The sequence below is a fragment of the Neolamprologus multifasciatus genome, chromosome 17 (assembly GCF_963576455.1).
Source record: "Neolamprologus multifasciatus chromosome 17, fNeoMul1.2, whole genome shotgun sequence".
In the NCBI taxonomy this organism is placed as follows: Eukaryota; Metazoa; Chordata; class Actinopteri; order Cichliformes; family Cichlidae; genus Neolamprologus; species Neolamprologus multifasciatus.
Genome location: NC_140455.1, coordinates 22523408 through 22574610, shown reverse-complemented (window position 1 = coordinate 22574610; position 51203 = coordinate 22523408). Strand labels below are relative to the sequence as shown.

At 39.0% G+C, this 51203-nt stretch overlaps 1 protein-coding gene and 1 long non-coding RNA gene across 7 annotated transcripts; both read left to right on the top strand.

The window, feature by feature from the left end:
• Positions 1-15436: 15436 nt before the first annotated feature.
• LOC146499379 (ubiquitin carboxyl-terminal hydrolase 37-like) lies at positions 15437-21678 on the top strand. Of its 5 annotated transcripts, none has more exons than XM_085137401.1 (10): positions 15437-18912; positions 19022-19105; positions 19222-19277; positions 19376-19842; positions 19966-20031; positions 20132-20263; positions 20356-20718; positions 20824-20923; positions 21048-21124; positions 21297-21678. In XM_085137401.1, the coding sequence occupies exons 4-10, from the start codon at positions 19796-19798 to the stop codon at positions 21403-21405; spliced, it is 894 nt and encodes a 297-aa protein (XP_084993527.1). In that variant the 5' UTR covers positions 15437-18912; positions 19022-19105; positions 19222-19277; positions 19376-19795; the 3' UTR covers positions 21406-21678. The 5 variants fall into 5 exon arrangements, with proteins under 5 accessions (XP_084993527.1, XP_084993526.1, XP_084993529.1 ...); XM_085137404.1 differs by having other exon boundaries at positions 15441-18912; positions 19222-19842; positions 20356-20479; positions 20567-20718; XM_085137400.1 differs by having other exon boundaries at positions 19222-19842.
• An 18-nt stretch (positions 21679-21696) lies between these two features.
• On the top strand, positions 21697-23378 carry LOC146499378 (uncharacterized). 2 transcript variants are annotated; one of them, XR_014870118.1, is made up of 4 exons: positions 21697-21886; positions 21977-22549; positions 22659-22742; positions 22859-23378. It is a non-coding gene; the product is annotated as an uncharacterized LOC146499378 (long non-coding RNA). The 2 variants fall into 2 exon arrangements; XR_014870117.1 differs by having other exon boundaries at positions 21697-22549.
• The last annotated feature ends 27825 nt before the right edge of the window (positions 23379-51203 follow it).

Below are 51203 nucleotides of genomic sequence, written 5' to 3'. Positions count from 1 at the left end.
CTTGTCCTCATTTTCTGCTTTCATATGCTGTTACAGTGGTGGATGCTTATACTATATTATATTATATTATATTATATTAAACACGTATTAACAGTGTTGGGAAGGTTACTTTTAAAATGTATTCCACTAAAGATTACAGAATACATGCCCAGGAATGTATTTTGTAATGTATTCCGTTACATTACTCAATGAGTGTAATGTATTCTGAATACTTTGGATTACTTAATATTTTATCATGCTTTTTACAACTACATGAATGTACTATTGCTGTGTGATTTATTACTTTTACTGAAGGATACTCACCATACCAATACCAACTAGATTTTTAAATCTTAATATAAAATGAGCTACAGTAGGTTGACATTTGGTAAGGCATTAGAGCCTCTTAATGCGCGTTTTGTTTGGGTTTCCACCGGTTTGGAATGACTAAAAATAGAGAGAGCATAGCCTAATGTATGAAACAGGAAAAGACCGCCGTGTAATCCATTTATTTCAACAAAGTAACTGTATTCTGAATACCACCCTTTTAAACGGTAACTGTAACAGAATACAGTTACTCATATTTTGTATTTACAGTGGGGCAAAAAAGTATTTAGTCAGCCACCGATTGTGCAAGTTCCCCCACTTAAAATGATGACAGAGGTCAGTAATTTGCACCAGAGGTACACTTCAACTGTGAGAGACAGAATGTGAAAAAAAAATCCATGAATTCACATGGTAGGATTTGTAAAGAATTTATTTGTAAATCAGGGTGGAAAATAAGTATTTGGTCACCTCGAACAAGGAAAATCCCTGGCTCTCACAGACCTGTAACGTCTTCTGTAAGAAGCTTTTCTGTCCCCCACTCGTTACCTGTATGAATGGCACCTGTTTGACCTCATCATCTGTATAAAAGACACCTGTCCACAGCCTCAACCAGTCAGACTCCAAACTCCGCCATGGCCAAGACCAAAGAGCTTTCGAAGGACACCAGGAAAAGAATTGTAGACCTGCACCAGACTGGGAAGAGTGAATCTACAATAGGCAAGCAGCTTGGTGTGAAAAAATCAACTGTGGGAGCAATCATCAGAAAATGGAAGACATACAAGACCACTGATAATCTCCCTCGATCTGGGGCTCCACGCAAGATCTCATCCCGTGGGGTCAAAATGATCATGAGAACGGTGAGCAAAGATCCCAGAACCACATGGGGGGACCTGATGAATGACCTGCAGAGAGCTGGGACCAAAGTAACAAAGGTCACCATCAGTAACACACTACAACGGCAGGGAATCAAATCCCGCAGTGCCAGACGTGTTCCGCTGCTGAAGCCAGTGCATGTCCAGGCCCGTCTGAAGTTTGCCAGAGAGCACATGGATGATACAGCAGAGGATTAGGAGAATGTCATGTGGTCAGATGAAACCAAAGTAGAACTTTTTGGTATACTCAACTCGTTGTGTTTGGAGGAAGAAGAATACTGAGTTGCATCCCAAGAACACCATACCTACTGTGAAGCATGGGGGTGGAAACATCATGCTATGGGGCTGTTTTTCTGCCAAGGGGACAGGACGACTGATCCGTGTTAAGGACAGAATGAATGGGGCCAAGTATCGTGAGATTTTGAGCCAAAACCTCCTTCCATCAGTGAGAACTTTGAAGATGAAACGAGGCTGGGTCTTCCAACATGACAATGATCCAAAACACACCGCCCGGGCAACAAAGGAGTGGCTCCGTAAGAAGCATTTGAAAGTCCTGGAGTGGCCTAGCCAGTCTCCAGACCTCAACCCCATAGAAAATCTGTGGCGGGAGTTGAAAGTCCGTGTTGCTCGGCGACAGCCCCAAAACATCACTGCTCTTGAGAAGATCTGCATGGAGGAATGGGCCAAAATACCAGCTACTGTGTGTGCAAACCTGGTAAAGACCTATAGTAAACGTTTGACCTCTGTTATTGCCAACAAAGGTTATGTTACAAAGTATTGAGTTGTATTTTTGTTATTGACCAAATACTTATTTTCCACCCTGATTTACGAATAAATTCTTTACAAATCCTACCATGTGAATTCATGGATTTTTTTTTCACATTCTGTCTCTCACAGTTGAAGTGTACCTCTGGTGCAAATTACTGACCTCTGTCATCATTTTAAGTGGGGGAACTTGCACAATCGGTGGCTGACTAAATACTTGTTTGCCCCACTGTACATACTTCATGGTGGTACATGCATTCCGTTACTCCCCAACACTGCATATTAAACACTTAGGACAGGTCTAAATGCTAAGTCTTATTCAACAGTTTTTTCTACTCTAGGCTTTGTGTTATGTTACAGATCCACACCCACTCACCTGTTTGCAATATCTGTTTGCAGTAGGGAGCCTCTCAGAAAAAGATAGCTTAAACATAGGAGGTAGCCTGGTGATAAAACAACTTGATACAGACAGTGGGTGAATTGACCACTATGATATAAATACGGATTGGTTTGAGTAGTAAGTATGCAGAGCAATCTCAACCCCCCCAAAAAACACAACGACAGCAACAGTAACAACTAGTGGATGTCCTGTGATTCCATGCAAATTTTTCCACATTTGACAACCAATTGCAGGAAGTGGCAGTGACCGACTACTTGCCAGCTTACTGAATTATGGTTGGGTTCATATATAAAAGCTAGGCTGCTGAGGTCCGATGTCACATTTCAGTCTGTCACAATCCTGCACCAACTATGTTTATTTGTGGGGGAACCTCTGAATTTCTGTTTCAGATCTATGAGGTTCTGGTTTGAAAGTAGTTAATGTTAAGTTAATTGCCAGTAGTAGGCAACTATTCCATTCAGTTGGAAATTGATAGAGATTGACCCAGTCAAAGTTTTGCTATCCTGACATGCCAAAATCCCCTTGAAGGTGGCTTCTACCTATGATTAGTCACTCATCTGGTTCCTGTCTTCAAAGTAACCATTTCAAAATTGATGAAAGTGCACATTCATTGCAGACTTTTGCAGTAATTTTGATCCAGGCATTGTTTTCTGTAGTGTAAATGTAACATTAAATAGCATATGAAGTTATGTCTAATGTAAACCCCCAGATAAACTCCAACTACCAACCATACATTACCAACTGCTTTGTTTTGAGACTGAAGATGAGTGGACCCAAAGGCAGATACCCAGAGAGGCAGAGTTCCAAGCTGTTTATTAAGTCTAATTAAGCTCAAAGAGTAACAAAAACTAAGTAAGGCATGACACTACAAACACTAGGTAATACAAAGTGTACTGTGGGAATAAACAGGTAACAAACACGCAGACAGCACAGCATGATACAACAGAGTATAGACCAAACAGAAAGTTTATATACACAGGTGGTAATTAAGGAACAGGAAGGAGACTAAACACAGCTGAAACAAATCCAGGATGAAACAGGAAGTAACATAACAAAGGAACACCAATCAAAGAGAAACTTAACAAGATTCAAGGGGACTGACGGGAGGCAGGATGATGTGAAAACTCAAGGAATTATATATAAATGATACCTAGCCACATGCAGAAACTAAAGTGGAAAATCAATGAACACATAAGTAGCAAATAATTTGTAGATCTAACTAAAAGGCATTTTAAAACCCATTTTAAATGTCATTAGATCTTTAAATAGCTGTTATAAGTTGTAATTTCATTTTGCCATGAGGTTACTTTCTCTTCCTGTTTGAAGATAATTACTACTTCATTATTCACTGGTGGCCATTTTAGGCTGAAGTGGTAAATTAGGCTATAATTAGCTTTGTTTTTAGCCCACTACATCAAAACAGGAAGTTGGAGGTGTGGTCAAGACCTGTTTCACTCAACTCACAAGTCTGTGTTTTAGTCTTTTTGAAAATTCTGACATTTGTTTGGATATTTCTATAACAAATGGTTTGTTACATAAAACAACAAATGCAACCTCGGCCTTAAACACTGAGGCAATCATTTGGTGTATGTTTGGTTAAATTCTGACCAATACTATAGGAGTTGTAGCAATTCTTGTATATTTGCTAACTTAATACTTTAACCACAACAGATTTTATGTGACACTCTACATTGCTTGGCTTGTATATGGATGCAGTGCATGAGAAATGTTTTTGAGCCTGGTAGATGGTAAAGGATGGTGCCTGGTGCTCAGCGAATGGAACCAAGTGAACCAAAGAAGACAAAGAAAAAAGGGAAAAGAAAGAGATGCAGCATTAGCGAGTAACTGCATTGCTCCCTGGGCTATTTATTGATTTATTTTGAAAAGTCCAGTTGAAATTCAGTCTCCAAATTCAGTCAGTGAGTGCTCCACAATCGTAACATAATGAACAACCTTGGGCTCTATAGATAAAAGACACTCAAGAGAATTTTGAAACATAATTAGTGTCCTTGCCCCCACAGACAGGTCAGAGTGACATTTGAAAAACTCAGACAAAACCTGGTCCTTCAGCAGACAACTTGTTCAAAAATGGTTTATTACTGGAGCAAAATACAGAGTATTGTTTGAGTTCGGTGCCTAGTTTCTTAGATAATCACTCTCCGTGCAAATGTGTTACATAACAAAATTAGGAAGTGATGTTTAAATATCCCCCTGGAGCTTACAGGTGGATGCAAGGGTGTTGGACAGGTTGAAACAACAAGTATGACAGACATGTCGGAGTGAGAGAAAGAAATTCTGCAGCTTAATTAGAGGAGGGTGTGTTCAGTACATGATGTGAAATGAGTGGGTGTGTATGAAGCTGTGCAGGTTGAGTTAACTAGATGAACTAGCTCACAGGCTTTGCTCCATTACTTAAACAACAAAGCAGAGGCTTACACCAGTACACCAGTAAAAATCAATGCGCTGCTCAAGCAGCTTTTCCGGACATTGTCAGCTGCCGCTCTACCAAAATGAAGCAAATCATTGCTTTGTCCATTTAATTCATACTAGTGCAGCAGGTGGTCTTTTCATTCAATATTTCAGACTAACAAAAAAATGTGCTGGGTTGTATTTTAATTAGAGAGCAACCTTATTTGGACCATCAGTGTGTGGGAAGTGATTGATGGCAAAAGACACAACTCGTCATGTCTTCAGCTGATATTGCAAAACGAATCAGTGCTTCTTTACACAGATGCAAGAGCTGGCAGCATTAGCATTTGTTTGTGGTGATGGTTTCACTCCCAGAATATGTTTACCTTCTTTTATCATTGCAAAAAACAGAAGCACAAAAAAGGACAACAAATAGCTCCATCAATATCCTAGGAAACCCCCATGTTTTTCTTTGTTTGGTTTTCCTGAGAAAATTACTTCTCCCTTTTTTTTTACTCACTATGTTAGTCAATTGTTCACTGAATAGCAGAAATATAAAGACAAATAGTTATCCTATCGGATTGGCTTTGAAATATAGCAGTGCAGCACGGTGGTGCAGTGATTAGTGCTTTATCTCCCTATGGTATTATGGATTATCTCTGGTTATACTGGTTTTCTTCCCCCAGTCCAAAGAGACAAATTGAGGAACTGGTGATTCTAAATTGGGCATATATGAACAGTTGTCTCTGTCTGTGAGTTAGCCCTGGACAAGTCACCCACTCTGGACAGCTGGGATGGATGGATGGATGGATGGATGGATGAACTACTGTAGTGAATACCAAATCCACCACCTTTGCTTTCTGCCTCATCCACATTGTACTCCTCCAGTTGGCCCATGTGACTCCTTTCGGCCAAGTTTGGCTGGGTCCCATAGGCTAAGGCCAGTCCACTGGACAGTTGTGAGTCAGGCTCGAGTAATCCTGATTTGTGTGGAGTTTCCTCCAATTGGGACAGCCCAGAATACACTAGATAGATTATGTGCTGTGGTAGGGTTGGGAAGACTTGGCGTCACACATGCCTGTAACAAGGAACAGGATAAGTGGCAGAAAATGGACGGATGTATTCTACAAGGTTTAATAATACAAACAACTGTATATAGCATTAAAACATCCTATTTTAAATAACTAATCCCTTGAAGTCATTGTTATACAAAATCTCTGCCATTACATATCCTCCAGCTGAAATGCAAATGTACACACACTGTGCTTCTTTTGATGTTTTTTTCCATGTCTCATAGGTGGGAAGACAGAACAAAACGACCTACAAGGGTTCAGTTTGAATACAAAATGTTCGTAGTTGTTAAAAAAAATCCCTAGATTAAAACAGCTGGGCGAGCGTGGGTGTTCTCCTGGGCCCCTGCTGTAGTAATCCTGTCATAAAGCTCCTGCGGGGTAAACTCTCTCAGAATGTCTGAGAGATAAACCTATGTGTACAGTAAACACCACCTCTGCCTTTCATTGTGATATCATTACATAACTTCACTAGGGGATAAATGGCTAATATTAGCTTTGACAGTATGAATTATGCTCCTTCTTAAACAGAATCGCCAGCAATGAAAAAACATGGAAGCAGATTCTTAGACTGGCCTCTCAACCGGATCTTCACTGCTTTAATTTAAAAAAAGAAAAAGAATCAATATTTAAAATTCACTATATCCATCCATGCAATTCTACTGCATCTCCAATTCAGTGTCGCAGGGAGCTGGAGCGTATCACAGCTGCCATAGAGAGACAGACAACCATTTGCACTCACTTTCACACCTATGGGAAATTTTTGTGTTAATAATTAACTAATTAGGAACCCAGGCAAACACGGGGAGGTGTTTAGACCATGAAAAGGTGTATCTTAACCCAAAACAACTTGGACACACTAACCCCAACCCAGGACCTTCTTGCTGTCTGCAACAGTGCTAACCAGCATGCCACACCAAAAAATCCTTATATATTTCTGTTCTTTACAACATAAGAAGAGGAGATGCTGCAGGAAACTTCTTATTTTAGCTTCTACAGTATGAAATAACCTAAGACCAATTTTTGATGTTTTTTTTCCACATCTGAAAATAAACAAGACACAGCTAGCATCAAAATTCAATTACTCCAACTTTCCACTTTAGAAATTATATTTCTTTTAAATCAAATGACTCTCAAGTTGAAGTTTTTCTTGATATGTAAGTATAGTCAGTATTAAAGATGGACGTAGCCATTGTGACATTGCCCATTGTTTTAGACTCAGCACTTTTGGAACTAGAATTTACCTTGTATGGATGAGAGCATGGAGTGGTAATTTCTAAACCATTAAAGCCCCCAGAAGGCTCCAGTGACCCAAGTACAGTGAACACATCCATTTAATGAGTCAAAGTAATGGATGAGCCTTTGTAGACTCGGTCGGCTACAAGGCTGCCTGCCTGTCAACCAACTTGGCCTCAGTGCTAACTCAATTATCTACATAGATGAGTTATAAAAATAATTTATCCCTACTCAGAATTTTTATGATAGAAGTTAAAGAAATCAAACCAGAGTACACAGGGGCAGCTCAGGTTGAGCAGCTTGGAGATATATTAGAGAGACAAGGCTGCAATGGTTTGGACTCGTGCAGAGGATGGGACATGGATTATTGGACAAGGGATGCTGAAGATGGAGCTGGCAGGCAAATGGCCAAGAGGATGACCTCAGAGAAGACTCAGAGGATATACAGAGAGTTGGTGTGACAGAAAAGGGTGAAAAAACAGTCTTAATTGGACTCATCTAGAGGAACTGCAGCTGATGCCACTTCTGTGTTCAGCTCTGGAGCGTTCCCCTTGTATTTTAATTACGATTGATTTGAAAACCTCACACGATTTCTGGTCGTGAAAGACTGTGGAAGCATGTTAACACAGTCTACAATGTTTCAGACCAACATACTACCAAAATGTTTGCTTTTAGAGGGGAGGAGGAACTTGCTGATGATCAATTGCAGAAATGATTAGCAGCACCTGGCTGTTCTTCTTTGACTGCATAGAGTAATGTGAAAACTTGATTTTTTTTTGTTTGTTTCAGCATTGGTACGATCATGCATTTGGAAATAGTGAGGCAGGTACTTCATTTCCAACCCATCACGTACAGGCATTCGTAAAGGATCTTGTGGTGTCACATTTAATCTCACTTGGTTAACTGGCAACCTGTTCAGGGTCTACCCCACTGTTCACCCTATTACAGCTGGGATTGGCTCTTGCCCCATTGTAACCATGGATTGATTATGCAGTTAAAGATATGGAAAATAGATGGTTAAGCATAATTTTCATGTGTGCTGCTTCACGGTTGTGAACAGGTGTGTTTAAAACATTTTTTTTAAAATCTAAATTAGCCATGAATTTATTTGTGCCTAAGAAAAGAAGCTGTTTTCTGTAGATATAGTTTTGGGACACAGGGAAGCTTTAAAAAACATTTCCTGAGGATTTACTAATAAAGCAGGGTTTAATCATGATGGAAAACCAAAATTAGTATGTTATGAGATTTAGGTTACATGAGACAACAGAGCATTAAGTCGCCAAGATCATTTGTGGCCAAACTGCAGGTGCAGCCATCAAAAACTGGGGAATTATCTCACCCCGATGGGAAAGGTTCAGCCTGGAAGATCATGCCAAATACAGACAACCTGTATCAACAAAGAGGAGCTGTGGCCACAAGCTACAACTGCCAAATGAAGATGTACTATATTAGAAATATTTAGTTTAACACATGTGGCTGCTTTAAGCCCTCTTTAATGAACATCCTGCACATCACGCATTGTTTTTCATACTTTTAACATGCCAGCATTTCTGCATTGTATTTGCTGTCTGTTTTCTGCCCTTTGTCTGCTCTTTTATAGTCACTGCTGCTTTCTTGTTGTGCCCTACAGTGATGTGATTTCCTCTCTGGATCTCGTCCAAATGCTGCATTAAATCTCTGACTATTTCTTTTGTTTGTCAGTTGATGACAGGATGCGAGAACAGCCTGGACTCCTCAGGAAAACTTGCCAGGTGATGCTGGAATGGAGCCAGGATGAGACCAACTGTGAACTTTTGAAACGCCACATCGGAGGTGTCTGACGCTAACACAGCAAGACAAAAAAAAAGAAAAAAAGAAAGAAAAAACATCCTAAATTCCTGCTTCACTTGACAAACAGAGGCATGCACTGAAGCAAAGTTCAGAAAGATTGTCTATCTGCAAGCAGAATTATGATGAATCGTATCAAAGGATTTGATGTTTTGGGGTGATGTCAATCTTTTCTCAGTTCAAATCAAACAACTATGATGCAATAAATTATTAATTAGCTGAATTTAACAAAAAGCTTGGAAAACAAAAGGGAAAGTGTCGAAAAACACGATAAAATATGCCTGCCCTGTGCATATTGACCGTTTGTTTCACGTAAAATAATGAGTCTCCATTTAGAAGGCATGATGTTGTTTATGAGCACACAAAGGTCAAGGTTTGCAAGCAGTCAGTCTACGTTATGGAAACATTATCAAAAAGCCTTGAAATCCAGTGAAACACTGGTCGCATCAGAAAGGTCAACCATCGTCTAGACGGCTCACTCCTGCTGCAGTGGATGCTGTGTAAAAGAAATGCTGCATGATTCCTGCTGTTATCTTTCTGTAAGCTATGAGATTTTAAAAGTTATCGCTCCTTCTCTTCTATTTCCCTCCAGTAAGGTGTTTCGTTTCTTTTTCCTGGCAAGGCGGGGAGCCTTCTTTTTTTAAAGAAGAGCCAAGAGTCAACCTGTGAAGTGAAAAGAGCCACTAGAATTGGATTTTTAAAGATGTTAATGGCCACCTGTTACACTGAGAGTTCTTAACTGTTTTTAAGAAGAGGCAGAAACACTTCTTAGTGGAGTCTGTGAGGACAGTGTAATAGGTCATTATGTGTGTTGCTTATACAACGCTGTTTTTTCAGTCGTGTGTCAGTGACAAGAGTAACCTTTTGGATGAATAACCCCTTTTTACCACCAAAGATTGACCCATTTACCGAGTTATAATAGGGACACCTACAGTTTGCAGCTGCTTTTTCAGTGCTCATGAGTACTGTCCTTACTGTGATGTTCAAGGGAAGCTTTTAGGTATGTTATATACAATTAATTTCCTCCCGTTGCTCCTTTTCATTCCACCTTATAAAATGAAGTGGATGAGATTAAAGCTTGGCTGACTTTCCAAATGTGTTTATTTTAAGCCCAACTGAAATCTTTTTGGTGTCTTAACCTGATAGGAAAACAAAACCTATTTTGGTCCTCAGAGTCCAGAGCTCCTCCTCTCTTTTCTCCCTCGTTCTCTTGCACTCTCTGTCTTTTTCCATCCTCTTCTCCTACATGTAGGCACTGGGTGTTGGCTGGAGATTCCAGGAGTTTTGCTTCCTTAAGGACCAGTTTCTCCTCTCCTTCACTGGATTGTTCAACTAGTTTAAGTGGTAATGTCAGACTTGGTTTATCCTCGTGCCTTGTTTAGGTTTCAGATACTTCTCGCCTGCTTTTGTCCTCTCTCCCAGGAAAACCCTTGATGTGTTGCTCTTGTGCTTGCTGTCCCCTTGGATCTCTCCTGCCTGGACTCAGCTGAAATTGGACAATAATAATTCTTAGTTAACTCAACTCAACTCAGTCAGACATTACCACTTAAACTGTTGCTCAGAAAATATCTTGTTCACTGACTGCAGGGGTTTGGTTGTTCGGTGGCAGATTTATCATGACAAAAAAAACCTAAATGTCAAACTCTAAGGTGGATAATATCTACACTACTCGCTAAATTTCGTTGGAGACAGAATACACATTTCCCACCAAATGTGACACAGAATACGGTTTAGTTGTATGAGAATGTAACTTTAGTAATCAGCTGATCAACTCTGGATTCAGCTTGACTTTGTGGCCTGCCTGCATTAACACTGTGCTTCATTTGTGCTTATTCAATGGGTAAAATATTCCACTTAATAAGGAGGATCTCTCCAGACCTTAATGGAAGGTTATATTTTTCCTCTAGATTATAGTCAAGAGGCCAATGAGTCATGTCAGAACAAAGGAAAAGCTATCCCAATCATGAAATTGCCAATGTGTGACTACATTTAAATGCAAGGGTTTTTTTTAATATCATAAAGTAAAAGACTGAACAGTTCATTATTGTACTCATCCTGCACTTTTACATTACCTGGCTGTATAAAAAATTAAACATCTGATCCGTCTGACTCTGGAGAAAAACAGTGAGCTAATGGTTAGAATAAAAAAACAAAACACTGCTTAACACAGCATTTAGCAAAAAAACAAACAAAAAAACAATGATAGCACTTGTTTGCTCTGTAGATGTGCATGGTTCCTGATTCCTAATTGCATCTTGCGATGTATTGCTATTTATGGGTGAAGGTTGAGCCAGTGATTCATCTTATCTCTCCATTATGTATTAATAGCTGGTACCCGCAGATGTAGAGACGGGGTCAGAGGCACTTTCACTCAGTAAAGCTTTAAAGAATCAGCCTCTGGTTTACTGTGTCAGCTCAGTGGCAGTCTGCTGAAGTTCCCATTGGCTTTTCCCTTTATAGCAGCTTAGTACAGAGACAGGAAATACATCAGAGTGAAGACTGCTTACACATTTTACGTGTGACATGTCAACCAGCCTCTACAGTCGTATTTTAGTTATAGTTTTTTTAAAAATAATTATTTGTCTTACATACCATACATATGTGTTTTTGATTATTTCACGTTAAATCCAAGGCCTCTAAGCTGGACTGTGACACAGCAACACACACCAAACCAAAGCATAAGAGAACCTCTGCTGTAAGGTTACAGGCAGGCGAACACAGCTGAAAGTCTTTGTTAACAAATGGGAGATGCTGATGCCTGATTCAGAGAAGTGCAGCAACAGGTGTGAAAACCCAGGAAGGGCAACTCCACCCAAGGATGGAACACAGACCAGGTAGCTCTCCACCCAAAAGAGCAGAAAACACAGAGAAACCTCACAGTTGCCTCACAGATTCAACAAGCTGCTGGGAACATTCCTCAGAGATTTTGGTGGATATTAACATGACAGCATCACACAGCTGCTGCAGACTTGTTGGCTGCACATTCATGATGCAACTCCCCCGTTCCATCTTCGGGATCTGGTCACTGTGGAGGCCATTTGAGTGAATGGAACTCACTGTCGTGTTGAGAAAGCAGTTTGACATGATTTGAGCTTCGTGACAAGGAGGATTATCCTGCTGAAAGCAGCCATTAGCTGGACATACTGTGTTTATAAAGGGATGGACATACTCAGAAAAAATACTCAAGTGGTTTGAAGTTGCTCAAAGTGTGCCAAGCAAATATCCCCCACACTATTACACACCACCAGCAGCCAGAACCATTTATAAAAGGCGGGATGGATCCATACTGCCAGATCAAATGCTGCTGCAGAAATTTAGACTAATCTGACCAAACAACATTTTTCAAACTTCTAATGTCCAATTTTTGGTGAATTTTAATCTCAGTGTCTGGAGTGGCAGCTAGTGTGGTCTTCTGCTACTGCACCACATCTGCATTAAGGTTCAATGTGTTTTGTGTTTTCACAGATGCTCTTCTGCACCACTTGGTTACAATAAGTATTTTTTTTTTTTTTTTTAGCTCTTGCTGTCTTCCTATCAGCTCAAAGCCGTTCTCTTGTGACTGCTGGCATTAACAAAGGATTTTCTCCCAAGATTGTAACTGCTGTGACAATATGGGGCTACAGATTGTGTAAAGATTAACAAGGGCCTAAATTCAGATGATGCAGGAGAACAGGAAATAGTTAACATAAAGTGAGCTGTTTACTACGGTAAACAAGGAAAACCAAACGGAGAACCTGAACTTTAAAAAAAAAAAAAACACCCACAAAAGAGAGACACGAGGGACTCTACCCAGAGACTTGGACAAGGGACAAGAGGAGACTGAGACAATATATACAGTGGCTTGCAAAAGTATTCAGCCCCTTGAACTTTTCCACATTTTGTCACATTACAGCCACAAACATGAATCAATGAAATTCCACGTGAAAGACCATTACAAAGTGGTGTACACGTGAGAAGTGGAACGAAAATCATACATGATTCCAAACATTTTTTACAAAGTGGGGTGTGCGTAATTATTCAGCCACTCTTTGGTCTAAGTGTAGTCAGTTCCCCATAGACATTTCCTGATGAGTGCTAATGACTAAATCGAGTGCACCTGTGTGTAATCTAATGTCAGTACAAATACAGCTGCTCTGTGACGGCCTCAGAGGTTGTCTAAGAGAATATTGGGAGCACCAACACCATGAAGTCCAAAGAACACACCAGACAGGTCAGGGATACAGTTATTGCGAAATTTAAAGCAGGCTTAGGCTACAAAAAGATTTCCCAAGCCTTGAACATCCCACGGAGCAAGTGTTCAAGCGATCGTTCAGAAATGGAAGGAGTATGGCACAACTGTAAACCTACCAAGACAAGGCCGTCCACCTAAACTCACAGGCCGAACAAGGAGAGCACTGATCAGAAAAGCAGCCAAGAGGCCAATGGTGACTCTGGACGAGCTGCAGAGATCTACAGCTCAGGTGGGGGAATCTGTCCATAGGACAACTATTAGTCCTATGGACTTCCATAAAGTTGGCCTTTATGGAAGAGTGGCAAGAAGAAAGCCATTGTTAACAGAAAACCACGAGAAGTCCCGTTTGCAGTTTGCCACAAGCCATGTGGGGGACACAGCAAACACGTGGAAGAAGGTGCTCTGGTCAGATGAGACCAAAATGGAACTTTTTGGCCAAAATGCAAAATGCTATGTGTGGCGGAAAACTAACACGGCACATCACTCTGAACACACCATCCCCGCTGTCAAATATGGTGGTGGCAGCATCATGCTCTGGGGGTGCTTCTTTTTAGCAGGGACAGGGAAGCTGGTCAGAGTTGATGGGAAGATGGATGGAGTCAAATACAGGGCAATCTTGGAAGAAAACCTCTTGAAATCTGCAAAAGACTTGAGACTGGGGTGGAGGTTCACCTTCCAGCAGGACAACGACCCTAAACATAAAGCCAGGGCAACAATGGAATGGTTTAAAACAAAACATATCCATGTGTTAGAATCGCCCAGCTAAAGTCCAGATCTAAATCCAACTAAGAATCTGTGGCAAATCTGACAACTGCTGTTCACAAACGCTGTCCATCTAATCTGACTGAGCTGGAGCTGTTTTGCAAAGAAGAATGGGCAAGGATTTCAGTCTCTAGATGTGCAAAGCTGGTAGAGACATACCAGGGTTTTAATAGTTTTGCAATTTTCATTAGTTTTTATTTGTATTTAGTTTTGACTTCAGATTTTCAATTTTATATCTGTTTTAATTCGTTTTTACCAATTGTTTGCTAGTTTAGTTTAGTTTTTATTTTTTGAAAATCCTTAGTTTCAGTTTAGTTTTGATTAGTTTCAGTTATAGTTTTAGTTGTGTTTGCAATAATTAAGTGTAACAAAATCCCAGTTTCATCATATCAGTCATTCTCTTCTGCTTATCCTTGGGTATGTTGCTATTCCAGCTACCATACCCTGCACCCTGGACAGGTCGCCTGTCTGTCGCAGGGCTAACATGCAGAGACAGACAACTCACATTCCCACCTATGGGTTCTTTAAATAAATAAATAAAGGCAGATGAACAACCATTGATACCAGGCAATTATAAAACGTATATCTTGGCCCCAATGAGACTATTAACTCTTGCAGCACCGGGTGTTCGTAATTGTGGTTCAAGTGAATTGATAAACTTTTTGAAGGTAATTGACTCACACAGTTATGTAGATATCCCCGTCCTGTTGTCTCGGGATGCATCACGCTGCCTTGCCTGGGGTTAGCTTCTGTTTTCTGGGGATGAGGGTTGAGTGTGCTCCCTTACCTTCTCAAGGTAAGCTAGGTTAGCCTTCTTGTGTGAGCTTTTCAAGTGCACTTTAAGGTTTGTGGGATTTTTTTCCCTTTAGAAATGTCCCTCATAATTTCTCTTTCCACTACAAGACACTTGCTTTATCCAAAACACAGTCATATTCAAAGTAATCCCAAATTGGACTCTGGCGCTTTCTCCCGACTTTTCCTGACATGATTCTGCGCGTGGACAGAGCAGCAACACAGACGACTCGACTAACGTACTTGCCACCTGCTGGCATAATGAGACACAGCAAGAAAAAAATCTGGAAACTAAACTTCATTTTCACCCTTGACTATTGTATGACACGCACACATCAATAAAAACGAAACACATTTTTGCTATAAATTCAGTTAATTTTAGTTAGTTTTGTGAACACTCATAGTTTTAGTTAGTTTTCCTTTTTTTGTTTTTATTTTTATTTCCGTTAACGAAAATGTTTTTTCACTTCTAGTTTTCGTTATTTCGTTAGTTTTCGTTAACGATAATAACCTTGAGACATACCCTAAAAGACTGGCAGCTGTAATTGCAGCAAAAGGTGGTTCTACAAAGTATTGACTCAGGGGGCTGAATAATTACACACACCCCACTTTGTAAAAAATGTTTGGAATCATGTATGATTTTCGTTCTACTTCTCACGTGTACACCACTTTGTATTGGTCTTTCACGTGGAATTCCAATAAAATGATGGTAAAATAATAAAATGAATAGAATGATGATTGATGTTTATGGCTATAATGTGACAAAATGTGGAAAAGTTCAAGGGGGCCGAATACTTTTGCAAGCCACTGTAAACAAGGGGAAGATTAGAGGAGTCGAGACAGCTGGGAACCACAGCAGGAACAAATAAGATGTAACGAGGTAAGGGACGCAAACTGAATGTAATACACATGACAGATGCAGAGAAAACTCAAAACAATTAATAATTTACAAAAATTTAACACTTCAAACATAAAAACAGTGGGTCAAGACTAAGACCATGACAACTCCCACTCACTGGATATTTTCTCTTTTTCAGACCATTCAGAAAAATCCTGTAAATCCCAGAGATGGATGTGTGGGAAAATCCCAGCAGGCAAGCAGTGTCTGAAATAATCAGAACAGCTCATCTGACCATTGTTTTCCCCTCACATTCGGATAATTGGTTTAAACTTCAGCAGGTTGTCTTGACCATATCTACATGTCGATATCCACTGCGTTGTGTGTGATTTGCTGTTTAGATATTTGCGTTAACAGTCAGTTGAACAGGAATACCTCATAAAGTGGCTGGTGAGTGTATGTCTAGCCCCCGATGTGATCTTGTTTCCAGTACGACCATTAATGAAACAGTTTGTCACCCTTAAATCACTGAGTGATTTGTCCTGTACTTATACTGCCTGAAAAGTGAACGTGTTTGTTGTCACCCAGAGACTGTTATTACACCGAGTTTACAACTGTAGTCATGAAAGCACATCAAAAAGCATTTTCACATTTTCTTTCTGCCTGCTTTGTGTACACATTGTTACGCTTGTTCGCGAGTATGCAGGGGGTGATCATCACACCCTCTGGTTTCTCTCTTTCTCTGTCTACGCCTGTGTGTGTGTGTGTGTGTGTGTGTTCGCATGAGACAACGGGGTTCTGACTGAAAAGGAACAACCTCTGCTCTGATTCCAGGGACACACAGCAGACACCTTTAAAGTTGAGATGGCCAGCCATTTCGCGATGTCTAAGTTATACCCACACACACGCACAGGCTCACAAAGTTACACATGAAAGGGAAGAAACTTCCTGTCTAGAAAGATTTGATCTGCAGAGCTCTGCTAGATTCTCTTTTACACTCACTTGAGTCTGTGTGCCACCTGAGGATATCTGTGCATTGTTTTCAGCTGTTTTTGCTATATTTGTCTCTTTTTTGCGTTTTGAGATTCCCACCTTATCACCATCATTATCACTGTGCACAACCCACCTGATTAAACAGCAAAGTCCCTTTGGATGTGGCTTTAACAGTGTATCACCGAATGCTCATTTTCAGGTTATCATGCCAGCTTTTCTGTTAGAAACCAGCAGTGTCTCAAAAATGCAGACAAGGTATCCTTTGACATCAGTGCCTTGCTGAATGAATACTGGATGCTGAGGGTGTTTCAGTCGGTGGTTAGTTTTAACTTTGTTAGACAGGAAACAGGAAACATTGGTTTGGTCTGGGGATTTGACAAAATGGCACTACCTGACATGCTAGTGATGAGAAACGGCTCGAGCAGTTGTGGTTCGGATTTTCACTGCTTTACAACCAACATTCACTGACAGCTCAGTGACAAATCCCTCCCACAGATGCCATGACCCAGTGTGTCAGGGGACAGACACTGCAGGACACATTGGATACAAATGAGCTACGCCATAAGAATTTCAACTGCAATATTCATCAACATCAGAGATTCCTGATCTGTTTGCAAGAAAGGTTTGTCAGCAACTTTCCGACCACATTTTTTTTGTAACTTTAGTCAACTGTAGTACATGCTGATCCAGAACGTTCTCACTCCCGAGGTGTAACCAGATGTGTTGGCTGATCACATACTGGTTAAAATGATTTACCATTAGCGTAAAAATCCCCAGTTTGATGTTGCTTGCAGGGAGGGTTCATGCAGGGAGGATGTCAGGGTGGAAGGATAAATCTCCAAAACATTGGACAGTCTGTATTTTCTTTTTAATCATGGCCACAATCAATAGTTTTGTTATGTAACAAAATCAATTTGTTATTCAACTGTCCTTTTAAAAAGCAAAGACACATAACGCCGTGGAGGTGATAAAAGCATCGGGTAAGAAAACCCTTCTGTAATAATTGTGACATATTATGTCATTTATTTCAAAATATACTAGTAGAGCGTCTAAATTTCTGCTGAAATCTGGACGAAATATCTTATCATGAAGGCTGTGTAAAGATCAAAAGCTCCAGAATATGTTCACTGGATTAAATGGATTGTTCTGTCAGTTAAATCAATTTGGCTCAGCTTAAGGAAGATTGTTATCACTGTTAAAAGAAAGCAGTGTTGTTTAGAAGGCAGGATGTGGACACTGGCATTCAATATGATTATATTTAGACCCAACAAACACCCAAACTTCAATAAGAATTTCTTTCTAAATTATAACATTACCTGTCCGTCTGTCCGTCCATCCATCCACTTTCTTCAGCAGAAAATGGTGAGCAGTTGAGGTTCAGCAAAATTTATTAGTGTGGATGCTGTTTAAGTAATCTTTATTATTATTTTTCTGTTTTATTATCTATTCTGTACGTTTTTTTGACTCTGACTATTTCAACACCGTTCAACTTAGAAAAACCCTTCAACCACCGTTAGATTCCTCTTCTTTTGGACATGTGTGCTTCTATTTTTCTCATTTTTAACATTTATATTTTTTAAATATTCAACTTTATTCAACAAAGATTTATAATGTATTTCAATGGGGAGACCCTTCAAATTCATTCAATTCATTCAACTTACTCCTCTTTCAACTCTAACTAGCCTAGAGCCACCATTCAAACTTTAAAACGAGCCTCCCTTGGTATGTTTGTTTTATGGCATTACTGATGTTGGTTTGCTTGTTTCTAAACAGAAATCAAAAAACCTAAACGTGGCAGAGAAGGAAATTCCTTCTACGTCTCAACAGAGGTAAAGGAATGTGTGACTCTTTAATGCTGCTGGAGATATTTATAGCGGTGGTTTAGTGTGAGCTCTTTTATTTCCCTTTTATTGTTATTTTTCTTCCGCCTTGTGTGTTTATGTCATTTTTACTGCTTCTAGTTTTGTCTATTATTTATATCGATTCAGAGATTAGTTGAAAATATAGAGTGTAAATGTACAAAATACATGATTTTGTTCATTTTGGTATTCAATAACAGTTATTAATTTTTGTTTGCAATATCCAGGATGTACTCCTTGTTAAAAGTTTCCACTTTGAAAAATAACATTTACACTTTTGTCCTCATCAGCATCCCGGAGTCTTCTGTTGCTGCCACACCACCTAACCATGAAAATGGCACCACTACTAGAGAGTCCTTTTCAGGACCAGTGTTTGGCTTGCTCTCTGGGAACAACAAAAAATTAAACAAATAAATTAATAATAAAATAAAGAAATCATTTATTTATTTAATTTGTCTGGAGGCTTCTGTTGCTGCCACACCACCTAACCATGAAAATGGTAAAAAGAAAAGGAAGAAGAGAAAATGGAGACACTTCTTCTGCTGTTTCTCGGTTTGCTTTTACAGAAAACACATGAAATGCATATTCTCCTTAAAATGTACTTGTTAATTTTAAGCAACTTTACTTTCTTAATAACATTATGTTTGTTTGTTCTCTACAGGAAACTGACAGCGATACAGAGGCAGAGACCAACACTGTGAAGCCACAAAAAAAGTCTCGCTTGTCTATTTTCAAATTCTGGAAGGTATGTTTTATGGAAAGAGTCACTGTCATCAAGCATTTACTCATAACAATGAAATGGGAGAAATTAAGAGCAATGAAGCACACAGCTATGTCCTGTCTTTTGGTTTCTTTCTACAGAGAAAAAGGCAGGTTGCTCCTGAAACAACATTGGAACCTGATAAAATCAGTGACAAGTGAGGGAAACTTTAATCTTCTCACTTTAAAGCAAAATTCTTTTGGGATCCTCTGGTTGCAGATTTGATACTTGACATCCTTTTGTATATTTTTGCAGATTAAAGAACATGCAGCATGACTGTACACCTGCCGAGGCAGCACCACCTCAAGAAGACTGCCTGGAAACAGAAGGCCGAGAACTGGAAGTCCAGCCTCCACCGAACAGTTCAGAGGACCCAGTACAGGTCATTTGCCCCCGAGCAGGACAACCAGAATGCCCCGAGGACAAAACTACAGACATTCCCAGGTAAGTGCTTTTAATATTTTGGCAGATTGCTTATCAAAATAAATATTAGATGGTTGAATGCTGTTCTCCAGAGAGACAATGCTTGCTTGTTGTCTTGTTGTGCTTGCTATGCATCCCTGACTCCTTTCTGCATCCAGCAGCACCCATAAGGAATGTGGTGAAAGTTCGCACCAGGTTAAAAACACCACTGAAAATGGTGAGCCATCAGACCTGAGTTGGGACACTTTGATTATGGAGTTTCTGGAACAAGAGCATGTATGGGAGCAGGTGGTTGACATGTAAGAGAAAAACGTCCTCCAAAATGTTTAAGCTTCAAAGCTCATGCATACATGCACATACACTGCTTAGCGTCTTGACATCTTTCCTAATTGTGTGTTCGTGTTTTTACCTTTTTGCAATAGTGTAGTTAAACATTTGAACGATGGAAAAATAACGGAAAATAAAATTCAGACTGTGGACCACTTCGGGTGAGTACACGTGGTGCACGAGGACCAAAGCTCACTTTGTCAAAATGGAGAAAATGAATTATTTTACACTGATACTGTAAACTTTGTGTATTTGTGGCAGGTTTCCAAACACTGCAAACACCTGCTACATGAACTCCTGCCTGCAGAGCCTGCTCAACACTGACGAGTTCATTAGAGACATCAGCCGTCAGGAGACTTTGTGGAGAGCAGTCCCAGAAGCCCAGCTCTTAAGGTGCGCTACGTCAACCTTCTACTTTCTTCAAAAAGCTGAAGAGCAAAGATATCTAACACCAGAAATGTCTGTTTACCCTTTCCTTTTTACAGAAGGCTCATTGACATCAGGGACTGTCATAATTCAAGAGATTATGGCCTTAAAAAACACCGCCTAAAATCTTTTAAGGAGGCATTCAGCAAACACGTTCCTGAATACAAAGGCAGTGCACAGAAAGTACGTCAGCTATTTGGACATTTTGTTTTTTTGCTTTACTTTCTAATGTTTATGTTCTGTTTTAAATCTCCTGTGTTTTTCTTTCAGGACGCTCATGAATTCCTAACCTTGTTCCTCAATGAGGTCAAAAACCTCTCACCTCACCTGAAGAGGAAAGCAGCTCTCCTGGACCAAAGTTATACCTGCCCAGTAGAAGAGCATCATGTTTTCAAAATGGAAAACATGAGGACATGCAAGAGGTAAGCCTGTCTTTGAGAAACACAGGGCTGATTGCAACATTGCCATATACCTCTTTTCTTCCTACCTGGTCATTACTTTAACTACGTTACTCCTGAAATGTGTAGCTGCGGTCACCAATCATCACACCAAGAGGAATTCACTAGCTTGTCTCTTGACCTGGTTCCAGAGGGGTCTGTTAAAAACATGTTAGAGACATACTTGAAGGTAAGATCAGAAATTCCAGTAGAGACTTAGTATCACTGATCTTAACACACCCTTTTTGTTAGTGTGTGCATATGTTGTGATTTTTTTCTACCATAAAGCCTGTTTTCTCTGTGCTGTTGTTCAGGAACAAAAAATAGAATTTCTCTGTGATTGTGGAGGGACGACCTCGGAAGTGAAGCCGTCTTTTGATACACTGCCAAGGTGAGTAAGGTCACATCAGAATTGATCGACTGGCCTGGTTTCCAAACTGTAGTGCAATAAACATCAGAGTTTTTAAGACAACACTTGAGCAGTCATTTTCTCCCATCTTTGGTTTGTGTTTGACACTCATTCTTCTTGTTTTGTACCTTGGGTTTTTTTTCTTTTCTGTCAGAGTTCTCATTTTGCCCCTGAAGAGGTTTGGCTTTACAAAAACCTGCAAGCTTCAGAAGGTGAATGACCCCGTCAGGCTGCAGAGGGACTTGGTGGTGTCATCCAAATAGGTAAAAACAGACTGCAGAACATCTCAGAGATTCAGCTTAATTATCGCACTGATGTGAGACTTTATGAAACTAACACTCTTTGGATTTGTTCCTTCTTAGGGTGATGGCTGTTACAGTCTTATAAGCATCATTAGTCACTATGGAGGCACAGAAAAGGTAAAACAACTGACTTGTTACAAACAGAAAATGATTTAACAGAACTTGCTAATTTTCAGTGAAGGACTCACACACAAAAGCTTTTGATGTTCTAAGAAGCACTAAGTCCAAATCATGAATCAGTTGACTTTTAGAAGTTGGAGTCATTTGTCTTAATGTGATCTCAGGACATTACATCTGTAATTCCGTGCATCCTGATGCGAGTCCGCAGGCTACATCAGATCCTTGGCTCACCTATAATGATGCACAGGTGCTCCACACAACCGGATCTGCAGTTTTTGAGGAACAGCAGCACTCAGCCTACATCCTGTTTTACAAGAGAAACGTAAGAAGACACAGCAGCTCATCCTGAAGTGAGATAATTTTTAAATGTCCTATTACCCTGTTCATCAGTTTTGTCTTCATTCTAAAACAGGATGTGGAAGCAAGTTACAGCCATCATCATGCTGAAAAGGAAGGAGCAACAGTCGTCTCAGACAAATTTTAGGTAAGTATTGCCCTTAGGAGGAAGGGTCCTCCCAGAGAGCCTGGCTCCTCCCAAGATTTCTTCATCCAGAAAGGAGTTTTTTCTTGCCACCGTCGCCTTACATTCACTGGTCTCATCATCAGACACATTGTTAACCTCCTAAGACCTGAACTCTTTCAGTTCACGCATTTTTAATTTCTCTGTGCCATTTGGGTTGATTGGGACCTGATGAATGGTCTAGACAACCCAAAATGTGATATATGGACGCCAGGTCCTAGGAGGTTAAAATAAAATCTACTAGTGGTGCACCACTACTAGAGAGAGTCCTTTTCAGGACCAGTGTTTGGCTTGCTCTCTGGGAACAACAAAAAATTAAACAAATAAATTAATAATAAAATAAAGAAATCATTTATTTATTTAATTTGTCTGGAGGCTTCTGTTGCTGCCACACCACCTAACCATGAAAATGGTAAAAAGAAAAGGAAGAAGAGAAAATGGAGACACTTCTTCTGCTGTTTCTCGGTTTGCTTTTACAGAAAACACATGAAATGCATATTCTCCTTAAAATGTACTTGTTAATTTTAAGCAACTTTACTTTCTTAATAACATTATGTTTGTTTGTTCTCTACAGGAAACTGACAGCGATACAGAGGCAGAGACCAACACTGTGAAGCCACAAAAAAAGTCTCGCTTGTCTATTTTCAAATTCTGGAAGGTATGTTTTATGGAAAGAGTCACTGTCATCAAGCATTTACTCATAACAATGAAATGGGAGAAATTAAGAGCAATGAAGCACACAGCTATGTCCTGTCTTTTGGTTTCTTTCTACAGAGAAAAAGGCAGGTTGCTCCTGAAACAACATTGGAACCTGATAAAATCAGTGACAAGTGAGGGAAACTTTAATCTTCTCACTTTAAAGCAAAATTCTTTTGGGATCCTCTGGTTGCAGATTTGATACTTGACATCCTTTTGTATATTTTTGCAGATTAAAGAACATGCAGCATGACTGTACACCTGCCGAGGCAGCACCAACTCAAGAAGACTGCCTGGAAACAGAAGGTCGAGAACTGGAAGTCCAGCCTCCACCGAACAGTTCAGAGGACCCAGTACAGGTCATTTGCCCCCGAGCAGGACAACCAGAATGCCCCGAGGACAAAACTACAGACATTCCCAGGTAAGTGCTTTTAATATTTTGGCAGATTGCTTATCAAAATAAACATTAGATGGTTGAATGCTGTTCTCTAGAGAGACAATGTTTGCTTGTTGTCTTGTTGTGCTTGCTATGCATCCCTGACTCCTTTCTGCATCCAGCAGCACCCATAAGGAATGTGGTGAAAGTTCGCACCAGGTTAAAAACACTGAAAATGGTGAGCCATCAGACCTGAGTTGGGACACTTTGATTATGGAGTTTCTGGAACAAGAGCATGTATGGGAGCAGGTGGTTGACATGTAAGAGAAAAACGTCCTCCAAAATGTTTAAGCTTCAAAGCTCATGCATACATGCACATACACTGCTTAGCGTCTTGACATCTTTCCTAATTGTGTGTTCGTGTTTTTACCTTTTTGCAATAGTGTAGTTAAACTTTTGAACGATGGAAAAATAACGGAAAATAAAATTCAGACTGTGGACCAGTTCGGGTGAGTACACGTGGTGCACGAGGACCAAAGCTCACTTTGTCAAAATGGAGAAAATGAATTATTTTACACTGATACTGTAAACTTTGTGTATGTGTGGCAGGTTTCCAAACACTGCAAACACCTGCTACATGAACTCCTGCCTGCAGAGCCTGCTCAACACTGACGAGTAGTGATGTGCGATACCACTGATTTCCTTTCCGATCCGATACCAAGTAAAATTCAGGGTGGTATAGGCGATACTGATCCGATCCCGATACTTTATACAAAAACTTATTTTATTTATTGTATCGCAAATTATAGCGTCATAATGATTACAGGACAGAAGATTACTTGTTCTTATCACTTAATAATGCAGAGTTCATCATATAGAAATAAAAAACTGAACACGTTGCCTGCACGCAGCACTAAAGGACTCCGCGAGAGACGTCTGTCTCACCCTATCAGCACCTGTCCCTGTCCTCCTCTTCAGTTCGCCTCAACATACGTTCGTCATATTCTGTGATATAATTTACTCTGAGGTGTTTGACAAGGTTAGTGGTGTTGCGGCAAAACCTCACTTTTTTGCCACATGTATCGCAAACCAAATCTCAGCTGTTTGTGGAGGTAAAATACGTTCGCACATGACTCCAATTATGAGTTATGTTATGAGTGCACATGCCAAGGGGCTGCTAGACATTTATACAGCCGTATTTCGCACATGACTATGAAAGGCGGAAGAGGAAGTAGTTCCTTCGAATGTAGACAATCCAAATGTTATAGTTCCTTTCCACTATGTTCCTGTTAATGATAAACTACAAATTTACCCTAAATTCCAAAAATATTGATATTTTAATGTGAGAAACGATTCTAGAACATAAATGACTGGTATCGGAGGAATCGATATTTCAGGATCGATCCGCACATCACTACTGACAAGTTCATTAGAGACATCAGCCGTCAGGAGACTTTGTGGAGAGCAGTCCCAGAAGCTCAACTCTTAAGGTGCGCTATGTCAACCTTCTACTTTCTTCAAAAAGCTGAAGAGCAAAGATATCTAACACCAGAAATGTCTGTTTACCCTTTCCTTTTTACATTGACATCAGGGACTGTCATAATTCAAGAGATTATGGCCTTAAAAAACACTGACAGGCTTACCTCTTGCATGACAACAATATAAAATTATGCACAAAAGGAATTACTAATGTAAAAAAAAAAAAACAACCTGTGGTTTTATTTATATACGTTTATTTTATTTTTTCTACAATTAAATTCTGTTATTTTCAACTTCTTCATATTGGTTTATCTTTTTATTCTTATAGTAGATTTTAAATTGAGAAACATTTGTACAACACTTAAGATAATCATTGAGAGAATTCCAGTTTCTTATGCCTTCGACTGTTGGACACATTTGCCTTTGTGTGGTTCCAGCAAACCGATGCTTAAAATAAAACTTCCTTCTGCCGTCCCCATTTTCTGAACACAATACAAATAAACTTTGTAACTTAAGAGGTAGTGTTTTATTTTTTGCCCTAAACATAATAATTAATGTCTGTAATTTCACTATATCTTCTAGTTTTTAATAAGTTTGATTTTATAAACAAACTATTAGCGTGTTCTCTATATTTAACATTATGCATAATTCGACGGCTCTCTTCTGTAATAAATATAATGGTTTCATATTAGTCACACATGTATTCCCCCATCCTTCAACACAATAACTCAGATAGGGTAGAAACAATGAAAAATATAATATTCTTATTGTCTTGTAATCTAATATAGATCTTACATTACCCAGGATATAAATACTTTTAGCCAACTTTTTTTTTAACATGTTCAATATGAGATTTCCATGTTAACTTGTCATTCACTATTACACCCAGAAAACAGAATTCTGTCACTCTTTCAATTAATACTCCCTCTATAGATAATACTATCTCTTCCTCCCTTACATGGTTTCCAAAAATTATAAACTTTGTTTTTTCCAAATTTAGCGATAACTTATTTACATCAAACATTAAATTTTTTTCATTTTAATAACCATAATTTTAGCCAATTGTTTCAAGTTTTCTCCGGAACAATAAAATTTTGTATCGTCTGCAAACAAAACAAAATTTAACATTTTTGACACATCACAAATGTCGTTTATATATAAATTAAAAAGTTTTGGTCCTAAAACAGAACCTTGAGGGACCCCACATTGTATTTTCATTCTATCAGATGAATTGCCTAAACACTGCACATACTGAAACCTATTATCTAAATAACTGCTTAACCAGTTCAATACTATTCCTCTCACACCATAAGTACTTAAATTAGAAATCAAGATGGAGTGTTGCAGAATGTCAAAAGCTTTTTTAAAATCAATGAATACCCCTATAGTATATTTATTATGTGTTGCTGATGAAATGCCTTCAATAGTATTCATTAATGCTATTGCTGTTGATCTGTTCCATCGAAATCCGTAATGACTTTCACTTAACAGTTGATGTTTTTCAATGAAACTATCAAATCTTTGTGCAAACAGTTTTTCAAGCACATTAGAAAACTGTGATAGCAATGATACTGGTCTATAATTATTAAAACTATGTCTGTCTCCTTATTTATAAAGGGGGATAACTTTTGCCACTGTCATTCCGTCAGGAAATACACCCGTATAAAATGAGAGATTAAAAATATAACAGAGAGATTGATTATACAATCCAAGATCTTTTTTACGATGACCATGTCTAACCCATCACAGTCAGTGGATGCCTTGTTTTTAGATTTTGCTACAATAGCTATGATTTCTTTTTCGGTGATTTCCCCTAAAAACATAGACTGTACCACTCTGCTATCTCCTTTCCATTCGTCATTCCATTCTGAATCATCCTGTTTTCTAATTAAGTTTGCCAGGTTAGGCCAAATATTTACAAAAAAAGAATTAAATGCATTTACCACTTCATTCATATCACTTATGACCTTATCTTTCTTATTAAAGTAAGTAGGCAAATTTAAGGGTGTATATTTATTACCCAGTAAGTTTTTTAAGATATTCCATGTACCCTTAATATTTTTTTGTTGTTGTAAAATGATTTATTATAATATTCTTTCTTAGCCTTTCTGATAATTAATACTAACTTATTTTATAAACTTTATATTTCATTTCAGCAGGCTTTGGTCTAAGTTTTATATAATCTCTATACAGTTTATTTTTTCTTTTTACATGCATTTTCTAGTGCTTTTGTTATCCATGGTTTACCAGTAGGCTTCTTTTTATTTTGCTTATATAATACCAGTGGACAGTAATTTTCATACAAAACCAAAATAAGTATTTAAGAATGCCTCATATGCAGCATTGACGTTATTTACAAGAACCTCATTCCAATCTTTCATAAAATCTTGCTTTAACTTATTTATTGCATCATCGTTTCTAATTCTTATATATCTGTCCACACACACTTCCTCCTTTCGTGTCATTTTATAATCTAAAGTAACAAAAACAGGTAAATGATCACTTATGTCATTTATGACAAGACCACTTATAATGTTGCTTTCCAAGCAATTAATGAAAATATGGTCAATTAAAGTAGCTGACTTTTCAGTTACTCTACTAGGTTTAGTAATCAGAGGGTAAAACCCTCTTCCAAAAAATAACTCAAAAAAATCTGATGATGCCTTGTGATTGGACATTTAAAAAAAAAAATCAATATTATGATCACCGCAAATACAGAATGTCTTATTTCCCTTTACCTTGCTCAATAAATCTTCTACTACATCTGTGAATGTTTCTATCAGTGTCCCAGGCCTCCTATACATACAACTAACAATTATATTACTCTTTCTATTTCTATTTCTACTTTCACACACTCCATTAAATCATCAATAGCCACAGACATGTATTCAACCTGTTTACATTTCAAATCACTATCAACAAACTATATATAAATATATACGGTGGCCTCTAGAGACAAAGCACGTACAAATTCCAACAAGCACGTACAAACTCCAAAACACATTTCTAGTGTTCACTGAACTTCCAAAACAGAGCTACCTAGATCTCTTAAATTACACAATTGAAAGCATATGTGTATTGTTTGTCTATTTATACTCAGGCATTCATATATATTCAAATAATTAATAAAAAATGTTCATTTACGTGTTACTACCACACACCAAATCCGTCGTCTTTTGGAGTTTGTACGTGCTATGGAGTTTTTACGTGTTTTGGAGTTTTTACGTGATTTGGAGATTGTACGTGTTTTGGAGTTTGTATGTGCTTCGGAGTTTGTACGTACATCAGAGTTTGTACGTGCTATGGAGTTTTTACGTGTTTTGGAGTTTGTACGTGTTTCGGAGTTTGTACGTTCTATGGAGTTTTTACGTGTTTTGGAGTTTGTACGTGCTTTGTCTCTAGGGGCCACTGTAAATATACTTTTATTTATTCACTCCACATAAAATATAATAAATAAATCATATAATACAAAAACAACTATTTACATTTCAACTCTTAACTATTTAAACTTTCAGCTTTTTCCTTTTAAACAAATTTAAAGTGAACCAACACAAAACACTGCAAACCACAATACAATTAAATATAAATATGAAACTTTCTGAATCCTTTATCATCCGCAACTGAAAATAGTGATGTTGTCTCTGGCTCTCTTTCTCTCTCTTTCCCTCCCGCTCTGTTCCTGTGCTACTGCGAGTGTAACTACCGCCCTTCCCCCCTCTGCCCAGCGCAAAGCACAAGGCTCCTGTGCAGAGTGAAGCGGAAAAAAAGTGCGAGAGTGGCTGTATCCCAATTCAGGTTCTGCAGCCTTAAAGTACGCAGCCTCAACGGTCCTCAAGGGCCACATACTCAAATATCACTAATGCAGAAAGTGCTAGGCTTGTAGGCTTGTGAAATGGGACGGTCTAACCAGCCCTGCCCAGGTTGCCTAGCAACCATGATACTAACAGTTAGAAACGTTTCATACAGCTTTGATTGACAGAAATGAAGGAGAATATATTTTGTTCATTTGTTTCTACATTAGCTCTGTGTAATTTAATAAGTATCTGAGGCTGAGACCACAGGACTGTAAAACATGATTGTTGGGCTTCATTTCTGTACTTTAAGATTAGCTAGTAAATAACAATTAGCTAATGTTGTTCATGAGACTAAAATTATCTCACTTTGGTAATGTAACTATAATATGGGCAATATTATAGTTATTATATTAATCATTGTTAGTTATTACAGCGGTGAGTTTGAACTCACTTGAGCTTCAGTAAAGATTCAAGTTGCATTTATTTATATGTCCTCTCACCTTAAATCATCACTCAAAGACAAGTATCTTTGACAGTGTATATATAGATGTATCATATATAAGAGACAAATATTGTTCTTTCAGTATGCTGGCATTACTAAATTTGGCTCAATGCTTACATATATGTGTAAAAAGAAAATGTACAAGCTGTGATAACTTTCTGATGTAGTCAGAGTAGACTGATATATGAAGTATTCCTTTATTGGGTGAGAAAATCACACCATGTCATAACTGCTTTAAGTTATACAGAATAGATATCAGAGCCTTAAACAGGCTGACTTCTGCTAAATGGGTCAAACTAGGCAGAAAGTATACAAACACATAACATCCTTATAGAATATGATGTAATAATAATGGATTGGATTTATATAGCGCTTTTCAAGGCACCCAAAGCACTTTACAATTCCACTATTCATTCACTCTCACATTCATACACTGGTGGAGGCAGCTACAGTTGTACCCACAGCTGCCCTGGGGCAGACTGACAGAAGCGAGGCTGCCATATCGCGCCATCGGCCCCTCTGGCCAACACCAGTAGGCGGTAGGGTAAAGTGTCTTGCCCAAGGACACAACGAGGAGGATCGAACCGGCAACCTTCCGGTTACAGATGCGCTTCCCAACCCCCAGCGCCACGGTCGCCCCATGTAACACCATAGATCAACTTACCTCAAAATATCTAAAGCATATACACAATTACAGCAATATGATGCAACAAACACAGCAGAACTACTAAAATACTCAAAGCTTCATAGAACTGAAACAAACATGGACATTTATTTTTAGGTCCATTCTGCTGCTGATACATACTTTAGGTTTCTGAATATTAAACTTGTTGCTGCCTTTCATAGTGTGTAACTTGAAGGCCCTGAGTACTTTCTCCCACACTGAAAATACTGGAATGATATAATTATTTGAACATTACCTAATAAGACTGATTCAGGACAACTAGTTATTCTAAACTTTTCTAGCAGTCCTTCACAAACAGGGAACAGTCTGTCTATTCTCTCCATCTGTCAGCTGCTGCTGGCTCTTCCTCCTTCTCTTCCTCACACACTGCTGAGTTTGTCCTGGTGGATCATCAGGGCTGCAAAGCCTGACAGATGATGTGCAGCAGTGGGTCCCTCAGTCTGTCTTCACTCTGGACACTTGCAGTTGTCACACATGGAAATCAAATGTGTGATGAGCTGCAGGATTCAAACACAAGTGTAACTTATAAACACATGTTCATACTTTTATTACACAATCAGAAAGAAAGAAAAAGAGAGAGTGGGCAGTAAGTGTTTTCTGTTTGTCTCGTAGTTGCAAAGATTCCTGTACAGAGAATGCAGCTGACTCTTCTTTTTCCATCTTTTATTCTGTGGTGTCTTGTTTTTTTTAGAGGCTCCTGCAGAGACATTGCAGTTGGTGGCAGCGAGTCCTCTTTTTCTAACCATTTCTATTTGTGCTTCTGCCATTGTAGATGCTTTAGTGTTTGCGTCTGCGTTTCTCTGCATCTGCCTTGTCTTTGTTTTAACAACCAGGTTGTTTTGTGTTTCTGATATCCGAGATCCACTAAAGTTGGGTGCCCCTTGAGACAAAGCACGTACAAACTCCAAAACACATTTCTAGCGTTAACTGAACTTCCAAAACAGAGCTACCTAGATCACTTAAACTACACAATTGAAAGCATAAGTGTATTGTTTGTGTATTTATACACATGCACTCATATATATTCAAATAATTAAAAAAAAAAAAAAAGCTCATTTACCTGTTACTACCACACACCAAATCCGGTCGTTGGTACTTGCTGGCTTGTGTAGCCACTAGGTAACAAAAGCTCAACACTGCCCCTAGCATCCTGGAGCACTTCTGTTGTCTTTTGTATGTGTTTTGGAGTTTTTACGTGTTTTGGAGTTTGTACGTGCTTTGGGGTTTGTACGTGCTCCAGAGTTTGTACGTGCTATGTCTCTAGGGGCCACTGTAAATATACTTTTATTTATTCACTCCACATAAAATGTAATAAAAAAATCATATAATTCAAAAAACCAACTATATACATTTCAACTTTTAACTATTCAAATTTTCAGCTTTTTCTTTTTAAACAAATTTAAAATGAAACAACACAAAACACTGCAAACCACAACACAATTAAATATAAATTAAAATATAAAACAAAAAGAAGATGCACATTCTCTGTTATATGGGCCTGCATGAATAAACTTTCTGAATCCTTTATCATCCGCAACTGAAAATAGTTGTGGACCATTACTATACCTTTCTAATGTGACGTTGTTGTCCCTGGCTCTCTTTCTCTGTCTCTACCTCCCACTCTGTTCCTGTGCTATGGAGGCTACGTACACGGTTATTTTTGAAAACTGAGATTTTTTGTTTTTTAAAAAATTCTGTCCACACCTAAAAGTCTTTTAGCACTTTTTTGCCACATGTATCACAAACCACATCTCAACTGTTTGTGGAGGTAAAATAAGTCCGCACATGACTCCGATAACGCTCAGCCATTGTTGTGAGTGCATGCGCCAAGGGGCTGCCAGACTTTTATATAGCCATATTTCGCACATAACTATGAAAGGCGGAAGAGGAAGTAGTTCCTTTGAATGTAGACAATCTGAATGTTATAGTTTCTTTCCACTGTGTTCCTGTTAATGATAAACTACAAATTTACTCTAAATTACTAAAATATTGATATTTTAATGTGAGAATCGATTCTAGAACATAAATGATTGGTATTGGAGGAATCGATATTTCAGGATCAATCCGCACATCACTAATGCGGAGTGAAGCGGAAAAAAAGTGCGAGGGAGGGTGAGAGAAAGAAAAAAAAACCCATGGCTAGCGATAAGGAGCCGGCTCGCGTCGTTCACGTCAAAGAGCCGGCTCTAAGAGCCGTTTAGTTTGCGACCGACACATCACTAATTTGTATACTTAAAGAAAAAAATTCAAGGCCCTCTTTAAGCTGAAACATTTTTTTTCATATCACTCAACGTAAATGTAGGACTCCAGCATTACTGCAATTATTATTTGTGTGATGAATAGGGATGGGTACCGGTATCCGGTGCCATCATGGCACCGGTTCTGACATAAACGGTAGTAACCAGACCGAAAAGCAGCGCACATTTCGGTGCTTTATTTCGGTGCTTTTTTTTCCTGAGCTGTGATACTTTCTTCTTCCTTACATTTCTATTGGCGGTTGGCAAACAACTGAAAGGTGCATTACCGCCACCAACTGGTATGGAATGATACACTTTAGATTCTAGCCAATCATTTTACGTTTCGAGGATAGTAGGCGGGTCCAGGTACGTACGTTCTTTTAGAGCAGAGCTGCAGATTAAAAATAACCAAGGCGAAGCGGTCAAAAGTCTGGCTGTACTTCACAGCAAAAGATGCAAACTCAGCAGCTGCAACAAGTGCTTTAAGCTGATACTGTCAAAGGAGGTCACACTTTAAATCCGATGAAACACCTAGCGATGCATAGCGGGTTTTTTTTAAAGCCGAGAAATGTGCCGTATTTTATAGCTTGCTGCGAGACCTCACACCGAGCACATCTGCTGCAGGTGTGGTGCCTGTTATTGGACCGGAGTTAGCAACATCCCCCAAGTACCCGAAGAGTAGAGTCCTGGCCCCTAGCCCTGCCAGTGTAGCAGAAATGATGAGGATGATGATGGCAGCAGCAGCCGTTCTTCTCTGCGTGAGTAGCTTAATGTTGTTCGTGTGTAATTTACGTTGAGTAAGCTAACCACGTTATTACATTAATGCATGTAAGGTGAACTAGCAAACATCATCATAGCTACATGCGGCTGTCTTCGTGTTTGATGGCAGATACTCCCTTCACCCTGGACAAAAAGGCTAAAATGACCAAAGAAAAAGTGGAAAACAGCTAAACATGAGAGGTTTTTGGACAAAGTTTGTGTTTTTTCCATTGTTTAAGCTGCTTCCAGCCAAGAGTGATACCATATATGCCCCATAGCTGCAGAAAAGGCTAACATTGTTATCTTTTTACAAAAAAACAGCTGAACATGAGAGGTTTTTGGACCAATTTTGTGTTTTCCATTCTTTAAGCACCGGTTTGGGCACCGTTTAAGCACCGGCACCGTTTCAAAAGTACCGGTTTGGCACCGGTATCGGATAAAACCTAAACGATACCCATCCCTAGTGATGAACCTAAATAATTTTCTCTCAAAATGGTCTTTGTTACAAGAACACAAAGTTATTGAGTTAAACAACGGTCCGGCCTCTTCGAAAATTTTTCGCCCTTTCAGGGTCACCTGAATGAATGCAGCTGCTGTTGGCCTCTCTGTACTTTTTGGATAAAACTACACCTTCAGGTAAGGTAACATATTCAGTTTTCATATAACCAATTGTGTATTTCTCTATTAGCTGAATGTAGAGCACTGCTATTTATCCTAGAAGCTTGTAACAGTTGTTTTTTGAACTTTTGGTGGTGCTACCATTCTCTTCTCTCCTGGAATATTAGTGTTTTGACAATATAGACATGACTTGTTTTAGAGGACAAATTATGTAGCCACCAACTTTTAAGTACTCTGTGCTTATGCTAGCTTAACAGTAGCTAGCCAATTATTCAACTTTATTCAACAAATATTTATAATGTATTTCAACGGGGAGTTCCTTCGAATCCTCATTCAACTTACAACTTACAGTGTTCAGTCGACAGTCATCATTTTACCCTCAAAATGTAGCCATCGTTGCCCTCTTTCATCCAATGTCATGGTTCTTTCAACTCTTCCATAGAGTCCAGTGTTAAAATGGCTCCTCAAAACATTCAGCTATCAGCATCCACACTGCAGTTTCTCAGAAAATGCATTTTCTAGTTCACAATTATTATTAATCTTTATATTCATGTAGCATTTTGTAAAAGAGACGGTTAAACCCATATGGAAAAGAAATAGTAAAAACTTATATGATTTACTCATGAAAGTGGCCACTTTCTCATTACTTTCATATATTGTTTTAGTAAGTATCCAAAACATACAAGTTTCATTATATAATTTTTCAAGGGATCTTATATCTGTTTTCACTCTTGTATGCTTTTCATACAAGTTTCACACAAGACAGATACAAACTTTATAAGATTTATATATATATTTTCCATATGGGAAGAGCCATGGGCTTCAGACCCTTGGTTTGAGCTTTTCAGCTAGAAGAAGAACGCTCTCAAAGCAAGTCAGAAAAAAAAAACATAATTGAATCATCTAATTATTAAAATGCAGTTCATTTGAGGGAAAACTCATTTGAAAGTCTTTATTGTTAGTGGCAGCTTTGAAAAATGTATAAGTACCGTGTTACAAGTCAGCATAGGTCAGACAGTCATTTCTCAGATCAGCTGCAGGTTCTCACATTGTTTCCACTGCTGTTGATGTCTCCATTCACTTTATTTTCTTGCAGGTACATGCAGAAAACTGCAGGACTAAAATATGGCATCATATCACACCTAAGCTAAGCTGTCTCAGACTTGTCAACAGGGAAATGTATGCTTCACTTTAATGGAATTCTGCCCAAGTGGTGCAAGTAATCTGTCATATTTTCACATGCTTGCAATTACCCCCTAACCTCAATCATGTAATTGCTTACTAAGTTTCCCAGACAACAAGTAATCTCTAAAGCTTCTTCATTAGCAATTACACATGGCTGGGAAATTGTGAAGATATTTCTGGAAACAGACCCTCATGTTTGCTGACATTGATGTGCGCAAGAAGGGCAGAGGGATTGCAGTGTGCAGCATTAGCTGTGGGTCACAGGCTGGACTTGGCTCATTATTTGGTCTTTGACACCACGTAGAGAAGCGCACCTCGCAGAGACTTTCACCGGCTGTGTGTCCATCAAAATGTGCTAGCATCTGACGAAAGGTTCGGGTGGTGCAAGCTGTAATGGAGTTGGAAGGACACCAAGGGAAAGTAAACGGACATCCAGTAATTGTACTGGCTGTCTGCTCAGACCTGATGGAAGCAGTCAATAATTTGTTTAACAGCTACCAGGAGACACGAGGGGGAAAGCTGCAAACTTTCTGTCACTTTATGTCTAGATTGAAAATAAAGTTTTACTATTTCATGCAGATGGAGAGTTGTGGGGAAAAAAAACCCTCAAATAAGTGAAATAAAGTAAAACTTTGATGCACACCTCAGCATCGCAAACACCTGAATGCTCCAGAGCAAACTGCCAGAACAGCTGCTTTAACAGAGGTGCTCGCGCTTACTGATGATCAGTTAATCAAGTGCATTTGATTAGCCGCACCTGGCTGCTATTTATCCTCTTAATTCTAGCGGAAGCAGTAAGGGTGTAGACATCTTTTTCACATGCCTCTATATAAGTGATGGGTATAACTACTGCACGCTACAGGACCCAGCGAAGTGTCTATTTCAAGGTAAGTCTGTCCTAAAACCCTCTCTATTCTGTTCTTATTTGTTTTCAGGCTTAAATTTAGTGACCCAAACTACTCTTGTGCTCTTAAAGGGTATTAAAAGGTCAGAAATAAAGCCAGAGGCCTGACAAAACGCTGACGTAATAGAAAACACGCACATAGTCATCTTAATAAAGGAAAATAAGGGTGAAAAATAACAGTTTACATTTCTTCAGTAAAACATTTACAATGACGTCAGGAAAGTTTTGGTTTCAGTTTGTCAGAAATCTAGATGCCATCTTATTTTAATCCTCTTAAAATATATACTTACCAGCCACTTTGCTGAATACACCTACGACTTTGGGCATTGGTTCTCTGTGGCATCAAATCAACGAGGTGCTGGAAACACTCCTCAGAGATTTTGATCCATATCAACACTATAGCAGTTGCTGCAGATTTGTCATCTGCACATACATGATGGGAATCCCCACATTTGAATTTTGTGACATGGCTCGTTATCATGCTGAAAGCAGCTGTCACAATCTGATTGTCACAGAAGAAATCAAGACTGACCAAGCTTTTCCCCAATCTTCTATGTCTAATTTTGGTGAGCCCTGTTTTTAGTTGTCCACCTGTTTCAGGGTTTAAAGTGACGTGTAATCATAGATGCTCTTCTCAGAAGCTTAAGCTTTCACCCAGAGAACTGCTGCTCACTGGATATTCTTCCTTTTTCTGATAATTCTCTGTAAACCCTGGAGATGATTATATGGGAAAATGTCATATTTGGTCTAAAGTACCACTCTGGAGTCAGTCTCAGCATGCCAAAGAAAGTTTTTAAAAGATTTATTGAAAGGCAACCAGTTTCTAATATTGAGTAAATGTGACAGTTGAGACTTTGGTTTAGCAGCAACGACACAAATAGGAGCTCTGTGGATGAGGACAAGAAAAGGGACTCTGAGTTTTGCAATAAAAGATGGAAGTTTAACAGTCTTACTTTGTGGGGTGAGCGACTGAGGCTCAGGTTGGGGCCTTTGGTGGAAAGTCTAGTTTCTAGAAAGGTGAGGGGTGTAGTGGTGGAGAATGGGCATGTTTCAGGTAAGTCTTCCTTCTAACAGGTAGGATGACGGATTTCTTTGAACCTGCAGGAGCAAAAATTCTGAAAGACTAGGCCGTTTGAGACCAACATCCATGCCACGTTCAGTCGTAAATCACCTTTCTTCCCCATTCTGGTGCTAGATTTTCTTAAGCAGGTCATCTCAACCATATCTACCTGTCAAAACTGAGTTGCTGCCATGTGATCAGCCGATTAGACACTGAACAGGCTGTTGAACAAGCGTGCATTAAAAAGTGGTGAATGTAAGTTTAATTTCCAAAATGAACAGTTATCCTCCTTTTAGCTAGACAGGAAAATTGAAAAAAAAAAAAAGTAATTAACGTATCACAGCAGCTATGATGATGTTTGGAGGTTTTTCCTGATTTTTAATATTTTTTTAATGATTTCCTGCAGCTTTAAAGATGCAAGTAAAAAAGTAACAAAACGCACTAAACAGTCATTTCCAGGACCAAAGACAAATTAAAAAAAAAAGAGCAAACTGCACATGGCTACAATAAGGGTTTGTCTGCCCAGTGAGCAATTTCGATTATGACTAGAAAGAAGCCTTCCCCGTCTTCATTGCCAGCTCTGTCACAGTTAAATGGTTTGCAAACATGGAACATTTCTGACATGGAAACAGACACATTCAAATTAGAAAGACACATTTCTGTTTTCCTTTCGGACTCTTGAGCCAGTCAGTTTTCAACAAAAACGCTAAATTGAGAGTGCTTCCAACTCGCTGAAAGCTTCGAGCTCACCTACGGTTTTGAACTTGTGATCTCGCTACGCTAACAAGTCCCGAGCTGTGATCACAAGAACCACGTGGGCTTAAAACGCTGTAATGTGTGCTGTGAAAATGGTGATAAATGGGAGTGACAAGAGTCATTAAAACATGCCCACTGCTTCTTTTTTAAACTGTTACGCTTCCCTAAGTGCCCTCGAGCTAAAAGGCCCAAATGTGTTTCAACTAGTTTTGACTGAATAAGGGCAGCGAGTTGACCTTTGCACAATGCAGAGGTATTTAATTGTTGCACGATCACTATGTGGGTTAAAAGTAAATGTCATAAGCCAGTCTTTTTCTGGCAGATCCTCCACAGAAGCTGGAAAAAGTACACGCCTCACATTCTATGTTTTTTTTAAAAAAAATTTTCATCAATCATTAACAAAAAAAAAAGGATCCAAGGTGGCGTATATTTAAATAGAGATTATAACCAGCCTCATCCAAAAGCTCAGTTTACATTAATTTATTTTAACTGCTCTGATCTATTGTTTTCATTAACACCTACTCCTACTGTCAAAAAATAATGCATACTACTGTGGAGTCACTGGGTGACTACTTTTAAAAGCAAGAGAATTGTTTATTGTGCAATAAACTCAGAACTGATGGCTGACCAGAGGGTGTAGTACAAAGAGAGATTAATGGCTTAGCAAGCTATGTTGAGCTTAAGTCAGTTTCAGTCTAAAATTGGCTGGAAGCAATTTTCATTGATTACAGACAATATACTTTCCTTCCTGCTAAAATACATTGTGTATGAGCAGCTTGTTACTAACGCCACCAAAAGAAGCTGTAAAGAAGCAGTTGTAAAGATAAAGTGCATTGCATTGTCATCCCTTATTGATGTGTTTGCACTTGCTTCTAATCTGCCGCTAACCTTGCTTTACGCTGCTGAAATTGCAGTTGTGTTCCCCATATTGCTCTATATTTGTTGGTGCTGAGCAGGTAAAATGGTAAATGATGTGCACTTATATGTAATTGCTTTAATGTCATAAAATATAGATCCTTTTAAACGTAACAGCTGATGGCGATTGAGGACTGTCCCTGACAAAGTTAATTGGAGCATTTATCAGCTACAGAGTCACATGCTTTTCCTCAAAGGTCAGTGGAGGAATCTACTATTACAAGTGAATATCTTTGGTTTAGAATTTCTGCACTTATTTTGCAAAATAGGTTCAATAAAATTCATGTCTTTTACTTTGGGGCTTAAAATACAAAGCAATTGGAAAATAAAGCTGTATGGTTTATTTTCTTTTAGCAAACACTGCAGTAACGTAACAAGACTGCCCACTCTACCTGAACCAAAGCTGCCCTGCGTATTGCACGGATGTAATGAAGTTGTTGGCCAAGAGCCCCAAATTGGAGAATTTAAATCCGCTTCAACACCACAACATTTTTAAAGAACCAAAATGAGAGCTTTTCCAGTGGAGAACTCTTTTTAATTATGTTTCACCTTAATGTTTTCAGACAGTTTGCACAGGATTTGAAGCAAAACATGACACTAATTTCAAATAAGAAATTTAATTAAAATTTTCTTTAAAGAAATTAAAAATATGAGCTGAAATATGCTGAGAAGAAGAGTACAAAGAATATTGCTGTGTGGGTTTTCTACTGCGAACAACCAATTTCAGATTGAATTAATCCACTGTAAGCATCAAACTATTCAGAGATCCATCGTTAAGGTTGGGGTAAAGTCTAACATGGTTAACATTTGCCATTTCAGCTAAATGACTCAGTCTGTGCAGGAGTACCAGAAGCTTTTTAAAGGTTTTTGTGAAAACGTTCTTCTTTTCTGAGATTTCTCACTTTTTCATCACCATGTAAACCCTTTACTTCCTGCTAGGTCTCTGAGTATATTCAGGCTTACTTAATACCAGACAGAACGGCCGATCACATGGTTGTTCAAAACCAGAAAAAAACCATCAAAGACTGATAACATCATTTAAGAGGTGCGCTGACGAATTAGTGTCTGCTGTCTGACTTCGAATCTGCTCTGTAGTAGTTAATGCTCCCAGCCTGACAATAGGCAAAAATTAGTCTGCCAGATGGATTATTCTGGCTCTATTAGCATGACGTTTAGAAAGTGCAGAGCTAAGAATCTAATCAACGATGCCATCAAGAGGGACAGTCCGGGCCACTCTGCCGCTAACAAATGGGATTCTGGCTGTGATGAAATGAACAGTGCATTATTCTTACCAGAGCAGATGGTGCTTACAGGATGCAGTCCTCACACAGCCGTACAACGAGCTCAAAAAATCATGGTACAAAACTTTATGAATTTATGCAGTATGTTTGTTTTTCTTATTTTGATACACAGCGGTGTGAAAAAGTGTTTGCCTGCTTTCTAATTTACTATTTTTTGGATGTTTGTCAAATGTAAATGTTTCAGATCATCAAATAAATTTAAATATTAGAAAAAAAGATGACACAAGTAAACAGAAAATCCAGTTTCTAAATGAAGGTGTTTTTTATTAAGTGGAAAAAATCCAAACCTACATATTCCTGTGTGGGAAAAAAAAAACGATTGCCCCCTAAACCTAATAACTGGTTGGTCCACCCTCAGCAGCAGCAACTTTTACAGCGCAGTGGAGGAATTTTGGCCAAATCATGTTTGCAGAAATGTTATAATTCAGCCACATTGGAGGGTAAATTGCATCAAGAAGCTGTTTTTTCCCTCTTAAAAACATAATTAGTGAAAATCAGTGAGGCACAGTATTATAACACACTATAACCAAAGTTATTATCTAACAGGATACGAAGTGAACTTTTTAGCATCTCAAAGTCTCATCTTTTTCATGTTTCACATGATTTTTCATGGCTGATAAATTTCTTTTAAAATACACCAAGTGGTCTTCACTGATATATAGACTCATGGGAGACTTCATTGAGTACTATCCAGTTGCTTGGTAATGCTAGTATCTAATCAGCCAATCACATGCCAGCAGTGGCGGTCCTAGCCCGTTTGGCAAGGAAAGATTTCACACAACCCAGGATTCAAATCATGAATACATAATGGACTTGGATTTACAACATTATGAATTAAATGTGCTCTATTTGGAAGCAGCAGGCCCCTCCCCTTTCGACGGGCTGTGTGTGAGACTTTAAATCATCAAACTGTAAATTGTAAATTTTAAATTGTTATTGATCCCTTTACCCCGAGTCCTAAAGTGTATATTTATTTTCTTACTCTTCTTATATTTATTGTTTGTTTACTTGCACTGCTGTAACTGGAGCCTCGTCGTCTCGTCTCTCTATATACTGGACTGTATGTAGCAGAGATGACAATAAAGTTTACTTTGACTTCAGCAGCAAGCAGGTGCACCGAGGGCTCTCGCGCTCACTTTTCGTGTATAGAATTGCGAATTTCAAATTATAAGTCTGTATTATGATGCGTCTGGTGTTTTCGTGTTTGTTGTTTTGTTTTTATTTTGTTTTATTTTGCGAGTTGGTTATTAAATGCTGCTCCAACCAGCCAGAGAATCCCCCGCCGCCCCGCCCTCTCCTCCCTGTGCCGCAAGCAGCAGGCACACCTCGCAAACGGAGGGCGTCCTTACTCCCAGCAAATGGGCGATAGAAAACCGATCGATGCCTATGCCATTCCCAGTATGCGCTGGCTGATGTCGGGGCAGCATGAGTACGAGCAATTTTTTTTTTTGCTGATGTCCGTGATGCCGCCCCCCCACCACGATGCCGCCCCGGGCAACCGCCCGTGTCGCCCGTATCTAAAACCGCTACTGCATGCCAGGCACTAAATGCATTTAAACACATAAACATGGTCAATATAATCTGAAAGTTCAAACAGCCGATTTGGGGAAGAAAGGTGACTTTAAATTTGGGACTTCAAATTTGCCAGTGGTTTTGATGGTCAGGTGGGGTAATCTGAGTATTTCAGAAACTGCTGAGCTGTTGGGATTTTTCAACAAAGTTATTATTTACAGAAAATGGTTCAAAAAAGACAAAACATCGAGGAAGTGTTCTCTGGGTGAAAGTACCTTGTTGATGCCAGAGGTCCGAGAAGAATTAACCAAAAGCTTTGAGCTGATAGGAAAACAAAAGCAATTCAATCAACCAGTTGTTGCAACCAAGGTTTGCAGAAGAGTGTGTGTGAACTCACCACACGTTACACCCTGAAGCAGATGGAAAACCACATAGTCCACTAAGAGCAGGAAACTGAGGCTACAGTCAATCTTATTTATATGGCACAAAATCACAACAGCAGATGCCGATTATTAATTCATACAGGTTCACCAGAACTATAACAATAAAAGATTGTAAAAACGTTGCCTGGTCAGATGAGTTTCAATTTCTGCCATCACATTCAGATGGTAGGTCAGAATTTGCTCTAAACAGCATGAATGCAGGGATCCATGCTGCCTTGTAGCAACAGCTCCGGCTGGTTTCGGTGGTGTAATGCAGTGGGATATATTTTGCTGGCATACTTCGGACCCCTTTCTACCAACTGAGAACCACAGCCTGCCTGAGTATTGATGCTGACCGTGTCACTCCCTTTATATCCCTTTATGCCCACCCTCTGTTGGCTATTTCCAGCAGGATAACTTTCTACTGTGATGGAGGCAGTGTGGCTATTTGGGGTTTGGTCATTTTGCCCAAAGACACTTTAAAGACAAGCTGAGTGGAGCGGAGATGGTCTGTGATCCAAAAAATTAGTCGTCTTCATCTCAATTATGCGAAGCAGCAGCTGGGAAGGCAGTCACGTCCATGTCAGCCACCAGATCTAATCAACCATGGCATCCCAATTCTGCCATAAAGTTTGTTTTGGAAATCTAAAATAAATCAAGTTGGACACAAGCAGGCTGTCTTTATGAGTTTTATTTACCTCAGCAAAGGGTCAAACAACAGTACATACAAGACGACAGCACTAAGCCTAAAATATTTACAGAGACAAGTTATCTTCTGTGGTCACAGAAAACATTCTGAACAATATTTGTAAAGAAAGGCTTTTATACACACAGTTACAGTTACAGGGTGGCACGTCAGAATAACCAGGTCTTAAAAAGAACAACTAACTATTCATGTCAGGATTAATATTAATAATTTAACCTCAGCAGGTACAATTTTTAACTTTGTGTAAACAAAAACAATCCCACCTGCCTAAGCTGTGTTTTCAGTGCTATTTTGGATGCTAGCAGGGTGCAATGGAGAAAAGTGACGTCCAAGCCACAGAGGCGTCTGTGGATTTAGAGGACTTTCCAGCTCCGCTAAATCCCCTGAAGTGGACATCAGTGTTCTGGAGGACAATAATGATCGCTAGGCAATGCAACAGGAATCAGCTGAGTTGAAGAACTGTCCAGCCAGCTCCAGCCGTTGTTGAGCCAGATGATGGTCTGAAGGGGAAAGAAAAGTCTTGGTTATGATCAAACCACTAAGTAGTTTTAGCCAAAATGACACACTCATGGATATAATGAGGATTCATTGGGATTTAAAATTTTTTTTAATCTTCATTTCATTGATTCCCAACTCATTGTTTTGGTCCTGGGGAGGACCAACAAGGTGTGTTGTCAGTGCTACACCCATATCAACTTCGGCTGTTTCATAAGTTGCATGTTGAAATGTCATTGAGCTTACTTAAGTACTAAGGTGTGTGCATGATGGGTAAAAAGCACTAAAGGCATGAATGTGTGTGTCAATGAGCGAATGTGGGCTGCACTCTGAATGCTTTCAGAGAAAAGCACTGCACAAGTCAGTCCATTTACCTTTTATCTCTGACTAGAGGACACTAACAAGCTTTTAATCTACACCCTGATATCGATAAATCAGTGTGAGTCAGTGTGAGAACAGGCCTTGGAAGTTTCAGCATTGTTTAAGTCTTGAAATGTGAAACTGTAGATACCTGGTGGCAAAGCCAACATTAACACCAGCATCTCGGTTTCATCAGAGTTTACATTTAGTCCGCAGTACCTTTTTCAACGGGAAAATCACTAAATTATAAACGAGGAACAATTTGAAAGGCCAACATATGTAGATATAAATGAATTTAATGTGTATTTTTGTGTCTCACTGCAAACAATCCAATGAAATGTGAGGCAGATACACCTCAGAGAATGCCGAGTTTTCGTGGTTACTTTCCAGTGCAAAATTCCCCCTGGTTTCTAATGGCCGCCCCACGCCACCGACTCTGTCACTACTGATTGCTTGCATTTGTAATTATGCCTTGTTTACTTCTATCACTCCCTTTAGCTGTGGCAAGACGCTTATGTAACACAGCGTACGATGCACGATCATCTGCACTGCTGTCTCCCTGAGAGAAATCAATTTAGCCCAATAGTTCTCATCTGGCCTTTTCTATTCTGCACTCGCATTGCTTTCTTCTCTTTCTGCTGTGTGTTCTGTCTGTTTCCTGCTTGTATGGGCAAACAGTGGGAGTCCTTTCATAATTATTAATATGTTTGGCACATAGTGGCCTGAGTTTGAAGCTTATTCTTTATGAAATATGGCACTCAAAGACAAAATATACTAAAGTGGCTGGATGGAGTTTGGGGGTTTGGGGTATTTTGCACAGTATTTGAGGATTTCAGTGCATTTGAGATTCTTTGTTCGTGCAAAGTATTGCAAAATGAACACAATCCTCTCAAACGATTGGAGAGGAAAAGAATTACATGTCAAATTTGGAAAAGGGCACGGTCAAATTCCTGTCAGCATACTTCCACTGTATGTCTCACATGCACAAATTTGGTATGCATGCAACCTGATCGTGTCCTCCCATCCTGCTGCACTTCACTGCACAAGGGGGTCAGGAAATCTATTAACCTTTCAGGCAGCAGGAGAACTACCCAGCTAGCCAGGAGGGGAGCAAATGCATCTGTATTTAAAGGTTAGGGGAGATGTGGAGTAATGAAGCAGAGGCAAAGAAGAGTGAAAGGAGGGGTTGGGTGGATTTGATATCTAGGAACATAAATACACAAGTCACTGCTCAGGTTCACTGAAGTATCTGTATGTATTCTCAGCAGGCACGCTCGAAGCTGTTTATTTCAGCTCTAGTGGAAAAGAAGAGTTCTCCAGTGCTTTGTGCTTTCACCTTCACATTTAGCTCTAGTAACATTTTTCAGAAATTAAAGCTGAACATTACAGAGTCTGAGTGCAAAAAAAGACAGAACGGCATTTAGGGGTGAGATAAAAGCTTTGGTATATTTCTCTAGTCTAAAGAAATCACAGGTTAACATTAATAAAATTGCACTTAAGGGTTGAGTTGCTGCAACTGTGCCTTTCAACATTTCTTCACTTTCTTGAACTACAATTAGAATCCCAAAATAAAATTAAAAAAACCCCCAAAACAAATAGTAATTATTTCTTTCTTTCTTTCTTTTTTAAGCTAAATTAAGATCTTTTTTTTTAGAGGAAGCTGGCAGTGACATGACATCAAACACCAAGGACAACCTGTGGCCATCATGTAAATATTTTGATAATGATAGAAGTGATTAACACTCCACCTATTGGTTCATTTTCTAGGAGAAAAAAGAAAATCGAAATTTGCCTGTGATTGTTCTAATAGAGTATTGATTTCTGAGACAATTTGCTGCAGCAGCTGAGGACATATGGACCGGCTAAAAAACAAAAAGCTCCAGTTTAATTGGTGGGACTTCTTTTGAAAGCATGACATGACATTTTTTGGTTTGAGCTGGTTAAACAAGCATCTGTGTGTCTTGTAATGCACTTATTTAAAAAAAGAAAAAAAGACACTGGGGAGCTTCTTGCCTATTACTTGGCAGTATTTATTTTTCTTTCAGCTGCTCCCTTTAGGGGTCATCACAGTGGATCATCTGCCTCCATCCCACCCTATCCCTGGGCATCCCTTTCTGTAACTCCAACCCTCTGCATGTCCTCCTTTACTACATCCACTTTCTCTGTGGTATTTCTCTTTTCCGCCAGCCTGGCAGCTCCATCTTAAACATCACTTATCAAATATTTCCACTATTCCTGACAGTATCTGACATTTAAAATAATCTGTGCCATTTTTATGTATTGCCAATGTAGTTACCAGTGAAAGTACTTTTTTTTCTGTTATGAAATGGATTTTTATATATGTGGTGTGATGGATTGTCTAGAAATAAAAAGGACCAACAGAAGTCCAAATGTATGCTTTTTACATCTTTTTTTTAAACTTTTATGTTTCCTGTAATGTGAAAACCTCTAGACAAACAAGTAAAAAATCTATTCATCTGTTTTTGTTTTTTCTGATTTTTTTTTAACTTGAAAATGTCAAACTGTGTTCATTCTTTGTATTATTGTGGTTTAAATATTAATTTGTAACATGTTTGTAAATAATTAAACTTCTGACAAAAACTCCACCAGGTTTACGAGAAACCATCAGTTGATCACAGTCCACATGGCATCATCACCACAGACTATCCTGTCCCCTCACCCAGCCAGTTCCTGAGCCTGGTTCTGCTGGAGGTTCCTTGCTGTAAAAAAAAATGAGTTTTTCCTTCCCACTGTTGCCAAAGGGCTTGCTCATAGGGGCTCATATGATTGTTAGGTTTTTCTCTCTGTGTACATTACAATATAAAGCGCCCTGAAGCAATTGTAGTTGTGATTTGATGCTGTATAAAGAAATTGAATTGAAAAGAGAAAAATAACCAGCATCAGTAACAGGTCAAATTCCCTGGCTAACTGGCCAGGTCACCCCCCAGTGTTGTGCTACTGTGCTGAGCAAGAGTTTTCCCCAAATGAGAATTTGGGTTAAAATGTTGTGTTGTTTAGATACAGTTTATGCATAAGAAACTGATTGATAAAATACACTATGTTCCGACATAGTTTTAAGAGAAAAGACAGTGAAGTTGAAATGAAAATGACTTAAACTGAAAATATCAAAAGGTCCAGTTATGCTGGATTGCATTGTGTGTGTTTTCTCTCTCTCTCTCTCTCTCTCTCTCTGACTGTTTTTTTTAAATACTGCATTACATTCATTGAGTTTGAATGGGTTTTTTTTTTTCAACACGCTGCAACAGTGGCATTCCATCAGGGCAAGAAAGGCAAGTAGTCCATGTTTAGAGTAATATAAAACAGACACAATTAAAAAATCCATTCATCCATGGTCTTCTGGTTATCTAATTCAGGGTGGCAGAGAGGCTGGTGATTAATTGAGCTGCCATAGGGTGAGACGTGGGGTACACCCCGGACAGGTCTCCAGACTGAAAGTGTACCAATTAAAGGGCTTTCATCCCTTTGATATGTTTCACGTCAAATAGTGTTATATTATAAAGCATTTTACCCGTTTGCATCCATCCTTTAAAGTACTGCCATCTAGGCTAGTTTCTCTGGAAGCAGGATTAACTCTGCTTGACTTAATGGAGTCAGTCTTTTGAGGGTGTGCCCATGTCCCATTAACAAATGCTGCAGCTTTTTCTGGTTGTTTGTGCTTGTGGTTTGTGGATAAAACTCTTTGATGGGAAACTGATTGGAGACCAACATGCTAGGCAAGCTGCCACTGGCTGTGCTTTCACTGCTCTGAGATCAGTAGACTGTTTTGGAACTCAGAGACTCTCAGACCCATGGCTATTGTCAATCCATTCATCATGCTGTATATATATATTTAATATTTTAACCCCTATAGCATTTTTCATGGTGCTTACTTACTTACTCGCTTTGGTAGTTATTGCATTAATGCATCAAACGTGAATTAATTTGCAGATTTTGACTGCATGAATCGGGTAAAATCTGCTTTCATATCCTACATAATGTATATAAATCTTTACAAATAAAACCCTGAAATTTGAAACAGGAGCAAATGTAAAATTTTGCAGTTTCTCTCTACAATTTTGTCCTGATTACCATCAGCCAAACAACAGTTGGTGCATACACGATAAAGCAATATCTCTTGAGTTATACTCAGTTAATTGGCAGAACTACAGATGTTTATCATATGCACAACAGCATGCAACATATAATTTGCATATTAGACGAAAATAAAACATACGTTGACACTTGCAGGTACACAACCGGCAACAGCTAATAGAACCTGCAAGTGTGATCCACCTGTCCTGCCAAAATTACAACGAGCAACTGAAAACAAATCATCAGTTCAGGACAAACAATGTAAAGCTACTCCAACATGTCAGAGTGTAAACAAACAAATGCTCCACTGTAATGTGACATAGAAGGCTTCTCTCAATATTCACAAAAAGAAAATGAAAGACTATCAGAACATAAAAACACAAATACACACACACACAGCACCCTTTCCCTTTGACACCGCAGCCAGAATAGCAGTGGGCTAATCCACCTGTGTGTGGAAGCAGAGTAACACAACAGCTTAATTAAATTTATCAGAGTCGTTATAAGGAAATGAAAACAGGAACTGGAGAAGACAGGTGCCAATTTTTAGATTTAGTTGCCTCTTGCAGATGGCAGAACTTCTGTAAATTTCAGTTTGTTAATACAAGTTGCTGCAAAATAAGAAAAATAAAAAATCACAACTAAAGGAAAGGAAATGTCCTTTATATAGTGTGCTGTCCATTTAAGTAGGAAGAAGGTTATTTCTGAATCCAACTGTGGAGGTCAGAAAGCAAAGGCAGAGTCATTTTGAATGGTTAATGAATGAAGTACATGCCTTGATCTTAAGTGGATCCCATGCCCAGGGACATATTCAAACAGTTAATGAGGTAGTTAATGGATATCTCAAGCAAGCTGGGGTCCAAATAGCAATTCTATGTCCTCATATGCCTTTTTAAAGACATGTAAACCTACATGCATTACCCAGGAGATGGTGGAGAAAACATTAGAAAGACCATTTTGAATCCATCCTTTTATTAATACCACTCAGAAATGCCTGAGAGGTTTTGAGCAGAGCACTTTTCATTCAAATTCAAAGGAAGCATTCAGATGGAGTGACAGCTGTATTCATGCTCAGTCAGACAGAATGATCAGAGCTCAAACACTTCAGCTGAAAACAAAACCTTTTGCTTTCCAAGTCAATGAGAAGAATGGCACGAGAGATACAACAATCCCAGAATGCATAAAATGCAATTTGAAAAAAATGCAGATTACTGCTTAGTTAATTAAAAAGGCTGACTTAATAAAAATAATTGCAAGATGAATACAAAATTAACAATCAGCCAATCAATCCAACTGTCAGTAGACTTAATTACTTTGCTCCATCCACTGCAGTGTATTGAGTTTGGAGTGTTTTGTTCAGTCTCTTTTCACCCACATGTATTACTACTGTAACAGAAAATCTTCCAAATGCTCATCTCTACGGGAGGCTCAGAGGAGCCATGACTGTCATTAATCCATTAACAAACACCCAGAAAGCTGCCAAATGGATTTCTTTTATGTTCGCAGTTAGAATATCCTTTTAATAAAGTACAATCTGTCATGATGTTCTAAGAGAAAAATAAAAATGCATAACGAGACTCTTTGCTCATATAAAAGGGTTGCAAGGGGCCGACGTGGCACTGCAAGTGGAGCTACTGCTTCCACCACCTCCTGCTCTGCTGGAGGATACCGGAGCGTAAGTAAGCCAGCTAAGAGGCATCATCTCTGGAGATTCCCCTTGGCCTGCCCTGGGGTCTTGCTCTGGTTTCACATAGCCAAAACGTGTAGGTGCTATCCAACAGATGTCTGTACCATCTCTAATGCTTGACATTAGCTGTTAGAGATACTCTATGAAATTTTATTGAACTCTTAAAAGGTGATCACACTTAAAGGCTTGTTGGCTGAAGTGAAATATCAAAGCCTGCAATTTGCACTGATAACGGAGGTGGCCAAGATCTTAATGCATCTTTCTTTTTCATCTGCATCTTTTTATTTCGAGTATGAAATTACATATGTGAAAGCCAGATTACTATGATTTACTTGCTGTTGCACAGGATGTGACAAACTGAATGGAACTGAGGTGTAAGTCAAGTCAATTCAGTTTACACGACAGCATTTTTACCATAGGTCAAAGAATGTACAATGTTATACAAAATCCAAATAAGGCAAGCATTCTCATGGTGAGACTGGGGAAGAAGAACTCCCTCTTGACTGTCAATACTTATTTTTTATCAAAAAGAAAAGTTTAAAGGCTCATCCTAAAAGTAAAGATGGGGTTTAGCTCCCTTTAGCATCTAGTTGAGTTCAAAATAAGTGCCAAGTCAAAAGATGAGTTTACACATGTTTAGGGACTACGCTGGTATGTTAACTGCTATGATCCCATCACAAGAAGACCACTAGTTGTTGGCATGTTACTGCCAACAAGCATGAGTGTTGTAAAGAAAAGCAAAAGAAGAAAACACAAAGTGGTAAACAGTGGAAAGGCCTTTGTCTTTTCAGTTTATTATTGCTAACTTCCCTCAGTTTTAGATGTATGGACAGTCTCCAGTCTCCCAAAACCTGAGAAGATTAAAGCACACACACACACACACACACACACACACACACACACACACACACACACACACACGCAAGAACTTGTTTCTCTGACAGCGCTGGTGCTTTTTGTTTCCATCTTGGCTATTTCTGTTTCCTCAAACTGCCTCCTAAAAGTGTGAAAGTGAAATAAAGAGCCTGACAGCCCAAATTGGTGGCTTTTACATCCCTGTCCAAACCATTCCCCAAAACCATTACCCCAGGTCTGATGATCCAGTCCGATAAAGGGAAGCTAGACCAAGACGGAAGTTGTGTTTCTGTTACCTGTGATTACACAACACTTTTATCCCTTCCTCCTGCTTTTGCTCTTTGTTCCAGGTGATGTGCTGATGAGCTGCTTCTCCCTATAGGCACACTATCTGTTTGGCTAACACATACAGATGGTGCAGACAGTGAGATAGCATCATTGCCTCCCTGCAAGAGAGCAAAGCCAGAGGCAAGACAGGGTGTCAGTTTGATCTACTATGCCCTTTGTCATGCTGTTTCACAGACTCTTGGTTTTCTGAAGACAGGAAGAATCAACAGGTGATGCTAAAATGTATGGAGCATGAGGATATTCATTGTCTACCCAAAGCAAATTCTAATTAGCATCATGTAAAGGGGGTTTGCAAATTTAAAAAAATCCCATTTTAGTACTGCTTGCTTTTAAAATATGATTTTATTTTATCCTTAACTGAGAAGAAGGATATCGTTTATCTTTATTTTTATTGTTTAATGCCAATTTTCACAAACAACATTTATCATCATTTGCTTAAAGCAATGAGCTCTGCGTCTCGCTTATCAGACTGCAGCATGCACTGCCTTACTGCTGGAGGTTGCTTGAGGTTAGGAAATGTCCCAATCTCTATTTTTTGTTTTGAAAACTATTTAAATCAATCATGCTGCTGTGGTGGAAGATTTCTTTTGTTATTTTGCTAGAATGAAGACTGAGTTTGCTGCAGTAGAAACAGGCGTTACTCTCACCTTTTCCAGGTTTTACAAAAGAGGTTATGTAATATCTAGAGGCGGAAAAATATAATAATTCACCTTGCAACAGGATGTTAACACATTGCACAAAATATAAAAAATCCTTTGTGTATTATCACAGGGCCAAATTAAATTAAAGATCACATAAGAGTCTCCATCATCCTCCCAATTAAGACAGCCTGCCCTATTAGCCGTTATCACAACCAAAAGTTATGTTTACAGCATCTTTCTGCAACAGTGGGGATAACCACATCAAAATGCATGCTGGTACATTTAGATTAAACCAGTGTTGGTACCAGAGATGGGAGCTTTCTGAGATATGATTTCAATGGTGTGTACTAGTACACTAAATACAGTGGGGCAAAAAAGTATTTAGTCAGCCACCGATTGTGCAAGTTCCCCCACTTAAAATGATGACAGAGGCCAGTAATTTGCACCAGAGGTACACTTCAACTGTGAGAGACAGAATGTGAAAAAAAAATCCATGAATTCACATGGTAGGATTTGTAAAGAATTTATTCGTAAATCAAGGTGGAAAATAAGTATTTGGTCAATAACAAAAATACAACTCAATACTTTGTAACATAACCTTTGTTGGCAATAACAGAGGTCAAACGTTTACTATAGGTCTTTACCAGGTTTGCACACACAGTAGCTGGTATTTTGGCCCATTCCTCCATGCAGATCTTCTCAAGAGCAGTGATGTTTTGGGGCTGTCGCCGAGC

Excerpts from the sequence above, each read along its gene's own strand:
- LOC146499379 (XM_085137401.1), top strand. The coding sequence starts at position 19,796 with ATGGAGTTTCTGGAACAAGAGCATGTATGGGAGCAGGTGGTTGACAT. Across the intron at positions 19,843-19,965 it reads TGGGAGCAGGTGGTTGACAT|TGTAGTTAAACATTTGAACG; the intron begins GTAAGAGAAAAA and ends TTTTTGCAATAG. Across the intron at positions 20,032-20,131 it reads CAGACTGTGGACCACTTCGG|GTTTCCAAACACTGCAAACA; the intron begins GTGAGTACACGT and ends TATTTGTGGCAG.